The sequence below is a fragment of the Phragmites australis genome, chromosome 24, assembly GCF_958298935.1.
Source record: "Phragmites australis chromosome 24, lpPhrAust1.1, whole genome shotgun sequence".
Lineage (NCBI taxonomy): Eukaryota > Viridiplantae > Streptophyta > Magnoliopsida > Poales > Poaceae > Phragmites > Phragmites australis.
Genome location: NC_084944.1, coordinates 11,829,309 through 11,900,917, shown reverse-complemented (window position 1 = coordinate 11,900,917; position 71,609 = coordinate 11,829,309). Strand labels below are relative to the sequence as shown.

Sequence of the window (71,609 nt, the reverse complement as noted above, 5' to 3'; positions counted from 1 at the left end):
CAACAAAATAATTTATTTCAGATGTTCCTCATAGTCAAGGATTATCATGTTTGAGTCATTATTGATGGAGGAAGCTGCAACAACTTGGTAAGTTCAGATATGATCAAGAAGCTTACTTTGCCGACAAGAAACCATCCTCACTCGTATCATATTCAATGGTTCAACAACAGTGGTAAGTTGAAGGTAATGCAAATAAGTAAGGTGCGTTTTTCTATTGGTTCATACCATGATTGTGCTGATTTCGATGTAGTGCTCATACAAGCATGTTCACTTTTGTTAGGACAACCATGGGAGTTTGATACTGATGCAACACATCATGGTAGAAGTAATAAGTACACCCTTATGCATAAAAGAAAGAAAATAATTTTCTACCTTTAACCCCTGCTGAAATTATGAAATGTGAACAAGAGATAGCTGAAAATAAGAAAAAAGAGTTTGAGAATGAATCTGAAAATCAGCAAGTAGCGAAAAAAGATTTTCCACCCAAAAAGGAGAAAGCAACAACAACTTCTAAGTCTGATGGAATTAGACTGAAAGGGTGTGTTACGCTTGCAACTAAATCTGATCTTGCTGAAATTTATGCTAATAAGCTGCCATGCTATGCTTTGATATGCAAAGATTCCTTAGTTTCACTCAAGAATATATCTAGCTCTTTGCCTCCTGCTGTTGCTAACCTTTTGCAGGAGATTTTGGATGTATTTCCAGCTAAAGTTTCACCAGAATTACCACCAATTCGAGGGATAGAACATCAAATTGATTTGATTCCAGGAGCAACTTTACCAAACTGTGCTGCGTATAGGACCAACTCGAAAGAGACTAAAGAAATTCAGCAACAAGTCCAAGACTTTTTGGATCGCAGGTATGTACGAGAAAGTCTTCGTCCTTGTGATGTTCCTATTATTTTGGTTCCTAAGAAAGACGGTAGTTAGCGTATGTGTGTTGATTGTAAAGCCATTAATAATATTACTATAAGATATGGTCACCCTATCACAAGGTTAGATGATATGCTTGATGAGTTGAGTGGTTCTATAATTTTCACTAAAATTGACTTGCGAAGTGGATATCACCAAATTAAGATGAAACTTGGAGATGAATGGAAAATTGCGTTTAAAACTAAGTTTGGCTTGTATGAGTGGTTAGTAATGCCTTTTGGGTTAACTAATGCACCTAGTACTTTCATGTGATTGATGAACAAAGTTTTATGTGTTTTCATTAGAAGATTTGTGGTGGTATACTTTGATGATATCTTGATTTATAGTCAGTCACATGAGTCACACTTTGATCATCTACGTACTGTTTTTAATGCTTTGAGAGATGCATGTTTGTTCAGTAACCTTAAAAAGTGCATCTTTTGCATGGATCGAGTCTCTTTTCTTGGCTATATTGTTACTCCACAAGGAATAGAAGTGGATGAAGAAAAAATTGAGGCCATAAAGAGCTGACCAACCCCTGAGACTGTTACTCAAGTGAGAAACTTTCATGGTCTTGCGAGTTTCTATCGGCGCTTTGTGCGGGATTTCAGCACCATTGCTGCCTAATTGAATGAATTGATGAAGAAATGAGTGGTTTTCAAATGGGAACCTACACAAGAAAAATTATTCAAGTTGTTGAAAGAGAAACTTACCTGTGCTACTTTACTTCAACTCCCTGATTTTGGTAAGACCTTTGAGCTAGAGTGTGATGCTAGCGGGATTGAAATTAGAGGTGTGTTAATTCAATAAGGTAAACATGTTGCTTATTTTAGTGAGAAATTAAGTGAACCAAGTCTGAATTATTCTACTTATGATAAAGAATTGTATGCTTTAGTTCATGTGCTTGAAACTTGGCAACATTATCTATAGCCCAAAGAATTTGTTATACATTCTGATCATGAATCGCTGAAACATATTATGAGTCAAACTAAATTGAATAAACGACATGCTAAATAGGTCGAATTTATTGAGTCTTTTCCGTATGTCATAAAACATAAGAAAGGAAATGACAATGTGATTGCTGATGCGCTTTCTAGTGTTATATCATGTTATCTCAACTTGATCATAAGATTTTTGGTTTAGAGACCATTAAAGACTTATATGCTGCTGATTTGGATTTTAAAGAAGTGCTTGAACATTGTAAAGAAGGAAAAAAAATGGAATAAATATGTGTTGAATGAAGGATTTCTCTATCGTGCTAACAAGCTATGCATTCCAGCTAGCTCTGTTTGTCTTTGTGTTGAATGAAGGATTGTTACAGGAGGCGCATGGAGGAGGATTGATGGCACATTTTAGAGCAAAGAAGACTGAAGATGTGTTGGCCGCCCACTTCTTTTGGCTAAAGATGAGATGAGATATTGAACGCTACATGTCTCGATGCACCACTTGAAATAAAGCTAAGTCTTACTTGAATCCATATGGTCTTTACATGCCTCTTCCTGTTCCTAGTGCACCATGGGAGGATATTTCTATGGATTTTGTTTTTGACTGACTAGGACAATCAGGGGGAGGGATAGCATATTTGTAGTTGTTGATAGATTTTCTAAAATGTCACATTTTACACCTTGTCACAAGAGCGATGATGCTACAAACATAGCTGATTTATTTTTTTAGGAAAATCATTCGACTACATGGAGTATCTAATACTATCGTCTCAGATCATGACACAAAGTTTTTGAGTCACTTTTGGATATCACTTTGGAATAAATTGGGGACGAAGCTGCTGTTTAATAGGTTGAAACACACCACAACCAAGATAAGTTTGTTCCAGGTAGTGTATGAATTTAATCACCATGCTCCTATTGTTTTACTACCTTTGCCTATTTTTGAAAGACTTAATTTAGATGCTAAGAAATATGCTGAATTTATTCTTAAGTTGCATGAAACAACTAAAAAGGATATAGAGAGCATACTGAAAAGTATAGGATTGCTGGAAGTAAAGGTAGGAAGAAAATAAAATTTGAATCGGGTGACTTAGTTTGGTTGCATTTGAGGAAGGATAGGTTTCCATAACTAAGAAAATTAAAGTTGATGTCTAGAGCTGATGGACCATTTAAGATAATTGAGATAATCAATGACAATGCATACAAATTGGACCTACTTGTAGATTTTGGGGTTAGTCCCATATTTAACATTTCAGATTTGAAGTCCTACTTGGGAGAAAAAGACAAGCTTGAGTCGAAGACGACTCCAGCTCAAGAGGGGGAGGATGATGAGCCCATGGCTCCTTCGAATACGATCAATACCGCCAATAATCCTCAAATCATACAAGGTCCAATTACAAGAGCACGTGCACGACAATTAGACCACCATGTGAACTCGTTTCTCGCTGTTCATGTTTCCTTGGATAGATTACTACTAAATTATTGTGATATTTTATTGCTTAGGAACATGAGAAAAGCCCTACAACTTTACCCGGATGTCACCCCTCGAAGGCCAAGTCTACTCGGACTAGAGGCTGAGCTCTAGTCAAGCGTCGTGGACGTAGTCGTGGTCGAGTCTCAAAATAGCACGTCAGTAAAACAGGTATAACTCTCTCATACGAAGTCCATTTTAGGCATTCTTGGACTTGCTGGAAAGCTTATGTTGAGCCATTTCCAATGGATCTATGCTCGACCAAATATTCCTTATAGTTTAGTCAGAGTCAAAGGAATAATGTGCTACATCACCATTCTGGACCCTATCGGGTTTTGTAATCGTGTCGAGGTCGGAGTCCAGGTTGTGCACACATTTTTCCACTACTGCACAACCCTAGGTTGACCTCCTCATGCCCCCCTATAAATATACGGTAGTCGTCATAGTTTAGGCTCGGATTTAGCTTAGATTATTTTGTTTTAAACAGTTTCGCCATTTATCGGTTTGTTAAATCCCAAACTCGAGTACTTCATTGGTAATTAGCAATATTCAGATTACATCTACCTGTTCTTGCTTGTGTTCTCGAGTCGCTTGCAGGAAAAGCCTTCTTGGCGAGGTCAACCACGTCTTGCCACGGTTGATAACCATGGAGTGGTGGTGTAGTGGTTGCGAGGGTTCTCGATCTGTTCTGTTTGGAGCCTTTGGATTATCAATATTGAAGCTCCACCAATCGACTTATCATATTACCTTTCAGAAGATCGGGTAAATGCGCATCACTCCACCCTGCTCAGATTGTAGAGGGTTTGTAGAGCTTTCCATAGCAGCAAAGAACATCTTGATCGGATTTTAGGTTAGGGAATAATCATAGTTAGAAGTTAGCTGTTTTTCATGCTCGTAATTCTATGCAGTATCTGTTCATCAGAGTTTTAGGCAATCTTAATGACAGAATTGAACCTTTGAATCTCCTGGAAAGTTGTACACAGTTTCTTAAGCGTTCCATTTTGGTAATGTGCATCTTCATGTGCAAACTAGGTCTCCAGTTATAGCTATTTTAGTAGGACTGTTCTACAGTCTGTCACATTAAGGTTTAACTCTAGTTCAGTCCATCTTAATGAATTTTCCTCTAGTTCAAGATCGATGTAAAGTTGTAGGTTTTGAAGTTATCTTTAAGATGCCACAAGATGGGAATTTTTAGCCATCATGATTAAGAGCTATTTTTATTTCCGTGCATCTCTATCAGATTAGTGTAGTTTGTCTTTATGAGCAGATTAGGCCATCATAATGACATGATAACCATGTAGGTTCGCGAAAGTTGTAGATATTTTTGTCTAGTTTTCAGAAAGGTATATTTTTGCTACTGTTGCTGTTGGAAGTAAAAAGATATGAAAAATAGAAGCAATAGTGTTGCTGTCATGTATATAAGTGCGTGTGTTGTCGCGTAAACATCGGGTTCAGGCATAGGAACGCTTTAGTCGACACTTTTATTTGCTTGTATGATTATGGAAAATTTTTATTCTTGTTTATATGATGTTATATATTCTTGTGTATGCATATTTCACAACAACTTCATGATGGCTAAAACTAAATTTCTAAGAAAATCCTAAAAGTGAACCCAGTTTGCGTAACCTACGTCTCTCGTTTAGGAGTGTTTACTTATAAATATGACTTGGCTACTCATCATATTTATAAGAAGATGCTCTCGAATTATTCACAAACTTTGGATAGTTCAACGATATGTGACCCGAATAGTAGGTTTATGTGCTCTTGTATGATTCTAGAGAGAATTTCGGTGGCATTTCCCTATTGTTCTCAGGATACACACCCTCTTGGCTCGTTGTCGAGATGTGTATTTGGAGATCAGCGGGGAGATGTTGCAAAAATTTTCTCTAGAATAGTACAGGAGCATAAAAACCTACTCAGATCACATATCCTCGAATGGGATTAGGACATATCTTTGCCTATGTAGAAATTAGCTAGGATCCTTCGCCTTAGATAAGAAATATATCATATTTTTATTGGAAAATCCTAAAAGTTAATATAGTTACTAATACTAATACAATTGTATCTGCATATTCGTATCTATTAGATGTTTGGCAACGAGTCTTCATCAGGATCCTCTGATGAAGGACAAGCTCCCAGTCAGATATCTGCGCAACCAGATCCCATTGGAGCAACAATATGAAGGCCAAGGACACAAGCAAAGTGGATGATGAATAAGATTACCATCATGAAAATCGATGATGACAGCCTACCTATGATGAAGAACGCCCAGTAGAGATTGTGTAAGCACGTAGGCCTTAATGCTCAGGAGAGGGTACCATTGACCCTTCTGAAGTTCGATGACCTCACTGTGGCTCAAAAGAACACCTTGATCAATGATTGTATCAATACATTTCTAGAGTTCCCAGAGAACATGAAGGCAAAGGGTTTCAGGGCTGCTATGAAAATGATCGTCAAACTTTGGGAAAGCCACAAGAGCAAGCTTGTAAACGAGTATATGACAAAAGGGTTGGAGCCCTTCATTAAGTACCCATATATGAAAAGGGAGGATTAGGAAGCTTTTGTGGTGTTGAAAAGCTCAGAGGCATTCCAAAATGAGAATTCAGCAAAGAAGCAGTTTCGGGCAAAGAACAAGTAGAACCACAATCTAGGTACAACCGGGTACGTGGGATAATGGGAGAAATGACAGGTGGAGAATGAAAAGTTAGCCAATAAAGTTAGCCACGAGAATCCTTGGTTGCAATTTTCAGGACGATAGTATTCATATTTGCGAGTGAGCGGTAAGCTATCAGATAATGGGGAAATCACCTTCAAATACAGTAAAACTGAGGCAGTTACTAAAAAGGTGAAAGAAATAGCAGCCAAATCCTCTGAAGGTTCATTTATTGAGGTCAGGGAACATGATGAGCTCTCCACTATGCTAGGAGACCCTAAGCACCCAGGTCGCATGCGAGGCATGTCTAGTCCCTAGGGCTAGAAGTTAGGCTTCTGTGAACACGTCGGGATGTATAAGAAGAGGAAGAGGTCGGGTGCAATCAATGTGCAAGCATTGACCCAATCAATCACGAAGAGCGTTTATCAAGACGTCCTACAAATGTTTACGACACAAGAAGTTGTAATTTCTAGTGCACCAGCGGGTGATAGCCCCATTGCTAGATGCAAGAGTAGTTAAGCCTCCAGGGACGTCGAACAACATGTCTTCTCTCCATCCATGGAGCTAGATACTATAGACCTTGTTGATGGGCCCATGCCATGCTCACTGATCATAAGACCTGGTGGCTACCAAATTGAGGATGCAAAGGGCCAGGTGTATCTAGAGATCCTGGTGTTACATACGATCCTGATACTTCTTGGCTATGTTGTGGTCTTCGTGAATTTTGTCCATCACCGTCCCCCTCCCAGTGATGAGATCCAAAAACTGGGTCAAACTCATCTTCAAAGGATCCAATAGAAGAAATGGGACATCTTGGTGCACCCGGAACCATCTAGGAGTGATGCTTAGACATTCAAATGCACCGATTTTGCTACCCCAACCTCAGCCTCGAGATGAGCCAGCTGCGTCACCTTTGCCCACTCTGCCATCTCCGGCTAGGCATCTTAAGGGCAACCCAGAGATAAGAAGTCCAAGCCAGGTTCCAAGAAGTAGCTGTCAAAGAAGTCCAAATCCTTTGGTAAGGACTCAATCTCCGAGAAGCGTGAGATAGGTGCAGCTTGGACTAAGGCTAACCCAAAATTCCATTTTGGGATGCCCTTGCTGCCAGCAGATCCACTTCAGAGGGCGGGACAACATTGTGTCGAGTTGCATAATTACTACCTGCAAGGTTGTAGAGCGAACAAGATTCCCATCGTCGTCCATTACCAAAATCGTTAATTCTTGAATGGGGACAACTACTTCATTGTGAGCTTCAACAACTTATACGCCATTGTGGCCATGGCGACTATTTGGGAGGATTTCTACACGGTGATGTGGTGAGCTTCTCGTCGCGAGCGGTGAATCTTTATACACCGCTATGGGACGGGAGGGTAGGTGGGGGCTGGCCTCCCTCCTCCGTGCAGATCTTGGTCCCTTCGGCGCGCCCGCTCTCCTCTCCGCCGCGTCCCACCACTAGCTACTCTGCCCCCACCATCGCTCCTGATCTAACCCTTCTGCATCCGACGGGTGCAGCAATGGCACGAAGACGACGAGATAGGTGGGGGATGGCGCACATGACACTTCCGCAGGACGCTGCCAAGCTCCTTTGCCGTCCGACGAAAGTGGCGAGCGATGGGCAGGAGATGGCGAGCCGAGAAAATGGCAATGGCGAGGGGAGTAGCGAGCCGACTGGAGTAAATCTTTTGGGCCAAATGCCGGTTCTAGCGATGGGAAATGGGATACAAGTCAGCTGGAGATGCTCTTATACTCGTAGTCTAGCTTAAGATTTTCTAAAAGGCAGATAAAAGGCTCCAGTTTGTTTCACCTTTGGTATTTTTGGGTCTAAGCTGAAGCTTGTATATTGCTTGGAGCTGTGTAAAGTGTCACTTTGATTTTTATTTGTGTAAAGAAAAAAAGACTGTAGACCAAATAGTTTCTTATTTTGCATGTGATAACTTTTTTTTTCATCGATACCTTTATAAGCGAATCGTCGTCCATCAATAAGTTTCTGAGAAGAACCCTGTTAGAGTCAGCTTGGAACCACAAGATTTCTAGGACTTTGGCTCAACGAAATAGTTAGTATCTTTACCAAGTTTACCCTGGTTCATGTCGAATTGGCTAAATTTGCATTAGTTTGCCCTCACATTGTTGGATTACTACAAGAATAAACAAATAACTTGTTTAAAAAAGAAAGTGTTTTGCTGTGTCTCGTGGTTGCCTTATTGAAGGCAAATTCACTGATACCCTTAGGAATATAAAAAGGCAAATTCACTGCCAAGTGTTAAGCTGTCCTTAAAAAAACACTGGCAACTCACCATAGTAGGCGGGCCCAATAGGGGCTGCCGCCCCGGCCCCACAGTCATTTGCCTGCAACTACAAAGCTGTTTTCAAATTTCAAATCGTATGGTCCAGGTCTGTCACACGAAATTTCTGTTTTACAGAAGCCCACGATTTAGGTCAACCTGACAGTCAAGCACAAGCCATGGTCCACCTAACATTCTAAGTGCAGCCCATTCAAAATTAGGTTCAAAGTTCGGGGCAGCGACCTAAGTCAACGGGTCTAGAGGAGGTTTCGGGGTGACCACAGGCGAGGCAAAGGTAGCGGGTGGGGGCGGCTTAGGCCGAGCGACGGGGACACTGTCGGACGGGCAGTGGAGGATCACCGGTGGGTAGGGTTGGTAGCAAGGGTGTGAAAATAATAGCTCGGTATGGTGACGAATGATGATGGTGAATAGGAAAATAAGGAGCTGCTAGAGACGGTAAAAGAGGGAGGAGCGGGGATCAGCAGCCGAGGGTGGCCGAGAAAGAAAGAGGACGAGTGACGAGTAGTACGTCGAGGGAGCTGGAGCCAAACACGTCGAGAGAGACGGAGGCAAAGATGGAGGCTTATCCTTTAGGTGTCGAAATTTGCGCGCGCTGGGAGTCACGCGCCAGCGAATTAGCACGCCCCGTCGTCGCACCGCCACCGCCGCACGCCCGAACCCCAACTGCCTATAAATCCCCAGACCAACCGACCGACGCCTCCTCCCTTCCTCTCCCCAATGCAATCCTTCGCATCACAATCGGAACCTTCCAGAAGCTTCGAGGAGCAGAAAGGGAGAGTTCCATGGAGAAGCAGACCAAGCCGGCGGCCCACCTCGCCGCGCTCCGCTGCGCCAGGGCCTCGCTCCTCCTCGCCTCCCTCCGCCGGCCCCGCGCGCCGCCGGATCGCCGGAGCTCCTCCTCCGTCGCCGCGGTAACCCCCTCCACCTCCCCCCCCCCCCCGCCCTTCGTCCCCATCCGACGGGCCGCTTCGCTTCGCTTCTGACGCGCGCGCGTGCTTACTGATTCCTCTCGTCGCGTGCAGGAGTGCGCGCCCCTGGCCGCCGACCGCCTCATTTGTGCCGAGGCGGCGGCCGCGGCGGCTCGGCGCGAGGCCGCCGGGCACGTGCGGCTCGCCGGATCCGAGCTGCTCCTCGTCCTCGCCGTGGCACCCGCGGTCCTGCTCCTCCTCCTCCTCCTCCTCGCGCTTCTCTAGACAACGGTGGCGTCGGGAGTAGCGCGGGGCAGGATCCGCGTTCCGACGGCGACCAAATCCGAAGCGATTTGGAGTCTCCTCTCCATTTTGTGCTCCGTGAGTTGCTCGTGTTGTTGCTGTGGTGCGGTGTTGTTCGGCGGAGCAGGTTTGCGATGGATTTAATCTTGCAGCGGATGCTGCACGCGTCTGTCGATCTTGGTGTTCAGTTCGTGTGCAGTAGGTGTTCGATCAAATTCCCGTTTGAGTCTAGTTGCGTGTAGATAAGCAGAGTTGTTTCCGTTGCATGGTCGTCTCGTTGGTGGGCATGAATCTTCAATGCAGCCTTACACGCCTTGAATTGTTCTTTGCTTCGTTTTCGCTGCGATGTATTTTGCGGATTTCTCTGAGATAGGGCGCTAGGCATCATGTCAGGTGGATTTGGTTTGATCAAATGCATGTCCCTGTTCATCATGTTTGTACAGAGAGAGAGAGCAGAGTGTTGATTGCAGTGCTCAATGGCAACTGAAACCAATGCATTGTAGCCTGTGGAAGAGAGGTTGCTTGTCTCATCGACGCGCACGGGTTTGTACTGTTTTCTGATTGATGTGGCTAGATGCAGTGATATGCCCTGCAGTTCGACTGCTTTGATGACTCTGCTTCAAATGCTCTGGAATAGATAGGGATGGTAACGGGTCTGTCTTCGTTGGGTTTTGCTGGAACGGATCTGAATTCAAAACTGGACTCGTTAAATTTGATCCGAACCCGAAATTAATATCGGGCGTAAAACCACTCCGCCCCCGACCCCGACGGGGATCCGAAACCCGACGAGATAAGCCAAAACCCAGTAGTGTGACGGCGGCAAGTCGGGACGGGGCGGGTGGGCGCGGCAGGGCGAGCGAGCGGGGTGGGGCGAAGCGGGCAGAGCGGGGCGGGGCGGACGCGGGCACTGGGTGGGCGGGGTTTCGGATTTCGGTGACACCCACGGGTGAAAAAACAGACTCAAACCCGAACTCGATCCGAGTTAAAACCTGACCCAACCCGATCCGACCCGATAGCTTCGCGGAGTTTTTTTTACACCCGAACCCACTCCCATCGGGTCTGAAACCCACAGGGACCCGACCCGACGGGGGAAATTGCCACCTTTAAGAATAGATGGCGCCTTGTGAGAAGTGTATGGGTTGCTCTGCTCGGTAGATTTGTGACTTGCTGTGTAGGCAGCATTGATTTTTATTTCGTTTCTTTTTCTACAGCATGACTTGTAGGAAAGCAGGGATGTGCTGTTCCTCTGTTCCTGCTAAGGGTGTGGCGGTGTTACTGGAGATTCAGCGAAGAAAATTTAGATACACGAAATATAACTTGGAATTCGACATGGATGTCGAAATTCAATTTGGATTTAGAGTACTCAATTCGGCAAAAGAAATTAGACATGAGTGTCCAGTAACACTGGGATACGGTAGCCGGTGGTAGGAGTGAAAAATAGCACAATTTGCTGACTGCAGTTCTGTATACTATAAATCTAACTCATTGGGTGATACGTAACATTCTGACCTCTGATGTACCATGAGAAGATTTTGTCTGATTTTGTCTGAATTGATTCTGGCATGTATTTCTCTAGAATAAGTTGAGATATAATCCTGTCTCAGCAGTGCCTGAAATTCCAAATACTTACTGCGAATTGCGTGTGATCATGTGTCTTATGTTTATTATGACAGCTCGTGCTGTTTCCATGACTTATATTCAGATGAGTTGTTTCATCTGCTGGATGCATAAATATAACTGCAATATTTCCTTGTGATCTCTGACACTGACAGTGTTGCTGTTCACGACTTTAGGTGCCGCTTGTCTGTTGGACTAACTACATATAGCGCAAGTCGGAACTAAGTATAGCTTAGATTGTGTGCACACCCTCATCGTTCGGATTCACGTCCTCTTCTATTCATCTCGAATATGGTGCCTTTTCTCTCTTTTTTTTAAAAAAAAAACATTACTTAGTTTCTCCTGGTAGGCTACAACTGTCGATTCGACGTGGACATCGTGGAACATAACACGACTTGTTTGGATGGTTTTTCCCGGGAAATTTAAAGTCGCATATTTGCCATGCTCCCAAGTGGCACATTATTTGAGCACGTAACACTTGGGTGGATGGCAAATAGTTAAATTTTTTGTTTTTGCGAGGTGGAAGAAGGACCCTGGAGCTAAAACCTATGTGGACTTTCGTAAAAAGGATAGTCGTCATCTAAGTCCAAGCATGATAACCATAACTGTGGGGAGCCGTTTTCGTCTTGATATGTAAAGATCAAGGATAAATTTTTGTGTAGTTATATTATCTTAATATAATGACAAAAATTAATAAATCTTCTCTTTTTTAAAAAAAATAAAAGAGATAGTCTGTACTGAGGCTTCCTGAATTCCACTTTCCACAAGGCGCTCTGGTCATCAGCCCGTATCTTTGTGGTGTTCGTTCATAGGCAGTTGGTTGTGCGTTTCAGACATGCATGCAGGTGTCCGGTTTAAATGGGCAGGCCATAAATTGGACATCATTTTCACTCTTGACTTGACTCCTAGCGTGGTCGCGACGTCAGTGGACAAGCTACAAATTGGGCATCATCTACAACCTTGACTTGACTCCTAGCTAGCGTAGTCACGACGACGCCAAATGGACAAGATGTAAAATGACCCACAAGTGGTAAGAGCAAGTATGCAAGTTAAGGTCATCTACGGTAGACACTTTAAAAATTCATCTTATCTAACACTATTACATAATCATTTAACACTATTACAGTATCTCTTATTTTTTATATCTCCAGCAGCTACTCTATTTCCTACCTTCTATTACTCTTCTACTCTCTCTGAATCCACATATCAGTCTCTGTTAATAGTGATGAGAGGAGTAGAGAGGGTACCTCAAATATAGAGTACCAGCCCCCAAATATGGAGTACGTAGTATCATTGTATCACTAGATGCGGTAGCTACTGGAGCAGCTACTAATCCTCTTTTCTGTCGGTATAATGTCCAAACAGAAATACCAATCGATTTTGAGGATCAGCTGGAGTTGGTCTAAGGCATGCAAAGCCTTGGGTCAGAAGAGTAACAGTTACGCGCTGCACATTGCGTTTCTGCATTCATATTTGCCCATTTACAATTATGCATGTATGGTTGTGTCGAAACCGTGTTTTCGTGTGCTCCTGGATTGCAAATCTTTTCTTCTATTAGGAATCATGTCTCTGTTTGCGCCAAAATTGTAAAATCTGTAGAAGTGAATCAGTGAATGCATGATAACTAGGTATCCATGCATAATGATCATACTGAGTATGGTAGGCTATGCATCTCGCTTGAGTAATTCTTACTGATGTTCCAAACCATTCTTAGCCAACAAACTTTCCAGAGAGTACAGGCTTTACCCAACAATGTAATTTTCTTGAACATATAAGGAAAAGAATTAATAGATGGAACATATCCGCGCAATAGTACGTTGGAGCAAAATACAAGCAGAGTTGATATTGCTTATATCTATAACATATTCTAACGCGCCTGGACTCCACGAATTCTCAGGGGCGCTGGTCACTGCAGCTATTGTATTCAAGGCATAGACAACCGGGTCCCTCTCTGTTTCGTCCGTTGGTACGTCAAAGGGCTAGTAACAAAATTAATTGGAGCCCTCTCAGCTGTTCGGAGCCCCCCCCCCCCCCCCCCCCGCCTGGTCGTCACGCGTGAAATCCAAGTCCAGGGGGCCACACGTTCGCCCTCGCGCATGAGCTCCCGACGAGAAGGCGGACCAGACCAAGGTCACAGTGGCGTCACCAGCTGCGCCGGAGCCATCTCAGTAGCGGCCTTCGCGTCCTCCGCTCGCCGTGACCCCATAGCCGTGACTCTGCCCTTCACTCCCACGCCCCGCTCCCCTCGCGGATGCAGCCTCCCGCTATCCCCGAAGAGAAGGCAGCGACACGTGGACTAGACCGAGGTCGGTGGCAGCGTCACTAGCTGCACCGGAGCCGTCTCTAGCCGAGCGACGCCAAATCTGGTGCTCCGCTTCGAACACAGCCTCTGGCGGCCTCCGAAGAGAAGGCGGTTGTAGGGATCGATGGCATCATAAGAGTGGGATGATTTATGAAACTTAAAAATAATTTAATTGACTTCAAAACTTTACAAGATAAACCTATATTAATTTCTATCTAAGGCGCTGGTCACTGTAGCTATTGTATTCAAGGCATAGACAACCAGGTCCCTCTTTGTTTCGTCCATTGGTACGTCGAAGGGATAGTAACAAAATTAATTGGAACCCTCTCAGCCGTTCAGAGCCCCCCCCCCCAGTCGCCACGCGTGAAATCCAAGTCCCGGGGGGCCACACATTCGCCTCACGCATGAGCTCCCGACGAGAAGGCGGACCAAACCGAGGTCAGTGGTGGCGTCACCAGCTTCACCGGAGCCATCTCAGTAGTGGCCTTCGCGTCCTTCGCTTGCCGTGACCCTGCCCTTCACTCCCACGCCCCCTCCCCTCGCGAATGCAGCCTCCCATTGTCCCTGAGAGAAGGCGGTGACACGTGGAGCAGACCGAGGTCGGCGGCAACATCACCAGCTGCGTCGGAGCCATCTCCGGCCGAGCAACGCCAGATCTGGTGCTCCGCTTCCAACACAGCCTCCAGCGGCCTCCGAAGAGAATGCGGTTGTAGGGATCAATGGCACCATAAGAGTGGGACGAATTAGGACACTTAAAAATAATTTAATTGGCTTCAAAACTTTACAAGATAAATCTATATTAATTTCTATCTAAATATACTCTAGGTTTATCTAGTGTGTCTACTCTATCGCTCAAAAAATTTGCAACCTATAGCCAATCCTAACAAACTACTCTAGGAAGGTAAATGCACAAAGGTAGATTGCAAGAATGTAAATGCGGAAACGTAAATAAGGTTTCAGAATAAGAGATTTTTATCCTATAGTGTTGATGGCATAAATGCTACCTCTAGTCTATGTTGGAGCTCCATCAAGAATATGCTCCCGGACAACACCCGGTCATGACTCTTGAGCCACAAATGCCTCAAGCCGGATGAGCCACAAAGCCACCAAGACAAGGTATCACCATAAGCCTCTATTCCGGCCACCAAGCCACCAAGACCGGACCATGAGCTCTATCGCTAAAGGTGGTTTTCAGTACTTCATTACTTTTACCGATGACTTTAGTAGATATGGTTACATCTACCTAATGAGGTACAAGTCTGAGTCCTTTGAAAAGTTCAAGGAGTTTCAGAATGAAGCACAAAATTAACTTGGCAAGACAATTAAATTTCTGCGATCGGATCGTCGAGGTGAATATTTGAGCTATGAGTTTGGTGATCATCTAAAGCAATGTGAAATTATTCCACAGTTGACTCCACCGGGGATGCCTCAATGGAATGGAATGTCCGAACGGAGGAACCAAACTTTGTTGGACATGGTCCAGTCCATGATGAGCCAATACGATCTTCCATTATCCTTCTGAGGATACGCTCTAGAAACTGTTACGTTCACTTTAAATAGGGTTCCATCTAAAGCTGTAGAGAAGATAACATATGAGATATGGACCGGAAAGCTTCCCGAGTTGTCTTTCCTAAAGATTTGGGGTTGTGAGGTCTATGTAAAATGTTTAATGTCTAATAAGCTCACTCCCAAATTAGATAAATGCTTCTTTGTGGGGTATCCTAGGGAAACCAAAGGATATTACTTTTATAACCGGGAAGAAGGCAAAGTGTTAGTCGCCCGGAACGGTGTTTTTTTGGAGAAAGAGTTTCTCTCAAGGAACATAAGTGGGAGCATGGTGCAACTCGAAGAGATTCGGGAACCATCATAAAGTGTTTTTGCTCCTACTGAACCACAATTGGATGTTACAGAACATGTTGTGGAGACACCAGCCCCAAGACGGTCAGAAAGTATCAGTCACGCACCTAAGAGGTTTATGTTCCTAACAACGGAGCAGCGTGATATATTATTGTTAGACAACGATGAACCTAAGACCTACTCGGAAGCGGTGGTGGTACCTTACTCCAAGAGATGGCTTGGAGCCATGAGATCCAACATAGAATCCATGCACGATAATCAAGTTTGGAACTTGGTTGATCCACCTGATGGTGTCAAAGCAGTTGAGTGCAAATGGGTTTTAAAGAAACAGATAGACGTTGATAGAAATGTTCACATCTATAAGGCATGATTGGTGGCAAAAGGTTTCAGGCAGATTCAAGGTGTTGATTATGATGAAACATTTTCGCCCGTCGCAATGCTAAACTCTGTCCGAATCATCCTAGCAATTGCGCATATTATGACTACGAGATATGACAGATGGATGTCAAAATGGCTTTCCTTAATGGAAACCTAAGTGAGGATGTGTACATGACACAGCTTGAAGGTTTTGTCAATCCGAAAAATGCTAGGAAGATATGCAAGCTGCAAAATTTATGGGCTGAAGCAAGCTTCTCGGAGTTGGAATCTTCATTTTGATGAAGTGATCAAAGGGTTTGGTTTCCTCAAGAATGAAGAAGAGCCTTGTGTTTACAAAAAGGCTAGTGGGAGCGCACTTGTGTTTCTGATCTTATATGTATATGACATATTATTGATCGGGAATGATATTCCGATGCTTGATGCTGTCAAATCTTCATTCCAAAAGAGTTTTTCAATGAAAGATCTAGGAGAGACAGCACACATATTGGGCATAAAGATCTATAGAGAAAGGTCGAGAAGGCTGATCGGATTAAGCCAAAGTACATACATCGATAAGGTATTGAAAAGGTTCAATATGTAGGATTCCAAGAAGGGTTTCTTGCCAATGCCACATGGCATCACTCTCAGTAAGAGTCAAAGTCCTTCGACCATTGATGAGCTCGAGAGGATGAGTGTGATCCCATATGCTTCTGCTATCGGGTCCATCATGTATGCCATGCTTTGTACATGCCCAGATGTCTCCTATGCTCTAAGTGTTACGAGTAAATACCAATCAAACCCGGGTGAAGCTCCCTGGGTAACAGTAAAGAATATTCTCAAGTACTTGAGAAAAACTATGGATATGTTCCTAGTCTATGGAGGTGAGGAGGAGCTTGTTGTAAATGGTTACACCAATGCTAGCTTCCAAACCGACAAGGACAATTCGAGATCGCAATCTGGTTTTGTGTTTTGCCTCAATGGAGGAGCAGTGAGTTGGAAGAGTTTCAAGCAAGAAACGGTGGCCGATTCCACGACTGAGGCCGAGTATATTGCAGCTTCTAAAGCTGCAAAGGAGGTTGTTTGGATCAGAAAGCTTGTTTCTGAGTTAGGTGCGGTGCCTAGTGCTTTTAGTCCAATGGATCTCTATTATGATAATAGTGAAACCATTGCGCAAGCCAAACAACATAGGTTGCATTAGAAGTCCAAGCACATATTGTGGCGCTATCACCTTATTCGAGAGATTTTAGATCGAGGTGACGTGAAGATATGCAAGGTGCACACGGATTTGAATATTTCTAATCCGTTGACAAAGCCACTCCCGTGGCCAAAGCATGAGGCGCACATAAGAGCTATGGGTATTAGATACTTACTTGATTGACTCTAGTGCAAGTGGGAGATTGAAGGTGATATGCCCTAGAGGCAATCATAGATATGATTGTATCACATGTCTATGTTCATGTACTATCAAATAATGTGTTACTCCAAGAGTGACTATCGTTTATATTGATTAGTAAGTATGTGACTTATTCATGAAACTCTTTGTTTATATCATGATGTTATTCTTAGTAAACCCATGGTCGCATATCATTGTGATGATACATAAGACCAGCACATGTATTGATTGATGATCACGTTTCATGGATCATATGTATAGAGATACTAGGTCAATAATGTGGATATTTATGTTGGAGAACATGATGTTGGATAGACCCGCCTTGAGATACTGCTGGGATTGTTATTTATGATATGCCATCAGTTGTTATCTCAAATGGTGTACCTGCAGAATCCTTAGATCTGAGATCGTCATTGATTTCCAGAATGTGTAGTGACATACTTTGAGGCTACCAAACGCTATTCTATAACTGGATAGTCATAAAGGTAGTTTTCGGGTTTTTCATGAAACATGCCGTGCCGTATGAGCGATCAAGATGAAATTTGCCCCTCTTTGGTAACGGGAGAGATATCTCTGGGCCCCTCTAGGTAGTTGGATTGAGAAAGTGCATGGCCAGGCCAATATGATTATAGAGTAAATAATGATGAATCCACTATTTGATCGAGTGAATGATCGGGCTATCACAAGGGTGGCACGTATCTCACCTTAAGCTTGACTGGTATCCTGAGGCGAAGGGATCGGTGCATGTGTATATCAAGGTTCAGCCAATATGATCTTTTGTGTATACTCAGGAGTCAACATGTCCTCCTAGAGACAGCTATTGATTTCGGTTTGGAAAGGGTTTCTGAGTCGTAGCTGTTTGTACATGAACCTAATGGGTCACACACTTAATGGGTTGTAATAAAACATGCGAATTGGATTCGCATATGGGTTTTGATTGGATTTTGATCCATGAGAAGTTAGAGTCCTAAATGGCTTCTGTTGGGGGTCGTTATAAAGGACCCCCGATAGCCCCTTGGCTTAATCAACTCAGCCTCCCAAAGGCTCGGCCTCTCGAAGCTTTCGCCTTTCGAAGCCCTAGCCTTCCGGAATGCTACCTCCCAAAGGCTTGGCCTCTCAAAGCCTCCGCTTTCCAAACCCCGGCCTTCCAGATCCCTGCCTCCCAAAGGCTCGGCCTCTCGAAGCCTCCGCCTTCCGAAGCCCCGGCCTTCCAGAGCCCTGCCTCCCAAAGTCTCGGCCTCTCAAAGCCTTCGTCTTCAGAAGCCCCGGCCTTCCAGAGCTCAGCCTCCCGAAGGCTCGGTCTTCGAGGCCTCGGCCTCCCAAAGCCCCGGACTTTCGAAGTCCCGCCTCCCAGAGGCTCAGCCTCCCAAAGGCTTGGCCTCCCAAAGCCTCGGCCTCCCGCTACCCAGGCTGACTTCCCGGAGGTTCCCGAAGGTCATCAGGCCTCAGGAAAAATCTGCCAAAAGGGAAGCACCGATCGTACTTTGCCTGCGAGGAGGTGACCGGTATTAAATACCTTGGCTAGTGGACGCCGCTCTAACACCTCGGCATGATGGTGCCTACCCTGACACCCCTAACAGTGCAGTGCCAGGCCGTAGTTGGCGACTGGCTCGCCCCCTACAGGGGGCAGGCACCACGATAATTACCATGGTGGATATTTATCTCTCCGATAGGGTACAAGGTAGTTATCCGGGATAAGGCCCAGTAATTCGATCAGACCCCGGATATTTGTACATTATGATAACTTGTACGCCAAGCTACGCCTGGTTCTATAAATAGGAGGCCATGGTCCTCTCGGAAAAACATAGCAAAAAAGGATATAAAGGTGAAAGCACACCAAGTCACGTTGTGATACTCTTTTCAGAGTAATATATTTTTCTACCATCAATATATTCGTTGTGTTCCTTCCTCTCAAACATGGTCTCCAAGCTTGAGTCTCCTCCTTAGAAGAAACTCTCACCGTACTTGCTAGAGCAAGACGAATTCTTGCTCCAACAGTGGCATCGTACGTGGGGACTTGAACACAGAAGTGCTAAGAAAGGTAGGATGCCACCCAAAAAAAAAGACCACCAAGGCCGCATTGGCAGCGGCCGACCCCCCAGTCACGCCTGCGCGGCAGTCCAGCCGGCACCGACAACGGCCCCTAGCCGGGGGAACAGGAACCTTACAGCCACCATCGACCCAACCATAACTACAGCTGAGGGCGACACCGAAGGGTTCCCTACCCCGGAGACCCATCAGCAGCAAGACGAGGCCTCCGCTGCGCCCCTAGGGGTTGCGGCCGGTGCTCCCAAGACGACCGGCGCAATCACGCTTGGTGGTGCTCCTGGCGTAGATGGAGGAGCTACGGACGGCCCTACGGGTTGAGCAGGAAGCTGCTCACACCTTCGCCGCTGCTCCCAAGATGACCGGCACGTTTTTGGACCCCGAAGCTGCCCAAGTTTAAAGGCGATTTAAACCCCGATGAGTTCCCCCGATCCTACACCCTAGCCATAGAGGCCAACGAGGGCGGACCGGCCACCATGGCTAAATGCTTCAACCTGGCCCTAGAAGGGGTGGCCATACACTGGTTCTGGGCGCTGGACCCCGGCACCATTCACGCCTGGTCCCAACTCCGAGGCCTCTTCCGTAGCAACTTACAGGGCACCTTCATCGAACCAGTAACCTCCAGCAGCCTGTTCACTGTCAGGCAGGGGCCAGAAGAAACCCTCCGGGACTACTTTCGAAGGTTCTCCTAGACCAAAGCCCATATTAGGGGCATATCGAACTCTTCGGTCATCGACGCCGCAACCCAGGGCCTGGCCAAAGGCCCCCTATATGATCGGCTAAACCGACGCGCAATATGCCAAAGTCCTCATGAGCAAGTTTGAGGAATATATGTGGGCGAAGGAGGAAAAACTCCGCCGGAGGAGCTCACAAGCTGGCGAGGCTTCCTGTACCAACTCTGAGAGACCACACTCACAGGCCCCTACTCCCCTGGCAAAAAGGAGCTTCGAGGAGGCCCTTACCGCCGGGTCCCAAAGGGGGGCGGCAACGGCAATGCTGAAACATTAGCAATATCAGCCCAAGCCGTGGGGCTCCAAATGAAAGCCATCCCAGGGGACGCAGCCGAGGACACTCCGGAGGCCTCCCAGAGCAAAGCCACGCCCCAAACCAGCGTTCCGAGGAAGAGTCCTGGTGCACTCTACACGGCACAGGATGAGGGCACAATATTGATAACTGCCGAACCCTCACCACTTTTCGAGAGAAGTACCTCGGGAGGCAGGCAGCCTTCGCCTCAACTGGTGGGGCCCCCAAGGGGCAGTCCGAAGATCGCAGGCCATCGGCCAACCGACAGGTTGACCATCTAGCCCTGCAGAATCCTCCGTAGCTGGCCCTACCTTCACCACCCGAGTCATCCCTAGAGCGGTACAGTGACGAAGGAGCACGGGGCAAACAGATCATCCTGGCCATTACCGACAGAGGAAGCTTCGGTGGCACTTCGAAACGACAGCGACAAGACTACGCACGCGGGGTACACCTCATCAGAGCGACTAGCATCCATCGACAGGCCCCCAACTGGGCTGATGCCTCTGTAACATTCACCGTCGATGACTCCGAAGGGGTAAAATTTCCCCAATCCGATGCCCTGGTCATCTCAGCCAATATCACCGAAGTCAAGGACCGAAGAATACAGGTCGACGGAGGCAGCTCGGTGGACCTCCTATTCGTGCATGCCTTCGACCAACTCCAAATCCCACGAAGCCGGCTCTCACCAAGCAGCAGACCCCTCCAGGGATTCATTGGGGCCCCCCTCAACGCCCTAGGACAGATAGACCTCTCGGTCATCTTGGGCGAGGGCTCTACCTCACAATCTGAGGTTATCACCTTCGACTTCGTGGATGCACCGTATGCCTACAATGCCATCCTGGGACGGGGAACCCTGAACAGATTCGGAGTTGTACCCCATCACAATTACCTCTGCCTGAAAATACCCAGACCCCAGGGGCTAATAACCATCCACGGCGACCAAGACCTGGCTAGACGCATCGAGTATGGGCACCCTGCTCCGCTCCCCAGTCGCCATATCCATACTATGACACAGGAGGACTCGAAGGACCCTCTGTTGGCGCATCCCGGGCACCGCTACCCTCCGAGGCCACAACCAGAGGAGGACATAAAGCTGGTCCTCATACACCAAGACCAACCCTACCGGACCTTCCGAATAGGGGCGGACCTCACCTCCGGGCAAGAAGCCCAACTTTTGGCTGTCTTACGGAGTAACCTCGACATCTTCGCATGGTCCCCGCAGGACCTCCTAGGAGTCGACCGCAGCATCATCGAGCACTCGCTCCAGGTCAACCTGAAGGCAAGGCCCGTACGCTAGGGGCTTCGTAAGCTCTCTCCGGAGTGGGCAGAAGTCACAAAAGAAGAAGTCCAAAAGCTGCTGAAAGCCAGTGTTATCCGAGAGGTCATCCACTCCGATTGGCTCTCCAACACCATCCTGGTCAAGAAACATAGAGAATGGCGTATGTGCATTGATTTCACGTCATTAAACAAAGTATTCCCCCGGGATCCGTACCCTCTTCCCCGCATCAACTAGCTGGTGGATTCCACAGCCAGCTGCAAAATGCTAAGCTTCCTCGACGCCTACTCCAGGTACCACAAAGTATGGATGGAAACGGAGGATGAGAACAAGACCAGCTTCATTACCCCCTTCGGAGTATACTGCTACGTCCGGATGCCCTTCGGTCTTCGAAACGCCGGGGTCACCTTCTCCCACCTAGTACACAAGGTGCTGCAACAGCAGTTGGGCCGTAACGTCGAGGCCTACATGGACAATATCATCGTAAAAAGCCAACTAGAAGCCACCCATGTTACTGACCTACAAGAAACATTCAGCAGCCTCCGAGCCGCTGGTGTATGGCTAAACCCAGAAAAATGCGTATTTGGTGCTAGGGTGGAAAAATGCTAGGATATCTTGTCTCCCGAAGAGACATCGAGGCCAATCCGGGCAAGATTCGTGCTATCACAGAAATATCGCCTCCCGCCAACCCGAAAGAAGTACAATGCCTGGCCGGCCACCTCATGGCCCTCAGTCGCTTCCTCGCAAAATCCGCTGAGCACAACCTCCCTTTCTTTAAAACGCTAAGGGGCTCTGAGCCATTTAGCTAGACACCGGACTGCCAGGTGGCATTCGAGGCCCTAAAGGTACACCTTTCGCACCTCAAAACACTCGCGATGCCCCTCCCCAGCGAAGGACTACTCCTGTACCTATCCGTCTCCGCATCCGACGTTAGCGTCACCCTGGTACGAGAGGAAAAAAGTAACGGTCGCCCCACTCAAAGGGTTGTATACTACGTCTCGGAGGCCTTAGCCGGGGCCAAGACACGCTACACTGAACTCGAAAAAATAGCTTACACCCTGCTGATGGCCTCGCGCAAGCTCCGTCACTACTTCCTTGCCTACGACATCACTGTCCCAACCTCGTACCCGCTTGGTGACATGTTTCGCAACCGGGAGGCGACAGGACACATCGGCAAGTGGGCGGTAGAGTTAGCCCCTTCGTGGTAAGGTTTGTAGCCCGCACCGCCATCAAATCCCAAATTTTGGCAGACTTCATCACCGAATGGACCCCGGCACCCACCGAACCCACCACTACACCCACCCAAGACATCTGGACCATCTACACTGACGGAGCATACTGCTCCATGGGCGCCAGAGCTGGTGCGGTCCTCATCTCCGCCACAGGCCAGCAGGTTCAATACGCTGCTCGACTAGATTTCAAGACGACCAACAACATAGCCGAATACGAGGTCGTCCTCTTAGGCCTCTGAAAGGCCTGAGCCTTGGAGTAGCCAAAGTCATCATCTGAACCGACTCTCAGATCGTCGCCGGTCACGTCAACAAGAACTTCAAAGTCTGGCATCCAGACATGATAACATACCTCGAGGCCATTCGCAAGGCCGAGGCACACTTCCGCGGCATATCAATACAAAGCATACCGCAGGCGGACAATAGTCAAGTAGACGCCTTAGCAAAGGCCGCAGCCACGGGTAAAGACCCACTAATAGGCACCTACCTTGAGACCCTACACCAGCTAACCGCCAGAGCTCTTGATGAGACAGCCGTCGCCATCCTCCCCATCCAAACTGTGGACTGGAGGGCCCCCCTCCTATCCTTCTTGAGAGGAATAGCAAAACCGGACGACCCAATTGCACTCCACCACATCCAGCATCGTGCTAGGGGCTACCATCTCATAAATGGCGCCCTTTACAAGATAGGTGTCTGCGCTCCCCTCCTTCGATGCATTACTAAACAAGAAGGAGCCGACCTCCTCAGGGAAATACACGAAGGCCTTTGCGGCAATCATCTGGCGCCTCGTGCCCTAGCCGGTAAGGCACTTCGCCAGGGGCTCCATTGTCCTACGATCATGTCCAATGCAGAAGAACTCGTCCGCATCTGCCAAGGATGCCAATGGATGGGACGCCGAAGCCACCGACCTCCAACTCCCTTGCAACCAATCGTCCCTATCTAGCCAGTGGCTCGTTGGGGTATGGACCTCATCGGTCCATTTCCCCGCGCCAAAGGAAACCTCCAGTACGCAGTGGTAGCATTGGAGTACTTCTCCAAATGGGTCGAGGTCGAACCCCTCACTGCAATCACATCAAAAAATGTCCAGAAATTCTTCTGGAAGAACATAATCTGCCACTTCGGCGTCCAACGAAAGCTCACGGTGGACAACAGCACACAATTCGACTCCGGGACTTTTAGATAGTTCTGCGACGACCTCGGCATCGAATTATGCTTCACAGCAGTTCGACACCCTCAGTCCAATGGAGCCGTCGAAAGGGCCAACAGCAACATCCTCTCCGACCTAAATCGCTGCCTTGTCGGCTTAGCTCGAGGCATGTGGGTCAATGAACTTCCCAAGGTTTTATGGTCCCTCCGCACCACTGTCACGCGGGCCATCAGGTTCACACCCTTCCGCCTCTTGTACGGAGATGAAGCCATGACCCCCACTGAGGTCAAGGCCTGCTCACTCAGGGTACAACTTCCGCAAACTGATGGAGAAAGGGAGCTCTCCCTCGACTTTACCGAAGGCACGTGGCTCCATGTTATTCAGAATCTAGATCACTACATTAAGAAAACTAAGGCCTGGTACGATCCAAGGGTTGCGCCATGAAACTTTAAACCCAGCGAACTAGTTCTTCGATGTGCCCTAGCACCAGAAAAGCTACGCAACAAATGGGAAGGTCCATACCTGTTCCTCAAGTCTAACAGACCCGGCTCCTACCGACTGGCCGATACAGAGGGGACCCCTCTCGAACACAGTTGGAATGCGGAGACCCTCTGCAAGTACTATGTATAAAGAACCCCAGGCTCAGTCCCCTCCGAAGATACCAAAAAAAAGACCCCTCTAGCATCTTGAAGGCACAAGCCTTCGTGCTGGACGGGCATTCCGTCCGCCATCTTTAAGGTCTCGCCAACCTACGTGGCAGATAGGCAAAGACCACTCCAGCATCTTGAAGGCATAAGCCTTTGTGTTGGATAGGCATTCCGTCCCCTATCTTTAAGGTCTCGTTAACCTACGTGGCGGATAGACAAAGACCGCTTCAGCATCTTGAAGGTATAAGCCTCCGTGCTGGATAGGCATTCCATCCGCCATCTTTAAGGTCTCGCTAACCTACGTGGTGGATAGGCAAAGACCGCTCTAGCATCTTGAAGGCATAAGCCTCTGTGCTGGGCAGGCATTCCGTCCGACATCTTTAAGGTCTAGCTAACCTACGTGGCGGATAGTCAAAGACCGCTCCAGCATCTTGAAGACATAAGTCTCCGTGCTGGACAGGCATTCCGTCCGTTATCATTTGGGTCTAGCAAACCTAAAATGGCAGATAGGCAAAGACCACTCCAGCATCTTGAAGGTAGTGCCTTCATACCGGGCAGGCACAACACCCCCCGTCATTTCTAAGGCCTAGCCAGCCTAACATGGCGAAGGGATAAACACCCCAACACCAACACGACTAAAAGTCTCTGTCACCCGACCCTTTCGATGCCCCTCGAAGTCTCGCACCCCGTGGCCGCTGAGCAGCCACAGGATGCAAAGGGGCTGGGACAAGGGGCACAGGCGAAACGTCGATGTGATCAATCATAAAAAAGGGAGAGAAAAAGAAACAAAAACAACAAGCTAACACAACGCAAGTTGTACACACTTGACATACAAAGAGTCTTTTTATACAGTTAACCACTGTACATCGAATATATGCCCAGCAAACTGGCTAGCCTACTATGCCCCCTTGTACCACTATGGGAAGACGAAGGTGCCCGACCGCCACGCCTCCCGGACACACTACGGGACCTGGAGAGTCATCCCCGACAACTGCGCACGGGAGGCCGACGTGAGCCCCCACCGCAAGAAGGGCTACTGCCCGAAATAGAGACTCGGCCTCAGGAAGACGAAGGATCCACCGGGAAAGGATACGAGTTGAAGGCCGAGAAGTCCAGCTCTTCCTCCTCCTGCCCCGCCGGCGAGGCCTCCGCAGCCTGTGCCTCCTCCACCTTCACCTCACCCGAGATAGACTCGAGGATTTCCGAGGGCACCCTTCCGTCAGAACCCTGTGGTAGGACGAAGCGTCGTAAGAAGCGTGAGCTAGCAACCTCCTGGGCCGTTTGGGCCGCACACCAGTCATCTCTTATGGTAAAACATACATCCGGAGCGGACACTGGGGGATCCTCCGGCTCGACCTTAACCAAGACATCGATGGCCACCTGCGGATCAATACGCCCCTCGAAATCTTGGGGCATAACGAAACGACTCCGCCGACGAACGAACGGAGTAGCCCCCGACGCACCACGCGCACTCGATCCCTCCCCAGAGGCACTATCCAAGGTACGGATGAGGCCTCCTCCGGCTTCGGGCCGCCATACCTATACACGCAAATTAGACTCTGGTTAAAACTCAAAGGCACAAATATTCCAGAAACAACACAGGTAAACCACAGGAAGACAGGCGCGGTATCCATCAAATAAAGGAAAGATTATATACATGAAGAAGAAGGAGGGAGTCAACATGCTAGAACTTGACCCCCCCCCCTCCCCGGGAAAGAAAAGAAAACAAAGACAGCCATGGCAGAGCTACACCTCCGGGGCATCCACGCTCAACTCCGGTGGGGCAACAACGCCAGACAAATCTCCCCCAGAGGGCCGTGAAGCGCCTGTAGACTCCGGGTGAAGGACCGGACCTCCCAACGAAGAACTCGGGCGAAGGACCCCTGAGGCACCCGGAGTCCCCTGACCGGCCATGAAGCGCAACATCACGCTCCAGCCATGCTTCGCCCATACACCGCAACAGAAGCTCTCCAGGGCTGCGCAAATCTCCGTCGGAACTGCCTCTGGCTGGAAGGCCTCGACCACAGAGTCCGGCACCTGTCACTCCAATACTTTGAAGGGACCAACCCCCGCCTGGTGCAGCAAGGTCAACTGAAGCGCAGCGGCCACGTGAGTGCTGAACCTCGCATAGACATCCACGGCCCTAACCATGACCTTCGCGGCGGACCGAAGCCAGAAGAGCGGCATGACCGACGCCTCCGAGTCACAGGGCAGTGGCGGGCACCGAGCCCCTAGGATGCTCAAGGTATTAGAGGTAATCCGGGCCACCTCCCACGCAAGCACTGTTAACTGCTGGCACTCCAATGCAGTGCCCCCTCCGATGCCCGAACCTCCTCTAGCTCTCGCCGCATATTTATCACCGCCACCCGAAGGGTGTCAACGTTACTCTCGGCAGACACGCGGGTTACGTTGGCCACATCGGCAACCTCCCTCGCCTCCCAGAGGTCTTCGACAGTCTTCCGTGCCTCAGCCTCTGCACGCTCGCGAAGCGCCATCTCCTCCGGAAGACGACCCTCTGTGGACTCTGCCTGTTTTCGGGCCTCTTCCAAGGCCTGGCGATGGCCTTTAACCTTGTCATGGGCCACAGCAAAAGCCTGGCACCCGCCACCTCCCAGCGCACTCGTCAAAATTACTTGCTACAAGGCACCAGAAAAGATGAAAAAAGACATAATGAGCTAGTCAGGACCCAACACCGGACCCGGCAAATCATAACCAATACTACCGACCTGAAGGGCCGCTGCTACCAACCGCACCTCCAGCTCCTCTAGGGGACGCTGGGCCAACGATCGCTCGACCTCTCCACTCCGGAGTAGAGAGGAGGTTGCAGTGAACGCCCTTGACGCCTCCAGACGCAGCATGAAGTCGTCCGGGGTCAAGACCCCGAGGCCAGGGCCCCCCTCAACCGCTCCGAAGGGACCCTCGACGGACGGCACGATGCCTCGGGCACCAGCCACCACGGGTGGGTCACCAACTGGCTCAAGGCCCCGTAGGAACGAAGCCACGTCCCCCGAGACGACCCTCGGAGACCCCTCCAGAGGAGTCCCTAATCTTCGTTGGGCCTCCGGGGCCTTGAGGGGTGGAGTCAAGGAAGCATCCACATCGAAGGTCGCTACAAAAAAGAAACACAAATCGAGATCCCAGCGCATGACCAAAAATAGGATATGATTAACGAACCAAATCACACCTGGTTCCTCCGAACCTCTAACAGGAAGACACGTAGCATCCTCAACATCTGAGTCAACAATACCGAAGTCATAGTCCACGGAGGCCACGCTTCTCCATTGGCTCTGGCCATGACCCACAATATCCGGGGAGGCCCAATCCTTCCTCCGGTCATCGCCGCCACCCTGGCCCTCGCCTCCGAACTGATCGCTCACGCTCCCAACCCGCCTCAGGCGCTTCTTGCGAACCAGGGGCACCTCCGATGACTTAGCCGTCGAACCAGTATGTGAGCCTCCGGATGCTGAAGGCCGCCCTGCCTGGAGCATCCTCACACGAATGGGGGGCCTGCACGCGCTCGTTTTCTGGTAGCCCTAGGCTCTGGAGGATCCCGCCATGCTGGAGCCCCCACGCCAAGGTAAAAGCAGACACGGTTGTACCTCTCCCAGCTCCGTGCCAGGGCCACCAACGACTCCCACTTCGCGAGAGTAGGGGGACCCAGGATCTCTGCCGCGTGCTCCAACAGGAGGCAGCTCTTTGGAAGAAAAAAGATGGCTCACATCGGTAGATCAAGAACCAAACTACAAAGAGAACTCACCAACACTGACAGACGGGCCGGAATACACCTTCGGCCACTCTTCCGCACCTTGCTCAAAGACGCAATTCCAGCCCATTTCAAGGGACCAGACGCGCAACATGGTGAACTCCTCCATGAGGTCACGCATGCTCATCTTTTTGGCCCCCCTCCGGAGGAGGGCCAGCCGTGAGGCGAACTGGTCGTCCGTAATCCCTGTCTCTGGCTCCAGAACATACGCGATATCCTAGTTTATGGAGTGAAGGGGCGATGCAGGGCTGACGCTGTAGTAAAACCACTGCTGCAACCAGCCGGTATACCACCGGCTGTTAATGGCCTTCGCCGGGAAGGCATCGCGATATTACGGCCGTATCTGGAAGTTGACACTACCGAAGCTAAGGGGCCTCTTCGTCCCCTCGACCTTGATCAACTTCAGCTAGCAGCTGGCAAAGTAGAAATCCGCACTCCCTTCACACCCCTCCGCCCGCATGGCCCACTCAAAGGTGGCCAGGCGGGCAATGTTGTTGGTTTGGAGCTGCGGAAGCTCCATGTAGAAGTGGTGGAGCACCTCTTCAAGCAACGACACCGAGGGAAAACCTAGGCCCGCCTCGAAGAAGGCTTCAAACATCACGACCTCATGGGCCAGGGGCTTCGAGACCTCCTCACCCAACGAAGGCCGAGCGACAGCTCGGAAGGGAATCCTCCCCTCCCTAACCATCCAGTCGAGATCCTCGTCACTGATAACAGAAACTCCCAGTGCAGTAGTTTGCCGGGAGTGGCCTTTGCTGGCACACTGGAGCTCCACTCCTGGCAACGGCCCCATCAACAGCGGGAAGGCCGGCACCACCTAAGGGTCCCCCGCCACGGCTACTCCGGCCATCTCCCCTGCCGCCTGAGTTTCGGCTTCACTCAGGGTACTCAAGTCAGCTATATGAATCGCAAGAGGATGGCGAAAGGCGCTGGATTCCGAGAGAGAGAGAGAGAGAGAGAGAGAGAGAGAGAGAGAGAGAGAGAGAGAGAGAGAGAGAAGAGTAGGGATCAAAGGACAACTGGCACAAAGCAAAAGGCGCCGAAGACAAAGGCAGATGAGAATACTCCGGTGTACATTTGTATCACCAGATTATCTGGTGAGTACATTTGAGCCATCGAAGCCTTTGCAGTTTCTCTGTATAAATTGCTCCAGTGTAAGCCTTTGGTGCACTTCCTTTTGACACCAAACCATTTGGTCAATTCATCCTTGTTCTTCAACAATTGGAATCGTCTCTACAAGAAATACTCCGGTAAAGCCTCCGGTGCACTCACTTCCCATCACCGAACCTTCCGGTCTGTTGTTATCCGATCTTCAACACTTGCAACCCTCTTTGCAAGAATTGCTTTGGTGTATATCTTTCAATGATCGCCATACCTTCCATTGAGTTTAACTTCTTCTATCCCGAGCCAAAAATACTCCGATGTGCACTTTCTTCACCAACACCATACTATTTGGTAGCTTCTTCAGTTTTTCTCTTCTCTGTAGATAAAGCTCTGATGCTGCAACTTGCTAAGCACCAGACTATCCGGTGAAGTCTTCAACATTCTCTCCCCCTTTGTTAGAGATGCTTCGGCGAGTTCAACACACAGAGTATAATAAAGAATATACTTGACAAACATTTTAATCTCAATTACTATGTTGTCATTAATCACCAAAATCACAATCATAGCCTAATAGAGCCATTTTCACTACAACGGCAACACATGGACCAGACCGAGGTCGACGACGATGTCACTAGCCACGCCAGAGCTGTCCTCGACCGAGCGATACTAGATTTGGTGCTCCGTTCTCAGCCATGGCCAGATATAGCCCTGACTTGTGGCAACACACGTGAGGAGGCCTTGCATCTTCCCTTCTCTCCTCCCACCAACAAAGAGTCCAACGGACGGGCACCCATCGATGTTCCCCACCGCCACCTTTAGGTACTGTGCATAGCCGCCCTCCCCAACCGTCTCCACACACTGCACCGCCCCCTACACGCCGTCGCTCGGGCCCACCGAGGAGAACCTGTAACATCCCAGTTTTTGGCCGAATTTGAATTTCAAAATCTTTGCAAAAGAATTCAAATCTATCTCCAATTTCAAAACCCAAAAAAAAAAATCAAAACCTCTCTTTACTGCTCCCTCCCTTTGGGCTCAATTCCCTTTTTCCCAGCTGGCCCACTCCTCTTTCCAGTCCAATTCCCTCCCCAGCCTTTCTCCTTTCTTTCTCCCGACCCGCGCGCCACGCTGGCCGGACACCCTTCTTCTTCCTCCTCTCGCCCTGCTCATGCGCATACGCGCATGCGCCATGCCGTGCGCTCACGCCAAACCACCAGCGCTGCAACACCACTAGCCGCCACCTACCAGCTACCGACCTTTACTCCGCCGCACCGTACCACCTCGAAGTCGCCATCCACCTCATCTTTTCGCCACCCCGTTGCCACTGCCGCCGCGAACGGCGACCGCGCCTGAGAGCACCGCCAGCTGAGAGCACACGCTCGTGGAACAGCTCATCGGACTGCCGAACCGGACTTCCTCGCCGCACGCTGCGCACGTTCACACCTCTACACCACCGGCATTGACTCGCCTTGACCAAAATCGCATCGTACCGCGTGTGCTTTGTCACCGTGGACTCCATTGACAACCACTGTCACCCTCCGCTACCTATAAAAAAAATCGGTCGACCGCCCCCTTGCCCCTTACCACCGCTCACCGAACTGCCGAGGCAAGAATCCACTCTTCCCTCATCCTCGTTACTCTGCCTCTCTCCACCGAGACAAGCATTTCCGCCACTCGTCATCGATCTACCTCACTAGCACAAATCCTCCATCGATGAGCCATTCCAGAGCACCACATCCCTCTCCTGCGACCTCCCTTGCACTCATCTCCTCCCCTCCGGCCTCCACCGAGCCTCTCCATGAGCTCACCGACACGCTCCCATGGTGGCTCGCTGCCAACCAGCCCCACTCCCTCGCTCCCTCGGGCTTCCACAAAAATGGATTCCCCGCACCTCCCTCTCTCTCCCGGTGTCTTCACCATCGAGAACGGTGGTCGGGAGGCCTATTCCGGCGAGGCTCCGGCGTGCTCACCACCGTGACCCGGTGAGTAGACAGCAGCGCCTCCCGTGAGCCTCTCAGCCGGGAGCCGTTTCCTCTCGAGCTGCACAAGGCCACCGCGGCCTAGTGGCCAGCCGAGTCCGCAGTGCCAACCCAGCCATAGCCCAGCAGCAGAAGCCCAACCCAGCTCAAGCCAAGCCTAAATGAACAGTGACTTTTCCTATTTCTTCGAAAAACCGAATTTCCAAGGAATATTCCTCCCCTTTTCCTTTTTCCGAATTAAATTGCCGACCGACTTCCGAAGCCCATTTCTCCTCCGTTTGTACTCCGATTTCAACGATTCTTCCACCGATATTCATCTAAATTCAAGCTCTATCTATTCATACCAATTTCATATATTTTATTTATATTTATTTGTGTGTTGTTTCGTTGTTTGTGTGCCGCATTTTAGAAACTAAAGTGTTCGAGGAGGAGAAGGATCAGGAGCCGGGAACGCCATATTTCGTGCAAGACCCCCTCGAGGACTTCAACGAAGGCAAGTCTCAATTCGTTTCCCTTTGATCATATTGAACCTAGCTTTATCACCACATCCCGTAGCAGCCGTTTTCCACAGATTCAATTGCATGATGTATTACTTAATGACATAATTTAAACTGTTGAGCTAGTTATGTCCTATGATAGATTAGCCAACCAACTTGTGAACATCCTGAATATAATCTTGATAACCCTAGGACTTTCGTCTCGTCTATTTATATGCTAAGACGATTACCTTGTTACTAGTATGCTTAGTAATCCCTACTGTTAGTTCACACTTAATCAAGTGTAGCTTTGCGAACTGTGTGAAACTTGGTGTTTGGTGTTGCATGGTTTGTGGGATGAGAAAACTTGCAGATGATGATAACAAATGAGAACCGGTTAGAGCTGGGGCAAATCAGGGTTCCGTTGGGGGCGCCTTGGGAGTTAAAGTGATGCCTAAGTGGTAGACTTCGTGAGGAGTGTTGCCTGTGTGGCAGGCTTCATGTGGAGATGTTGCCCTGGTTCGCATAAGGACCAAGTTGATGTGACATCCTACCTAGTCTTCACAGTATATCCACTTGATCCTGTATGAGCAGAACTTAGCCTAAACCCTGCCAGCTAGTTTACTGTCGTTCGGAGGCAAGTGTACAACGGGAAACCATGAAGCAGGTGCAGTTAGTGCAGGCTTGATGACCCGGTTGGAGGCCTAAGTTAAAGGTCATGAACCCCTGGTTAACTCCCATAGGCTGCTAGTGGGATGATGCTGGGTGGGTAATGGCTTTGTTGAGTCACACTGCCACGACGTTGGTATGATACCAACTCAGCTTATGGGTAAAGTGTACCACTCTGGAGAGGTTAAACTATTCGAATAGCCGTGTCCACGGTCATGGATGAACTACGGTTCGGTCACAGCAACTAGCATGGGTTGTGTGCGTGTCTCCTTGGTGTGTGAATGGGCAAGGTGTGCCCTTTTTTTTGGAAGATAGGTCCGGCTGTATGCCATGGGTTGCTGTGGACGGGGTGTCCAGGAACATTAAAACTTGGGCTCTGGTTATCTTCCACCATGGCCGAAACACCCCTTCATTTAATAACGATGATATGTTGTTTTCGCAAACTTGCCTTATGAAGATGAACCCTTGCATGTGTGTACTTGGCATTTTCGCAAAGTTAAACTTACAGCTCTGTCCTTGTTAATATCATATGCATGTATCCATACCCCTACCGTAGGGCAAGGGTTGAGGCTTGCTGAGTACTCTTGTACTCACCCTTGTCATACTTTCAGAGGATGATCCGGACTTCACCAAAGTAGACGGTGAGGCTGACAAATAGGTCTCGGTCGCGTCCGCACTAGAGTTGCCTGTGGAGTGGCGTGATCTCCATGCCGTTCCTGTTGTGCTCTCTGATAACGTGGATTATGTTGATCGCTGGAATCCTTTATGTATTTCTGGGATGGTGGGTTGTAATCACCACTCCCCGCGTGTATGATTGAGATATCATCTGTTGTAAGACTCTTATTTACCAACGACTGATCCAGGGACTGGTATAATAATGGTTTTAAGCACCGGAGATAACCCGGGGCGCTTCAGAGCCCCAAGGCACGGTAGCCGCGAGGTCGCCAACCAGCACTCGTGCCGCATCGATGAAGCCACCATCGGGCACGGCAAAGGCATCGCCGTTGTGGGATTCCCGCCGTCAATGACCTCTGCATCTTCTGCTAGCACCACTGAGTATCTCCTCATTCCCCTCTCCCTTTGGACGCCTAAGTGGCCCAGTCCCACTTTCGTGCATCCCATTCCCATGTTCCTCGCCGGCGACGTCCATTCTTCCTCATTGTAGATGGCTGCCGGAGGATGAACTCCACAAACGGGGATCCGGAGGGACCCCCTTTGAGATTCGGCTAGGGGGATGATTCTGAATCTACCTCGTACGTGAAATAAATAGGACTAAATGAGATGCAGGTGGGATGGATGATCGGATGCAAGATGAAATAAATGCTCAGAGGATTTTAGATAGGTTCGGGCCGCGCGGAGCGTAATACCCTACTCCTGTGTGTATGCTATAAATGCTCTGGAAATGCCTTTCTGAGGATCTCTGGTGTTACAAGGGTGTTTGTCTAAGTCTAGAGCTTCGTACTTCTTATTCTTCGTCAGCTTGTCTCGGTCCTGAAGAAGCTGTTGTCTTCTGAACCTGTGCTTGCTGTCGGGATGCGCCGCCTCTTTTTATACCGTCGGAGGGGGGACTTGGCGTGCCCAGAAAGGATGGCGCGAGTTCCAAGGCACCATAAATGGAAAGCAACCATCATGGGCTGCAGCTTGATGTTACGGGGGGTTGAAAACGCGCCCCCGTCCGGTCCTGTCGTCATCATCCCGCTTTTTAGCGGGTGCAGCGGGGAGGGTTCACCGGGTAGCCACCGAGCAACCCCGCGTGGCCGCCCGGTCAAAGCGACCTTGACACAGCAAAGCGGCAGGCGATATGCCTCGAGCCCTGCGACGTTATCCCAAGGCGCGCCAAATGATGCGCGATGGGACCCGCCGTATTAAATGTCTCCAAGCCTCCCTACCAGGGAGTGGCAGGGGCTGACAGCAGGCGTGGGGGGAGTGGTTGGAAGTGACAGGCCACACGCCCTCTTAAATGCAGCATCATGCCTCTCATCAATTGACACCTCACTGCTGAGCCCCTGTGGGGACCACCGGCGAAGGACTTCTCAAATCCTCGGGGAACTGTGGGCACTCGGAGACCACTGTTCATGGCCCCGAGCGCCCTCTCCCGGATATGCCTTTTCTTGATCCTCGGAGAACTCAGGCACTCGGGGACCACTGTTCATGGCCCCGAGCGCCCTCTCCCGGAACTGTGACTGCTCGGGTCATCGGGGAACTCGGGTACTCGGGGACCACTGCTCATGACCCCGAGCACCCTCTCCTGGAACTATGACTGCTCGGGTCATCGGGAAACTCGGGTACTCGGGGACCACTGTTCATAACCCCGAGCACCCTCTCCTGGAACTGTGACTGCTCGGGTCATCGGGGTACTCGGGGACCACTGTTCATGGCCCGAGCACCCTTTCCCGGAATATAGTCTTCTCAGACCTCGAGGAGATAAACCCTGAGGGAAGGTGCCACGTGGCACTCTGCTGTCCTGGCCTCGGTACTCGGGGACCCCTGGTTCACATATCACGGACAATGACCTTCAAGCCAAGAGGTTGTAGGGACTGGAGCGCAATGGAATTTTGGGGAGGTGCCGCCCGTTTTCCCCACCGTGTTGAGCATCTCTGCGGTGATTTGGGCCTCTCCTAGTCACCGTTCGTCGTCATCGACCCACAAAACGAGTTTCTCTATTAGTGTAGAAGCCCGACAATTTGGTCTGGTCGAGAACTAATGCCAGAAGGTCGTCGCTGGCGAACCTCCACTGATCCACCGTCGTGGAAACCTCGACGGGCGTGGTGTAGGCGCGCCAATCAACCTAGTTACTCTTGTTCTCCTTTAAATGTGCTCTTCCATGATTCCATCTTTGATCACCTTTGCCTCGCCTGATTCATGCACAATGAAAACTGTCTATTTGTTCATGTCATCATTCTATGAACAAGTCGAATGCTAAGATGAGCTAACCTTTTCATCTGACATGATAAATTAATGTAAATGAACGAGTGGACTAATGAACGGTGCACATATAGTAATAGATAATTGGTAACAATCAACACATAAATAAAATGGATGAACAGCAACTATAGTAGAGGTGTTCGTATCCCGTATGTACAGTGTCACAAAAAAGTAATGATGTTAACTGTTCAATAGAAATTTAATATGTCCATTACAAGTCATACGTAGGCTTATATGCCCCTTTTGATTGCACGCCTTGTAATGAGATGTAATTTAATTGGTTACGTCACGCATAGGGTGGCTAGGGTTAGTGGCAGCTAAGTGCACTTTACCTTGTATGATTGGCCATGTGCACCCTCCATCCTATACTCATGCATTACCCAATCCAGGCATCGCCTCATGGCTTCTTTTATGCCAAAGCATCATTCCAGTTGAAGCTTTCGGAATGAGTGATTAATTACCTGTAAGTTGTAAGCGTAATGTTTTGCCATTTTCCTAGATAATATAACTGGTAACTCATAGCAGATCCCGTTCGCAGCTGAGTCAAACCATCAAGAGGTGCTATATTTTCTATCTGAGTTTTGGAACTGTGATCACAGTCCAAAACAGCTGGTGACAGCATTCTTTGACCTCCGTCCTGTCGCATTCTTTTCCGTTGTGATAGGCAGTTTACGAATCATCGTTCAAAGAAGCAGACTCGTGTCATGCTTTGTGCTTCTGAAAGCACAGGGGGCACCACCACGGGCATGACGAAGAGATGAGCAAGCGCCGCCCCATGTAGGCACGGGGGTGCACACCCACGCACCGTGCCCGCAGTCCACCGCCGATCGCATTCCACCATGCGAGGGTGACGGAGGCCACGCCTCTGAACAATGCATAACGTACCCATTATGCCAACACAGACCCGGCCAAGGGGCCGGCAGCATCCACTGCACCACGTCGACCCCGTCCACGTGCATCTATTCGGGCGCACCCACATGTGGCTGCCGCGCCGGCATCGGCACTGGGCTCGACCATATTCGAGCACCACCGCGTGGAACCGCTCACCATCTCGCAGATCGTCAACAAACACGACGGCATCCGCTGGAAAAGAAGAAGGGAAGGAGAGAGGAAGGAGAAGGGGAATCGTGATGGAGATAGTTTGGTGGCGGTGGGGGCCTTGAAAGGGTCTCGTGTAGTAGAGTTGGTACTTGGTAGAGTCTGTTTGGTAGAGTTTTTAGAGTAGTTTCTTGGTTAGAATTAGAAGGGCTCTGTCAAATAGCAGTTTTCAGCTTTTAACTCTCTGAGTAAAATCCGTAGGATTGATTATCTGAAATGAACTAGAAGTTGAGAAGCTGAAAAAAATAGCTTCCACTGATTCATTTCCTGCAGAGAATCATTTTCTCCATATATTTTATTTTATAGAATCACTTTCAGCCACAGAATCACTTCCTTCAGAGAATTATTCTCTACAGAGAATTTAAATCAGAGAGAGCTCTACCAAACAGATCCGTAATCTAACGTAGAGTCCACAACTGCCCAAAAAGTTGTTTTTCTATCTCCGTATAACTAAATTTCTAAGGCTGCTCAAATTGTTCCAGACCAAAGGATAACTCGATCACTATATCTCATATGATGATATCACATTATGATGTAGTGTTTCCATGATTGGCTAATTAGACTATTCTCAAAGAGTCCTTTCGCGGATAAGAATTTTTTCGCGAAAGGATTTTTACGCTCTTTAGCGTTTTAACGGTTTTTTTATAGTTCTCGTCATGAAAGAATTTTCAAGGCTATTCCTTCTAGAACGGGATTATCTCTTTTTCCTCTTTACAAATTTCTTCGAAAAAAAACTGTTGAAGATAAGAGAAAATATAAGAAACGAGAACTAGAAGATATCACGAAGCAAACAAAATAAAAAAAATATAGATAGTCTCAAACCATCTCCAACCATATTCTCTTCATTTAGTTACATTCCTAATTCTCTTTCCCATTCCTTTTATTTTCTCTCATCTCCAACAGCTTCCCTTCGAGGGAAATCACGAAGGGAAAGGAGAGAGAATCCCGTCCTGAAAGGAATAACCCTGAGAATCCCATCGTAAAAAGAATCATAAAAAAAATCGTTAGAGCGCTGAAGAAAACGAATATTCCATCGCAATAAAATTTTCGTCAAAAAAAACCGTTGGACTTAGCCTAACCTCACACATACATCATCCCGTTGGTCAATGGTAAAGATCTGATCCGGTATCTAGCCGCCGGCGAGTAGCACACACGTGCAGCTCCTGCTGTAAAGCCCAAAAGGCCACTCGGTGCCAAGCTGCTGCCAACCATATTGCCAGATCCCTTACCTTTTGTCCTACTCCAGTTTTTTTAATAATATTATTTTATTAAAAAGTTAAAAATAATAGTTAAATTTATAAAATTGTTTGCATAACTACCTATCGTTCTTATTAGTACTTCACGTGCCAAATTCTTAGCAGTGGGTCCAGGGATCTATTAGTATGAGAACAGTGTAGTGGGTCTGGAGGTCTATTAGTATTTCGTGTGCCGATAGGTCATATGTTTCACATATGATATTTAAAAAAGTTCATAACTTTTTTATATTATCTCGGATGAAGATTATCTTTATATCAAAATTATAACTCTCAATGAAATCTACCAATCTCCTCAGCGCATAGCACTCCAATATCCTGATGCACCTGGGGGTTCACAGTAATACCAGCAGGGCGAGCTTTCGGCACACCAGACTTCATCGGAGCATGTTCTAGGGACGTCTACACGCCGCATGAGGATCCTTCTTCATGTTATATGCAAGGCAAAGTTAGCAGGGTGGGATATATGTTCAGTGGGGGTCCTATAGGATAGGACGATAATGATGACGAGGAAAGGAATACGAGACAGGGCCAACGCATGCTGCTAGGATGAGGGCCACACACCCACACGACGCGTACACTCCTAGGGATTGCGTGCGGTGTCGTCGTCGTTGAGTCGCTAATGCAGTTGTTTGGTGCACTTGTACTTATTAATGATATATGTATTATTGACTTTATTGTCGTAGTCATTCATATTATGTATTATTCATTGTATTGTTAATTTAATTATTTTTAATTTATGTAATATTTGTCAAATAATTCTGGCACATAATTTATGTAATGTTTGTTAGATAATTATGATATTTAATACATGTTTAATGTTTCTTAAATAATTAGGGATTCATGCTTTGGTGCAGAGCTATAATATTGCAATGAATGATCAATAAATATATGGCAGGATCTTCGAGTACAGGCATTCCATGGATACCTATAACGATCCATATAGCACTTAATGCATCATTGCATATTGTGCGTGAAGAGAAGGATGATCACTTTAATGAGAGCTTTCTAATTGGATACTTTTACATTTGAATTTATTGAGATGCACAAAAGGTGATCAGATTTTCCAGATCTAATTTTTCAGATATGAAATTTATAACCATTTTCGAGAGGAAGGAGAAGGGAAAACTTGATGGAGATAGTTTGGTGGCGATGGGGGCCTTGAAAGGGTCCCGTGTAGTAGTAGTTAGCACCTGGTAGGTTCTGTTTGGCAGAGCTCTCAGAGCAGCTTTCCGGCTGGAATCAGAGGAGCTCTGACAAACAGCAGTTTTCAGCTTTTAGCTCCCTGAATGGAATTTGTAGGAGTGATTCTCTGAAATGAATAGAAGTTAGAAAGCTAAAAAAACAGCTTCCACTAATTCACTTCCCGTAAAGAATCATTTCCTCCATATATTTTATTTTATAGAATTACTAGAGAATCACTTTCAGCCACAGAATCACTTCCTCTAAAGAATCACTCATCGCAGAGAATTTGAATCAGAAAGAACTCTACCAAACAGGCCCGTAATTTAACGTAGAGTTCACAGCTGCCCCAGAAATTGTTTTTCTATCTCTATATAACTAAATTTCTAAGGCTGCTCAAATTGTTCCAGATCAAGGGATAACTAGATCACTATATCTCGTATGATGATATCACATTATGATGTAGTGTTCCATGATAGGCTAAATCAATATTAGACTATCCTCAAAGAGTCCCTTCGCAGATAAAAATTTTTTTGCGAAAGGATTTTTATACTCTTCAGCGTTCTAACTGTTTTTTTATAGTTCTCGTTATGAAAGGATTTTAAAAGTTATTCTCTCTAGAACGAGATTCTCTCTCTTTTTTTTTACGAATTCCTTTGAAAAAAATTATTGAGAATGAGAAACAAATAAAAGAAACGAGAACCAGAAGAAATCACGAAGCAAACAAAATAAAGACAATAGGGATAGTCTTATGACCTCACACATACATCATCGCGTTGGTCAATGGTCAAGATCTGATCCGGTATCTGGCCATCGGCAAGTAGCACACACGTGCAGCTCCTGCTGTAAAGCCCAAAAGGCCACTCGGTGCCAAGCTGCTGCCAACCATATTGCCAGATCCCTTGTCTTTTGTCTACTCTAGTTTTTTTTAATAATATTATTTTATTAAAAAATTTAAAAATAATAATTAAAATTATAAAATTGTAGGAATAACTACCTACCTTTCTTATCGGTACTTCACTTCTTAGCAGTAGGTCTGGGGACCTATCAGTATGAGGGCAGTGCAGTGGGTCCAGGAGCTTATCAGTATTTTATGTGCCGGCAGGTCATATATTTTATAGAAGATATTTAAAAGTATACATAATTTTTTTATATTATCTCGAATGAATATTATCTTCATATGAAAATTATAACTCTCAATGAAATCTACAACTTTCTAATCGGATACTTTTACATTTCAATTTATTTAGATGCACAAAAGGTTATCATATTTTCCAGATCTAGTTTTTCAGATATAAAATTTATAACTATTTTTAGCATCTAAATGGCTTCAAATAGAAAATTATTCAACTACAAAATTGTATCTTATTGAGAACTATAATTTTTATATAAAAATTATCCCCATCTAAGATTATATTAAAAAATATTTTTTCAATATCGTTTGTGAGACATAAGATATATTGACATGCGAAGTACCAACCGACTTTTTGGCACACCATCACCTAAGATGTTGGCACGTGGAATGCTGAGATCTTAGTCGGTATTCCTCGTGCAATATCTATTTTTATAATTTTTAAATTCAACTATTATTTTTATATTTTTCAAAAATACTATTATTAAAAAAATCTACTGTAGGTCTGCAATTGCAACATGCGGCAGAGCACCTTTCCGATCGTTGGAAGCGTCTGCTTGGATCAGCGTGCACTTGGCAGTTGTAGACTGCGTGCTATTGATGGAGAGATCCTCTGCAGTACTACACTATCACTAACACGTGAGACCAAATTCACATGTCAGTAATTGTTACTGCACCATATAATACTGCAGAGGACCCATGTACTCGTTCGCGTGCTGGACTGTGCCAAACGAGCTCGATCTCCCTGGCGCATGAAACTTTCTGCCTGGAGAGACGACCGAGACGGGCGTATGACAGCAGCAGGTAGCACGCAACCACCACAAGTACTTCTACAGTAAAAGCACTACAAATTGTACCTTTGCTACAGTAATTATAGTCAGAATATTGTACCTCTCCTCAATCTATGATCATTCATTTAATAAGAATATAATCGATTGAGGCTTTATTATTTTAAATAAACCATGAGGAGGAGCATTACTCTTTTATTTATTTATTTCTGTAATAAACCATGAGTAAGAGAGCTATTATTTTGTTTAAGAGTAGAGTGACAGAGGGTATTATGATTGGGAGGGGGAGTCGAGAGTGGTGGTGGCAGAGGCGATGGGGAGGTGGCGGTGGGCGGGGGAGGTAGCGGACGGAGCGGGGTGAGGGGGAGGCGGTAGCGGTTAGGGTAAAAATACATGTGAGATTAGTTAGATGAAGGAGGACCAAACGCACGCTTTCTTGCGTGAATCTGCATATGGACGTGTAGGCCCTATGTGGATATGTTAGATGAAAATTGTGCGGTGGATCAAACGTTATTAAATTGATTTGGATAGATAATTATTAGGTGAGAAATATTTTTAAAAACACTTGCACTTTACAATATAGATTTAATAAGTATATAACCGAGTGAGGCTCTATTATTTTTAATAAACCGTGAGCAGAGCATTGCTCTTTCAATTAAATTTTTCTGTAATAAACCATGAGTAAGAGAGCTATTCTTTCGTTTAAGAGTAGAGTGGCTGAGGGTATTATGATTGGGGTGGTTCTAGTACTCTTTTTTGTGTGTTTTCTATGGTACGCATGCGTACGAGCATATCTTTACGGATTTACACGTATCGACGTGGAGTATACGCGTGATTTCTTTTAAGAAATATCCTGAAGTTTACAAACAGAAAACCCTAATTTAGGTGCACTGCACTAGCGCGTGGAAAGTCTGGCCTTTGTGCAATATACATGAAAATATTCATGTTTGTGTAAACTTTCCTCTCCAAGCTACCTATATACGAGTCATTGCATTTTTTGAGTTTTGCTACTTTCTTTATTAGCAATAGTAAACGTCAAAGGTACCATGGGTGAAAATGTGTCCAAATGTATGTACCTTCGACCATGGAAAATTTTTTTGGCCGAATTTCACCGATTTTCGGTTCTACCGGTCACCTCCGTTATTTGGTGTTACTGGTCAAAATCGGCCGAAATTATTCAAATTTGAATATATTTTATTAAATTCATTGATTTTAGTCATTATTCTCAAATTTTTGAAGCCGATTTTTGGTCTTATCGAAGCCCCCATTTTTTTAAATCCAAAATTTTTTTCCCATGTCTTCGACTGTGTGGATGCTCCAAAGACAAAATATATGATTTTATCTGATTGAACATATGATGTTGGATGCAGTGACAAGCCTACGTTATGATATGGGTGTACATATGTATATTTGTTTTTTTGCAAAAAATTGATTATGTATCATATATAACACCTGTAGAGGTTAGTAGTTATTATAATTTCAGAATTACATACTATATTTTAATTTAACAGGCTATTTATACTTTTCTGAGCATTTTCTCACTAGTCACTACTGTACCTCACCATCTGATCAATACCTAATTAGCTCCTGATATTTTTATCTATATATATCTATTGTTAAAATATTGAACCCGCCTAGGGGTGGCAATTTCCCCCGTCGGGTCGGGTCCCCGCGGGTTTCAAACCCGACGGGGGCGGGTTCAGGTGAAAAAAAACCCCGCGAAGCTATCGGGTAGGGTCGGGTCGGGTCCTTAACTCGGGTCGGGTTCGGGTTCAGATATGTTTTTTCACCCGTGGATGCCACCCGAAACCCCGCCCCACCCGCCCGCACGCCCTGCCCCGCCCGCCCGCCCCGCTCCGCCCTACCCCGAACCGCCCGCCCGACCCGCCCCGTTGCGCCCCGCCCCGCCGCACCCGCCCCGCTCGCCCGCCCCAACCCGCCCCGCCGCCGTTACACTGTCGGGTTTCGGGTTGCCCGCGGGTTTCGGGTCCCCGTCGGGGCCGGGGGCGGGGGTGGTTTTGCGCCCGATACGGATTTCGGGTTCGGATCGGGTTTGACGAGTCGGGTTTCGGGTTCGGATCCGTTCCAGCAAAACCCGACGGGGGCAGACCCGTTGCCACCCTTAAACCCGCCGCTGGTTGAACGTATGAATCAACTCCATAGGTGATAGCAGGAGATATTCCGCTAAAACTGTGAGCAAAAATGTTAGGAAAATTCTGGGGAGCCCGGCAGCGGAAGCTTCACATCTAGGGATGAAAACGGACGGGATAAATCCCGTTCCGTTCCGATCCGTTTTCTATATTTTCTTGTCCGTTTTCGATTCCGTTTTCGAGAGATAATATGAAAATGAAAACGGTTATAGGGTTTTTCCGACCGTTTTCGGATTTCCCGTTTTTAATCTAGAATTTCCCGTTTTTCTAATTGAGATCAAACTTCAAAAATCACAATGTAGCCCACATACCAAGCCCGACCGGTCAGTTCAAACATAACCTCTATCCCAAAGTTCAACCAGATCCCAGTGGTCCAGTCTCGGTCGGCTGCTGACCTACCGATGTTGTTCAAGCTCTTGCACTATCTACAATCCTAGTCTTTGTATGATTGTATGTTATGCCGAGTACTCGAGTTACGACATGATAGTTGTTTTTCAGTTGATACTTATGTCATTACATGGTTCATCTATGTATGATATAAATTACTTTTGTTGGTGTGAATTAATTATGTGTCGCGTCGATGCTTGAAATCATTGTTCTACGGATCGGTGTTCTCATTTTAAATTATCGGTTCCTGACTGATACCCGCATATTTATGTTCGGATTGGTTCGTTTTTGATATCCCGACATTCCCGAGTTTGTACCCGTTTCCGACTTTCCCGTTTTCGAGAGAAAATATGAAAATAAAAACGGTTAGAAGATTTTTCCGACCGTTTCCGTTCATTTTCATCCCTATTCATATCAGCCCAAGCAGCAGGGTAGGAAGATTTCTCCTAACACAGGGGTAAAACGGTCATTTGCTCCTGCACCAGCCCCACCCTCCGTCCACGTTCGCGGCGGAAACTCAGCTAAACCCCGCCCCGCGGAAGGCAGACCTCTTCTTCACTTCCCCACGGTATCCCGCAGAAATCCCCCTCGCGTCGCAGGAGAGCAGAGCTCCCCCGCGCTCGGATCCCCAGGCGAGGAAGGGCTTCGGCCGAGCGGGTCGCATGGTGCGCGGCCGCCGCCCGTGACCCCGAACCCGGTCATGGCGTCGGCGGAGGCGCGGCGCCTCGCGGTCGTGCCGCAGCTAGGTGAGCCGCCCCCGCTCCTTCCCGTGATCCCGTTGCGGTTTGTTTGTTCGGTCGTGGGGCTGGGCCGTGTGGTCGGATCCGATCTGGGCGCGCGCCTCGGTCAACGCTGCGGTCGTGGTCAGCGGGGCACGGCTGGTGCCGGCGGCCGTGGATGCTGTTGCGGAGGTGGAAGCATCTCTCCGCGTCGCGACCGGGGTTCGTGCTGTGGCGGGTGTTTGGTGGAGCGCAGAGTTATCGGCTGGTGGGCCTCATTTGATCGGTGCAGAGCAGGGGGCTTTGTGAGGTTTCTTTTAGGTTTGTGTCCTTGTTGGACGGAATAGCTGGGGGAAGGTTGTCCAAGGATTTCGGAGATCGGTGCTCTGAGCCCGGTGACCTGTTGTTATGGAAAATTGGGTTCTGGTATGTGTTCACTTTTGGTTGTGCTAAGCTTTTCTGCGCTTTCTGGAGGAATATAGTGCATGCCAGGTTGACAGGTTTGGCGGGTTAGCTGAAGTGTTTGGCTTTTGCTAGAGTAGAGGTGATTGCCAGAGTAACCTTCTGGTTTCCCTAGTAAAGATTCCTTCACATCAAACCTTCTGTTCTGTTTGTCTATAGATAGGTGAAAATTGGTGTAATATTTATGTAGCTTTCACGAAACCACATGTTTTATGGTCATAGTTGTAGTAGACCACTTGTTTTTTTTGGCTAGTGGCACCTTAACCTAGGTTTCACGGTCATAAGGTTTTACAAAACCCTGGTTTACTTGTGGTACTTAACACCATGTTTTATGGCCGAAAGTTTTCACATAATTTCACCTTGGATAAGCTAATTGAATGGCCAGCAACCCAGGATTTGTTTTTCTTTTTTTTTGGGGGGGGAGGGGGGGGGGTGGTTGAGGCCTTATTTTAATTGCAACTAGGCAAGCAAGAAACATATGGTGTTATGCAGCCACGACCATAAACATCTGGTTTTGAGGAATTTGCTATTAAAGTTTTGCCAAGTGTCTTGTGTTTTCGAGCTGGATTATTAGCTTATGATGGAGATTCATGGATTTTCCAGAACTCAGAGCTTCACATGATCTATCACGTAAAGGATCTACCGATCTGAAACAAATTCTCATATCTTTATTTTTGTGAAGACTTTGAAATATATTTGATGGCAATTTGTTTATATTGAAGACTGTTGCTCGCAACTATGTTGCATTGCTTAACTGTATTTCATATTATGTGAACAGATATCGAGCTCATACTGAAGGAGGCTCAACACCGATGGTTACGCCCTGCTGAAATCTGTGAAATACTTAAAAACTACAGGAACTTCCGTATCGCTCCAGAACCACCAAACAAGCCTCCAAGTATGACATCTGTCTCCTACATCAAATACTGATGCAGCTTACTGGTATTTTCGCATAAAAGTAATTTTGCTTGATGAATCACCAAGAGTTTTGAAAGCCCAGCTGATGTAGGTCATTTTGAAAGCTCTATTGCCGCTAAAAAGACAAATTTATTTCCTTAAGTAATTCAAGACTTTGACATTCTGAACCCTACCTGATGATTTGTTATTACACTTTTTTTACAATGTGAGTCTGTGTTTATGCAGATTGTTATGTTCTACAAAGTTAGCTAACATATGATGAGTTCAACTAGGTTCTCAATGCTTGCTAGGATAAAACTCTTGTCAGATTGCATGTTCGGCACTGCACAATTCTTGTGTCAGAAGATGATGTGTTCCCTTTCTTGGCCTTCTTGTCTAAATTCTTCTAACACCCCTTACTGTGCTTTCTTATCTTCCAGTAATTAATGCTGAATCTTGGCTCTAATGCAATTACCTTTTATATTGTTCCAACTAAATGTGCATAAAGTTGATGGATAGCCGCAATAGTACCAATATAATGTGCAATTTAATCTTGATCACTAACATTATTCATGTCTTGCCTAGGTGGCTCACTTTTTTTATTTGATCGGAAAGTATTGAGGTACTTCAGGAAGGATGGCCATAATTGGAGGAAGAAAAATGATCAAAAGACTGTCAAGGAAGCCCATGAAAGGCTGAAAGTAAGTCCTGGTTATACAATATCTTCTCTCCAATGATCCCTTTACAATGTTTTTGTTTGATTTCGTATGCTTGTCATCTATGTTTGTCAACGATGAATTGAGAATAAAACTAAGTATTGTTCATAATTTCAGTCTGGAAGTATTGATGTGCTTCACTGCTACTATGCTCATGGGGAAGAGAATATAAACTTTCAAAGAAGGACTTACTGGATGTTGGAGGAGTAAGTGGATTACTATGCTAGAGTCCCTGTTGCATGAACATAAATATATGGGTACATCTAATGTAGGGTTTGAGGGGGTGCATGGGGGCTTTGGGTTTGGCAGTAGGAACCAAGAGGGAGAGGATGTTTTGAACTTTGTTGTGGCCTACGACTTGATAATTGCTAACATCTTCTTTTGAAAGAGAATCCCATCTAGTGACCTTTAGTAGTGGCCACCACTCTAGCTAGATTGATTTTGTCCTTGCAAGAAGAGAGGATAGACAATCCTTGCTTAGATTGTAAGGTGATACATGGAGAGTGTGTTGTCCCTCAACATAAGCTTGTAGTGGCCGACTTTTGCTTCCGCATACGTGTTCGACGGGACAAGGGTGCTAAAATTACAAGAATGAAGTGGTGGAAGCTCAAAGGAGATGCGGCACAAAATTTAAAAGAGAGGTTTATTAACAAGAGCCTTTGGAAGGAAGGAGATAATGCAAATGACATGTGGGTGAAGATGGCAACTTGCATTAGGAAGGTGGTTTCAAAGGTGTTTGGGGTGACCAAAGAAAGCAGGTGCGAAGTTAAAGACACTTGGTGGTGGAACGAGGATGTTCAAAAGGCTATTAAGGAGAAGAAAGAATGTTTCAGATGGTTACACCTTGACAGGAGTGCAGACAATATAGAGAAGTACAAAATGGCAAAAAAGACTGCAAAGCGAGCTGTGAGCGAAGCAAGGAGTCAGGCTTATGAGGACCTTTATCAGCGGTTGGGCACAAAGGGAGGAGAAAAAGACATATATAAGATGGCCAATATCCGTGAAAGGAAGACGAGGGATGTCAACCAGGTCAAATGCATTAAGGACGGGACCTGTCGACTTCTGGTGAGAGATGATGAGATCAAGACTAGATGGCAAGAGTACTTCGACGAACTGTTCAATGGGGAGAACAAGAGCTCTACCATTGAGTTGGACGAATCTTCTGATGACACCAACATACGATTTGTACGAAGGATTTATGAAGCTGAGGTTAAGGAAGTTTTAAAAAGGATGAAAGGAGACAAGGCAATAGGCTCTAATAGTATCCCCATTGAGGTGTGGAGATGTCTTGCAGACAGCGATAGCATGACTAACTAAGCTCTTCAATCAAAATTTTCGGTCAAACAAGATGCCCGAAGAATGGAGAAGTATTTTAGTACCAATCTTCAAGAATATTGGAGATGTTCAGAGTTGTACTAATTACCCTGGAATTAAGTTGATGAACCATACAATGAAGCCATGGGAGAGAGTTATTGAGCATCGCCTAAGAAGAATGACGAACATTACCAAAAACCAATTTGGTTTCATGCCTGAGAGGTCAACCATGGAAGCGATTTTCTTGATAAGGCAACTTATGGAGAGAGATATGGAATAAAAGGACCTGAACATGGTATTCATTGACTTGGAGAAGGCTAACGACAAAATACCGAGAAATGTTATGTGGTGGGCCTCGAAGAAACACAAAGTCCCAACAAAGTACATTACCCTCATCAAGGCTACGTATAATAATGTTGTGACAAGTGTTCGAACAAGTGAAGATGTTATCGATGACTTTTCTCTTAAAATAGGACTACATTAAGGGTTAGCTTTGAGCCTTTATTTATTTGCTTTGGTGATGGATGAGGTCACAAGGGATATTCAGGGAGATATCTCTTGGTATATGCTCTTTGCTGACGATGTGGTGCTAGTTGATGAGAGTAGGACGATAGCGTTAATAAGAAATTGTAGTTGTGGAGATATACCTTAGAATCGAAAGATTTTAGACTTAGTAGGACGAAAATCGAGTATATAAAGTGCAATTTCGGTGCTACTTCTCTACAAGAAATTAAATGAGAATGCGAGTTAGACCCCAACCATTGAAAATGACAAGGAACGTAAGTGACATGAGCCAGTACGCGAGCGTAGGAATGGAGCGAGCAAGATTCCTTTGCCTCATTCGAGAGTCTCCGCCCTTCTTCCACTCCGTCCCGATGCACTATGAGTTAGCACTTGAGTCAGCTAGTAAGAAATCTAGAGTGGTACCTAGGTGCAGAATTCTGAAAGATGCTTAGTCAAGTGAGGATTCCATTCGAAGTAACGTAACAGGAGCACCATCTTCAAAACTTCTCGCGAGATGTTTCCAATTAAACCATAGATGTCCACTTCATACTTTTAGGGTCTGTTTGGTTGGTGGGTTCGCTCCATCCGGGAGATGGCCATCCGGGAGACGGTGGTGTTTGGTTCACTGCTCGGGTGGATGGGGCGGCCTGCTTCATCGAATATTCGACGTAGATGCTGGATGGCTCGATCCGGCTGAATCGGCCGTATCGCTCCATCCAGGTTTGCGCTCGTCCCGTGGTCGTCCGCGTGTACGTGTGCATTGTGATTTTTTATATAACTCACGATTTTATTTGGAAGTATAAAAGTGGTCTAAAAATTCTAAATGTTTTTATGAGCAAACTAGAGCTCATTAGCAACCCATTTTAATTGGTTTGATCCAAAAAATATGAGGCAATATTTAATTAAAATTTTCTAAAAAAGTTTACTTTTGTAACTTCTAGCAATTTTTAATGCCTTAAATAAATTCCTAAAAATATGAGAAAATTCACTACTATTCTTCTCATGTGATGTACTATAAATATGAATAGATCATCCTATCCACTCTAACCCCACCAACTAAACAGAAAACTGGCGCATCCCATCCATCCCAACCAAACAGAAAATTGGTTCATCCCATCCAGAAAAAACATGGATGGTCCTATCCCATCCAACCTCACCATCCAACCAAACGCACCCTTAGTATTATATTTCGGCGAATCTGGAAAATTCCTGAATGATCGAAAATAGGATTGACTATGGATTCAAGCCTGATAACTGGAAGAAATGCCTACCGTGCGTAGTACCGATGTACAACAAAGACTAAAATTGGACTTCTCCATTAATATGCAATAGGCGTAGGCGAGAATGTCTCTTCTGGCACAAATGGACTTATGAAACCGTTTGATCGATTTCCTTGATCGCTACTTATGGGTGTGCACTCAAAGAGGGAGAGGATGTTAGTCTCGGTGGAGAGATGGTTCCTAAGAAGGATACCTTTCGATATTTGGGATCGATGCTAAGGGATGGTGATATCAAAAAGATGTTAGTCATATAATCAAAACCAGGTGGATGAAATGGCGCCAAACTGCTGGCATCCTCTGTGACAAGAGGGTACTATAAAAACTGAAAAGTAAGTTCTATAGGATGACGATTCAACCTGTAATGTTGCATGGCGCTGAATATTGGTCAACTAAAAGTCGACATGTCCAATAGTTAAGTGTAGCAGAGATACGTATGTTGCGATGGATTTGTGGCCATACAAGAAAGAATCGGATCTGAAATAATGATATACGTGATAGGCTAGGGGTAATGCCAATTGAAGAAAAGCTTGTCCAACATCGGTTGAGATGGTTTGGATATATCCAACAGAGACCTCTAGAGTCACCTATGCATAGCGAGATACTGAGGCGCGCTGATAATACGAAGAGAGAGGTAGGGGTTGACCAAATTTAACATGAGAAGAGTCTGTAAAGAGAGACTTGAAAAAAATGGAATAACCCAAAGAACTATCCACGGATAGAAGCGTGTGGAAGTTAGCAATCCACGTGCCAGAACAATAACTTATGCATCAGTCTCCTTGTACTGTTATTACTTTTATTTTTGTACTATTACTAGTACCTTTATTATTATTATTGTTTTCTCATCATCTTTTTAGTTGGATCTTGTGGGTTTCATCACTAACCTACCCCAACTTACTTGGGACAAAGGCTGTTGTTGTGTTATGTGCGCACTGAGTTTAAATGCAGTATGTAGGTGTTTATACTGACCAAATTGAATACAGATTTGAAAAACCTTTTTCTTTGTTTTTTCAGGGACTTTATGCACATTGTACTTGTACATTATCTTGAGACCAAGGTAATATTGACCTGGTGCGCCCTTCTTTGTACTTAGTGTGGCTCCATTTTGCAATTTTTTTTTATTATTTCATCGCCTAGAGTGAAAGTGAAGTGCCTTGCTATAAGATTCTTGCTACATGTTCTTTTACCTGTTATGGTGATAAATTACAGAGACATTGATGTTGAATGATTCTTTGCTAATACTCTATTATCCAAGGCTAGCGGTATTTTTAAGGCTATATTTGAAAGATCTTATGGGTCTCATGAATTTGTTAGTTTCAATGAACAGAATGTTCGCGTACTACAGGAACTGGATTCTAGATGTTCGCTTGCCAAACATGCTCTTTATGCACATAACTATTGATATCTTCCTTCCATTATTAACACATGAATGGTGGATATTATAGTTTTTGGCTTTATGAAGTTTAAGGGTGGCTGTATGACTAGCTAGTTTGTACTAATTTTGCATTCCAAGAGAACAAATGATTGATGCTTTGAGCCACACCAATTGGATTTACATGACCTTTTCTTAAATGGTAATTTAGAAAAAAAAGTTAGTGCTGGTTTTCAAAATTGGATAAAGCTGATCCAGATGGTGCTGTATAAAATGTTCAACTCTTGGCAGAGATGTTTGAAGAAAAAAAAAAACTAGAAAGTGCTGTGTTTCTACCAATTCCAGGAGGGTCAGTGTTATAGGCTAGTTAAGCTTGGTAGTGGAACATGAGACCTGTTATAAGTTGATACAGATTTTAGAAACACAGATTACTCTTTCTGTACTGGTTTGTTTGTCCAATTTGATTTTGATTCATATTCTCCATTTTGGTTATAAGTCATGTTTCTTGTTTGAAATCTCGAAGAAACATGGTCATGGCATGTTCTGTTGGGACAAGTAGTTTTGCCTCACCAATTTTGCTCTTGCAAGAAGTTGCTTAAGATCACATTTTATCTGATGGTGTGAATATGACCTTTAGGGTGGGAAGTCCTCTCGTGCTAGGGGAAATAATAACATGATTCATGAAGCTGTTGTGGATAGTCCTTTAAGTCAGTTACCTTCACAAACTATAGAGGGTGAAAGCTCACTTAGTGGACAGGCCTCAGAATACGACGAGGCAGAATCAGGTAGGAAGTTTTGGCAATCCTTCAGTCTTATGCAATAGCAATTAGAGCAATATGCAACTAAAATAGTTTCACTGATACATATTCCAATTATGCACAGAATATCTAAAGCAAAATTCGGTGCAGCAGATACTTATTCAGGAGGAGCCGGATACTACTCTTTCACTCGGATGCAGCAGCATGAAAATGGAAGTGGACCCGTGATAGATTCTTCTGTCTTCAGCTCTTACACTCCTGCTTCATCCATAGGTAATCTCCACTCGGGCTAACTTTCTGTGCTTTGAACCTTAGTGCAGTGATCTGAATCCCTTTCTTTCCCACAAAATTGTAGGTAATTATCAAGGGCTGCATGCTATGGCACATAATACAAGCTTCTATCCCGGTAATCAAGATAATTCGCCTGTGGTTCTCAATGCTTCAAGTCCTGTGCTTGCAACGAATGGGCGTGTGAATCAAACTGATCTTCCATCGTGGAATGCGGTGATAGAACTGGATAGGGGGCCTGTTCAAATGCCCCCTCTCCAGTTTCCTGTTCCTCCCAAGCAAGGCACTTCCACGGAAGGCTTGGGAGTTGACTATTTGACATTTGATGACGTATATTTCGATGGCCTCGGTCTCAAAGATGTTAGTGCTGCAGGAGCTGATGGAGAGTCGTTTTGGCAGGTATGTTGGTCTGCTATTTTATCTTTGGTAGTCAACTAGTTTTCCCTAGTTCATGTGCTCATATAAGGAAAACGTCTAATTATGCTTCAAATTCTATATTATAGTTGATATGTTTATTGCTAACTGCCTTAACCAATATAACTGTACATGTACCTGTATGTACAAATGTTTTTTTTTTGTTTTCCATCCTTTGCACTCTTTATGGTCACATAGGGGCTTCTATTCAGTGTACATTTACTGGTTACAACTAGTGCACAGTTGCCTCAAATTAATTATATGAAAAATGTTAAATTAAACCTTTGCACAGTCTGATCTGTTTTTATGCCAATGGTCATTGGAATTTGTACAATTATTATGTCATTACATTGCTTCTTTAAGAGGTACTTTACTAAATGGTGAGAATTACTTTGTATAGGCAGTATGCCGTAGTTAACCACACCCTCTTGGTTCTCCTATCTGGTATAATTCTTGTGGGACATCTAACTGGAATTGTTGCATTTCAGTTCTCTAGTGCTACTGGTGATTTGTCTGCAATAGAGAACAACTTCCCACAAAACGATGGTTCTCTGGAGGCAGCCATTAGTTTTCCGTTTTTGAAGACTCAGTCATCCAATCTATCTGATATCCTAAAAGACAGCTTTAAGAAAACTGACAGTTTTACAAGATGGATGAGCAAAGAGCTTCCTGAAGTGGAGGATTCCAAAATTCAATCTAGTTCGGAGGTGTACTGGAGCAGTGAAGATACCAACAGTATCATTGAAGCATCAAGCCATGAGCCGCTGGATCAGTTTACTTTGGCCCCGATGCTCTCGCAGGACCAGCTCTTTAGTATAGTTGATTTTGCTCCAAGCTGGACATATGTGGGCTCAAAGACTAAGGTATGGTACAACGAGTGCAAAAATTTTGTTCATACTTTTTCCATAAGCTTGAAAGTCATGCATTCGGTATGATTTTATCCCGATGGTTCTAATGAAATTAGTTTTGCACTGCTTCTCACAATCTCTTGCATGCCATGCAGATTTTAGTTATTGGTAGAATCCTAAATAACAATCATGTCACTGAGAGATGCAAGTGGTCATGTATGTTTGGAGAAGTTGAAGTTCCAGCAAAGATTTTAGCAGATGGTACTCTCATCTGTTATTCACCCACGCATAAACCTGGTAGAGTCCCCTTCTATATCACCTGCTCTAACAGGTTGGCCTGCAGTGAACTGCGAGAGTTTGAATTCCGACCAACCGTCTCTCAATACATGGATGCTCCTAGTCCACATGGTGCAACCAACAAAGTTTATTTCCAGATACGCCTTGATAAATTATTGTCCCTTGGACCAGATGAGTACCAGACAACTGTATCTAACCCTAGCCTGGAGATGATTGACTTAAGCAGGAAGATAAGTTCACTGATGGTGAACAATGATGAGTGGTCCAAGTTACTAAAGTTGGCTGATGATAATGAGCTTTCTACTGATGATCAGCAGGATCAGTTCGCTGAAAACTTGATTAAGGAAAAATTGCATGTCTGGCTTCTCAATAAAGTTGGTGTGGGCGGTAAGGGACCCAGTGTGTTAGATGATGAAGGACAGGGCGTGCTTCACTTAGCAGCTGCCCTTGGATATGATTGGGCTATAAGGCCAACACTTGCTGCTGGTGTGAATATAAATTTCAGAGATGTTCATGGGTGGACTGCACTCCATTGGGCTGCCTTTTGTGGCCGGTAGGTTGTTACTTGTTAAAGGCGATATCATGTAATACATTCATGATTCATCTATCTTTTTTGCATATTGATTGTTCTGCAATATTGTTTCAATTGTGATGCAGAGAGCGGACTGTAGTCGCGCTTATTGCACTGGGAGCAGCTCCTGGAGCTTTGACAGACCCAACTCCTGACTTCCCTTCTGGAAGTACAACAGCAGATCTCGCATCTGCTAATGGTCACAAGGGAATATCTGGTTTCCTGGCAGAGTCTTCTCTGACAAGTCATCTTAAGGCCCTCAATCTGAAGGAAGCCAATATGGCTGAAATATCTGGTCTACCTGGTATTGGAGATGTTACCAAGAGAGATTCACTTCAGCCTCCAAGTGGAGATTCATTAGGTGCTGTTCGAAACGCTGCCCAAGCTGCTGCTCGGATATATCAAGTTTTCAGGGTGCAATCCTTCCAGAGAAAACAAGCAGCTCAATATGAGGATGATAAAGGTGGAATATCGGATGAGCGTGCCCTTTCACTCCTTTCTGTCAAGCCATCCAAGCCAGGGCAGCTTGATCCCCTGCATTCTGCTGCAACTCGCATACAGAATAAGTTCAGGGGATGGAAGGGGAGAAAGGAATTTCTTCTTATTAGGCAGCGAATCGTCAAGATCCAGGTATGTAAACAAACTAATCAAAATCCAGTAAGTTTCGCTTATGCTAAAAATTTGCATTGTTTCTCATTCATTTGTTTGGAACACTTCGAAGTTTGTTGTCCCTTTTAGAATACTGATGAATTGTGTAATTCAAAAGTGCCACTGGTGCCTGCTAGCTCAACTTCTGTTTTGTGATGTTAGTCGTGTAAATGGCAGTATGGCAACAGTGGGATAGTGTTTACTTCAGTGTGCTTTATGGCTACACAGTGTGTATGTTTGTAATGTAGTGTTCATTGTGTGCTATTTGGGAAGAGTACAATTTGTGTCGTCGCCTACTAATCTGTTGATCCATCAGATGACTGAGATCTTTTTTTTGGTGGCTTCTTAGGCTCATGTGCGAGGTCACCAAGTGAGGAAGCATTATCGAAAAATAGTTTGGTCTGTTGGCATCATGGAGAAAGTTATACTGCGTTGGAGGCGAAGAGGGGCTGGATTACGAGGGTTTCGGTCTACAGATGGTTCAACAGAGGGCAACAGTGGCGGAACTAGTAGCACTTTGATCCCAGATAATCCTTCTCGTGATGATTATGATTTCTTGCAAGAAGGACGAAAGCAGACTGAAGAGAGGCTGCAGAAAGCTCTTGCCAGAGTAAAATCCATGGCTCAGAACCCAGAAGCAAGAGACCAATACCAAAGGATTTTGACTGTCGTGTCAAAAATGCAGGAGTCTCAGGTAGTCTCCTGGTTTATTCGTAGAATTTCATCTAGATTTGAACATCGACTTTGTTGTTTCCCGTCGTTATTTTAATCCAAATGGTAGGCAAATACTTTCATGAAACAATCATACCCTTTTTCGCTGCTGATGTGACAGGCTATGCAAGAAAAGGTGCTCGAGGAGCCGACTGAGATGGATGAAGGCTATTTTATGAATGAATTCAAGGAGCTGTGGGATGATGATACACATATCCCTGGTTATTTCTAGTTTTGTTGATTAATTGTTGGATGCCTCTGTAGATCGCGCATTTTGTTGGGAGTTTTACTGAGTTGATGGTGCACATGGTTGACAAATCGAAGCAGCATTGCTGAAGCATGATTTGATATGCTTGGATTTGGACTTTGTTGTGGTATTTCTCATTTATTATGACGTGGCCTTGTGTACAGTATAATCTTATCTAGCTTTGAAGGAGTCATGTATTTACAGTGTGGAACTGGTGTAAAGAGCTCAACATAGGGTTCTTATAATATGAATTGACTGCTGCGTTCGTGCAGCAGTAATGATGAAGGCTATTTTATGACTTATGTTTTAGGTTGCGATTTGTCTATTTTCTTCGTTTCGCTTGATGAGTGCTACGTCAATGTGTTCATTGCTGTTGATTGCGTTAGCGCCCCCTTTCGTGCTGGAGATATATGTTGCAGCAGGTTTCTTGGTCTCTGGCCTTGTGTTTGTTTGAACTGTATTGGCATGGCTAGGGGTGTAATTAGAGGACGGATATAGCTCATCGAATATCCTACTTATATTTTTAGTTGGATAATTATTTATTCATTATATATCATATACTATGTTTTTTCTCAGAGTAGTCCAAACAGATAGCGTTGTAAGCTTTTGGTTGGTTAGAATGATGAAAATTATTTACTTTGTTTGCATCCTTATAGTACATTAAACAATATGGGTGCAAGTAACAGTCCATTTTTCCTAGAAAATACCCAATGTAAAAAGTCCCCAAAGAAAATAAATAATGATTCGAGCTTTTAAGCTGTTGTCCCTTAAATTAATGTTTTCCCAATTAAGATACTTCTTTAAAACACAGCCAAGTAATTAGAGAAAAGAATAAAAGGAAACATAAAAGAAAAGGGTAAAATCTCTCTTGAGCCGAAATCTTGTTCCTCAGCTCATCCTCCTTTTTCACCCATGCATGGCCCAACCCTCCTCTCCATCGTTTCTATCCTTAGACTGAAGCCAACATAGCAGCCAATCCATCTGATCGTGGCCTATTTCTCTCTCCTTCGCGCGCATCGACCCCTTGGGCCGAAATCGTCCACTACCCCGGCCTAGCTCCATGCTAGTTCCTCTCACATCTCTCTTGCGCTCGTTGACGCGTCGGGCCTGTCGGTCAGCTCCTTCGAACTCCTCTCAACCCCCTTTCTTTTTTCGCACCTGCGTCCAAATAAAATCCCCGCCAAATCTGTTGCCCATTTAGGGCTTGTTCGGTTGGCATGGGAGCGGTCGGGGTCGCAGCCCAACCCTCGTGGATTAGCCCGGCACGAAAAATTTCCTAGCCCAACAACTTTTGAGTCTTCGTTTAAGCCCAATCGGGATTCTAACCCGGCTCACCCTGTTGTTCCCCCTTCCCTCTGGTCCGAGAAAAAACCATCGAGTCCGTAGGTGTGGAAAAAAATCATCGATGCGAGTCAGAGACGGTGCTACGGCAGCTGCTACGGTGACACAACTCGGAGGCGATAGTGATGCGGTGGTCTCCCCTCCGACGTCCATCCCCTCTGGTGGCCACCTTCTCACGGTAATCGTGTTGCCCTCCTCTTCCTCCCCCTCTGTTCTCTCACTCCATCCCCCATACCACCACCGCTCCTCCTCCGATCCCCACCGGCCAGGGAGCGCGCCACACCACCGCTGGTTCCTGGGTGCCAGCATTGAGGCCATGAGCATGTCAGCATCAGTTGATTCCTGTGTTCTTGGGCTTGGATATTCAAGATATGAGCTCCCGTTCTTGGGGTTGGCTAGTTCTTAGGCCTCTCGACTTCTAAGATCAAGGCATAAGCTGGGCTTTTTTTCCTTTGGGGTTAAAGGATGTTTCTTTCTTACTGCGCCCTGCAGAAGGGTTTTCGACAAAATAGTAGAGATGTGCGTTTGCATTTGCCTTTTGGGTGCTCGGTTTGGTTGGTCCTTTCAGGTGATCTTGACTGATTGTCTGATTTGAGCGGCTTGTTGTTGATCTGATCGTGTTAGGAATTGTTTGATTAGTGGAGTCCCGTGTTGTGGGTTGTGGTTGCAACAATGGATATGCTTGGTGCTAACTGGCTGCAATTTCTTGTTTTCGGGTTGTTGTAGCATTGCCTGCTACTCTCCTGATTATTGTTGAGTCATGTTATTGTTGAAATGTTGTGTACTTGTTTTATATGAATGTACGGTATCAACTACTAGAACCTCTGCTACCTACTGATCTAGTGTTTTGCATTTGAAATTGTCAGTTTTTGATGACTCCTTGTCCCTGCGATCTGTGTGCACTACTAATTAGTATGGTCTTGAACTGTTGTAGGTGATTGGTTAATTAAAGTGGATGATTAGCTTGTTTAGCTAATACATTGTTCAATGTGTGCCAATGATTGGCATGCCACACCGTTGAAAACCTTATGCATGATACTATACATGTGGATGGTTTCTAGAATCAATGTTATATAGCTATTTTGTGGTAAAGGAACACGATAGTAGCAGCTTGTAATTTTTATCTGCCATGAACTTGTGATCTATTTGCTATTAGTTAGCCTGCTAGGTTGGAGTACCTGGTTATACTTCCATGGAAATTGCACCTATTTACATGCATATACTTCCATGGAAATTGCATATAGACACAATTAGAATGCACCTGATTGGTCTTGTTACCTTTGATCAGGAACATTCCATTTTTCAATTGTTCGAGTTGATATTGTCAACAGTGGCTGAATAGATGTGTAATTGTAGCAACAGGGTTCCAGTTCATTTGAAATGAATCTATAATTTACATGGTAAAGCCACTAGTTGATTAGATTGTACTGTGGCTATGCTACAGTTTAGAAGCTAATTAAGAGTGCTCATTTACTAGTTGGAACAGAAAATCATTGTGTTTCGTGTGTTTATTTGGTGATAAGATGTTCACTGCGATTTATAGTGTGATATTTCAATATTGTGTAATGATAATTTGACGTTGCTCTTAATGAAGGTTTTGGTGGCTGTTAGAGTTTCTTGGGTGTTATTCTTGATATTTTTTCCCCAAGCAGTAACATGCATGCAGAGCAATTGTTTTGTATTCTGTAAACTGATTTTACCCCTGTACATTGTGTCTACTTTGTAGATTATCCCTATATTGGAGAAGACCAACCCCCACCGTCCTGTGACACTTTACCCTCTCCAAGCGATACTTGATATGTTTCTATTTCCTTTTCTTGAAGTTGTTTATCTATATTGATAGATCTGCATTAGTATCTATATTGTTTATTACTGAAATAAAGTTCTTTATCTATGGACCTTTGTGAATCCTTTGCTAAAATGAAGTTATATTTTTATTGAAGGGTGTTCACTTTTGTTTTATATGACCTTCTTTTTAGTTTTGCAATAAACATGAGAATAAGGGATCACATTAGAAAGAGGAGGGAGGAGGAGGACGATGATATGATGCTGTTTATTTTCCCTGCACTATATCTATTGGGTTCTAGTGGAGGAAGGGAAAAGAAGCGGCGGCATACATCGGCGCTAACAGGCGAGGAACGTGTTCGGGAGCTGCTTGAAGGGTATGTCAAGAACTGTCGGGTAGCATTCATGATGGAACCTGAGATATTCATATCCTTGGCCAATTACCTTAGAAGGAAAATGTTGGTCCGTGATATTAGGATTAAGGTTGAGGAAAAGCTAGTGTTCTTCTTATACATGCTTAGTCATAATGCTTCATATGAGGATCTCTAAGAAAAATTTGGGCATAGTAGTGATACCTATCATCATCACATGAAGCATTTTTTGACAAGGTTATCCCTACCTTGAACATGTTGAATGATTACCAACGATATATAAATTAGTGGGTTGTAATAAGTGGTACATTTGAATATATTTTGATGTTTTGTGGGTTGTAATAACTTGAACATGTTGTGAATATCGTGTTATGAATAAATTATGCTAGTTGCATCTTACATATACTTGCTCCAATGCTTCTGTTATAAATATCGTGTTATACATATTTTCACAGTTAATATACTTGGAAGAGGTTCTCCAAGGTTGACCATGATCTTGTTTAAAGCTGCACAAAAGAAAAATTCTCCTAAAGGTTGTGATACAAAGAAGCATGAAGGTTCTTCAAGAGGTATGCAACTAGAGACCATAATACTAATTGTTTTACACATCAATTCTACAATTTTACAACTCTGAAATTCTACGGTTCATATTTGATTCTTGTTTTATGTAGAAAAATCAAGTGCCTCTTGGAATCCTATCACCCCTGATTATAGTGATTAAAATGGATGGTCGTCAGAAGTTTGGAACAAAATTGTGAAGGAATCCCATGATAGGAATAAGTATGTGATTTTCACAAAAGCCCAAATCCAAGAGAAGGAAAATGAGTTGAAAAGAGAATATATGATGCTAAAAGAGACTAGGAAGCAAAGCGGAGCTTCATGGAATGATCAAAGGTGTATGATTGAGGTTGAATTAGCTATATGGAACAACATAATCATTGTAAAATGATTTCTTGAACATTACTTAATTATGTAGTTAGTTATATTATGCATCCATTCAATGTTTTACTTTTATTGTGAAGTCATTTCCTAAACCTAAGAAGTTTCGTAGCAAGTCTTTTCCTCTATATGATGCCTTAGGAGAACTTTATGATGGTTAGTTTTTCCACAAGTCATAATCCTTGTTATCAATATCCATGCTTTGCGAGAACTATATGTTGCTTACTCTTTCTTTAGTATAACTTTCTTGTGTAGGTCATATTGCTGAAGGAACCTACACCTTCACCTCTACTCAGCCACCATAGTACCCAGTTCTTACACAAGTGAGAGTGCAGATGAGCTTAGTAACACCAAGATTATGTTTCCAGACTTGGAAGAGACTTTAGCTTATCATGGACAAGATGATACAGATGCAAGAGTACAAACAATTGAAGATGAAGAAGCAAGTGTTAAAAGGAATGAACAGAGACCGTAAAGATGGGCTGTTGTTGTAACAAGAAACAAAGAAGAAAAAGAACCAAATAGGCAGAAGAAGAGTGGTAACATAGAAGGGCTGATGGAGAGATACCTTGATATGAGAACCAAACAGGCTGAGGATGAAGCTGCATAGGTAGCAAGAGCAAAGGAGGTTTCTCAAGGTAATGATTTTTCAATCAAGAAGTGCATATCTGTTCTCAACTCAATGGAAGTGACAAAGGAGGAAAAAACCAAAGCATATTGTGTCTTCAAGAATTTAGATAATAGAGCATTTTTTTCTGAATGTTTGTGATGAGGATCTAGAATCTGCCTTGATTTGGTTAAGCAATAAAATGAAACTTGTTGTTTAGCTGGCTTGATTATATTGGTTAAGAACATGTAAGTCCAACCCAACAAAAGGCATGCTATTTTTTTTTGAGACAGAAACTAAAGCTAGTACCTGTTTTCCCACTTGAGTAATGAGCTATACACTTTAGTCCCTCTGTTTCTAAGTGTTTAGATAAACGAATGTTCCAGCAAAAAGATTTTAGGAGAGTTTTAGAAGTGGCCATTCTCTAAATCTAGCTATCATTTAGTATAATTTGCGTAAACCTAAGATTTAAAATAGCCCATAACATGGCATTGTTCTGGTGGTACATTGCCTGGTTCTGGAACTCTGGAGGGAAGAACATGCTATTGGTTGAGAGAAGTACATCATCCTCATCTATTTAATGAGACACAATATGTCCTAACGAAGTCGCTGAAGCTTATTCTTGGCACAGACTTGTGTGCCATCAACATTAGCGTTTTGAGGCACATTAGCATTCATACGCTGCCAGTATGAACCTTTAATATTTTGATTTAGGATCTTTTCAGAAAACTGTTATTCTGTAACTTCAGTTGTTCTCTTTCTTATAATCTTCAACCATTTGTTGTGGACATCAATGACTATCATATCTAGCAACGAATGGACCATGCTGACCTGCTATTTATATTTGTTTCACACATGCAAACTAATTATGCAACAACTACCTGCTAACTCCTGACACTGAAAATAGATATCCACCTTGTATCATTCTACTGTGCATGAAAACCTCAGCTAAAATCCCAACCAAAACCGAACATATTCTACAAGAGAGGAATTAGGTGTAAACAAAGAATTCATCCCTCACAGGGTTTAGGGATATGGGAAGGATCTACTCAATCCCTCCCTGGATAGGTTCTCGTTGGGGATTAAATCCTAAAGAACCGAATAAGACCTAAGGAATTAAATCGACTCCTTGATGCCGACTCTTTTTTCTCGGGCTCACACACAACACGACCCATTATACAAAAACTCTATTAGTTAATACAATTTGGCTCATTTGGCCCACACACAAAAACAAATTGTACTCCCAGCTGACCCGCACCTTTGCTTCATCTTCCTTAGTGCCGTCCCACACAGAGCGCCCATGGCCGCCAACACCACAGTGACAGAGGCCTCTTCTTAGGGTGGGGGGGGGGGGTCGCTGGCGGAGGAAACTGGAAACTGAGCAAGGCAAGCGATGACACGAGTGGAGATCTGGGGCGGTGCAGGTCGAGGTTTGGGTGAGATGGGGAGGGGGAGTTCGGTCTCGAGAAAGATGCCCATGTTTTTTGGGTTTTCTTAGACACGTGGTTTTCTCCATTTTTATTAGGTGCTACCATGTAGAGGGGACTAAGTCAGGCTAAATTGTGTTTTATATTACATCCTCATATCACAAATACTTGGTTTTAGACAAGATCCGGTTAAATTTTTGAAACTTTGATTGTAAATAACTTTAAAATATTTAGTTTAGAAATATAAAAACCATATATATAGATTTCTCTTGAAAAGTATATTCATAATCGCATAAATTTATTAGATTTTGTAATATATTATAATAGAAAATAATGGTCAAACTCACCCCGTAATCATCATGAAAAATAAAAAACATCAAAGTACTTGGACCGGAGGGAGCAATAGAGATATCAATCAGACAATTACGTGAAACCCGTTTAGTTGCATTCAGTTTTATGTGGACGATGCACGCGCTAGATCATGGGAGCAACTGAATCCGGATCCTTGGACTTTACCCTTCTTAAATCAGCTCATAGTATTTTGTGAGAAGTACTACTGTAACATTAAATTTTGTCCATTCATTTCAGATCGAAGAGCTCACGTCGTTTTGAAGTGACGGTGAAGTTGTCATGTAATAATTTTCTCTTCGGAAGTTGTTTTGTTGTGATTTTTTTAAATTTTTAAGGGTTTTTTAATAAAATCAAATTTTTAGGATTTTTTACAACAAAACAATTTCTAAAAAAAAAGTTAAAGTCCAAGTGATTTTAGAAGGTTTTTTTTTGCATTCTCTACAACTGACTTGGAACAGAGCAAACAGGCACAGCCGCCGGAGCATAGACCCAGTCCACCCGCTCGCGCCCTCGGATCTCCCGCCTCCGGCGAGCGAGATGCCCCCTCCGCCGCTGCCCGCGCCGCCGGCCTCCGCCAGCGGCGAGGCCGGCGGCGGCCGGCGGCGGTGGCAGCACCGGCTGAGCCCCACGCTCGTGCGGGACCGCTGCTACACGCGCGCCTTCCGCTCTGCGGGGCTCCGATCAGCCTCCGTGCCGCTCCCGGACGGCGCCATCGTGCACCTCTGGCTTCCGCCCCCTGCCGCCGCCGGAGCCCCCTGCCCCTACCCGGTCCTCCTCCTCCACGGCTTCGGCGCGAGCGCCACCTGGCAATGGGCCCCCTTCCTCCGCCCGCTGCTCGCCGCCGGCCTCGCGCCCTACGTCCCGGACCTCATCTTCTTCGGCGCCTCCGCCTCCCCCGCCGCCGACCGCTCCCCGGCCTACCAGGCCGCCTGCGTCGCCGCCGCCATGGCCGCGCTCCCTGGCGCGCCGCAGCGGTACGCCGTCGTCGGGGTCAGCTACGGAGGGTTCGTGGCCTACCACCTCGCCCACGCGTTCCCCGCGGCGGTGGAGCGGCTCGTGCTAATCGCGGCGGGAGTGTGCCTCGAGGAGGCCGACCTGGCCGCGGGGCTTTTCGCTGTCGAGGACATCAACGAGGCGGCCAGCGTTCTGCTGCCGCAGCGGCCGGAGGATCTCAGGAGGCTGGTGGGGCTCACCTTCTGCCAGCCGCCGCGGTTCATGCCGTCTTGCTTCATCAGGGATTACATTAGGGTAGGTAAATTCAGCGACTTGCCAACTAATTTTAGGTGCAATTCATCGAGCTGAAGCATTAGTTGAGAATGAATGATCAGTTGATACTTGATAAGGTGAATGGCTGGGGACTTGGGTTGCTAAAGTTGAGACTTCCAATTTGATCCACAACTTTTTCCTGTATTGTCCATTTGTTGCATTGGAGGTGCTCCTAGTTTCATTTTTTCATAACTGCAGCAATTTAGTAACATGTTGCTACAGTTCTACAGGTTAAGCTTCTAGACCAAAGGCTTTTAGCCCTGCTTTTTATAGAAAACAAAAGAGTATGCTAGGATTACCAGCTTTCATTTCAGAATTCAAGCAGAGTGCGTACGCAGCTTGATACACGGATCAGCAATGGGACTCGCAACAACACCTCTAACAGGCCACAGCTCTACTTTCACCTCACTAAAACTTCTAAAATGAAACTGATAGACAGCAAAATAAGTTCGAATAAGCATAAAAGCTGGAATTATGCTATCCATTCTCTATTACCAAATGCCTATCACTAAGGTGCTCAATTTGTATTTTGATGTTGTCTGTGCTACAGGTAAAGCTCTAATTCATCTAAAGGATTGTGGGTTTATGGTTTTAGGTTAAGTTCTAATTCATTTAGATCATATGAAGAATCATTTCTTTTCTGTACATTTCGATGGTTTGGGTTTTCATTGGCATTATTGCTACTGCACTAATGTGTGATTGTACTAAAAATAGTTTCTTTATCCTTTGATCAGGCCTTTCTGTAGTACTAGTGATATTTTTATGACTCATGCATTTTGTAATTGTTAATATTCCAAAAGAAAGAATCTTTGATGGAAGCATTTAGTAATCATCAATATCAGTTCAGGTGCACATCTGAATTCATTAGCTGTCACTAAAATCTTGGAGAAAGTTTTGAACTTGATTCATTATAGATTGAATAACTCATATGTTGCTTCGAGATATTCAAACTAGTAAGTGGAGTATTCTTGGGAATGTATTGGATAGTGATGAATGACTATTCCTCATTGAAAATTACGTATGACTAGAGTAATTGGACGTAGCTTCTCTCTATTCGAGCTTAGTGGTGTAAACATGGACTACATTGAACCTGCAGCAGAATTTGTTGTTCTGAACTGAACATATGGGTTGAAGATGAAAAAGAGAAATCTAGTTTTGATGGACATAAGAAGCCATAAGTTCCACGCAAAAGAAAAAATCCCATAAGTTCCTAATTCGTTCCCTAGTCATTAGAGAACTTGATATTTTCATTGCAGTAAGCATCGATTGTACATTAAAAACATCAGGATCTCCATCATTTTTGTATCCTTGTAGCATCGTCATTACATTGACTGTTGTTGGCAGGTTTATGCCATCAAGTTTGTGATTAAGGTAATGATCTATGCTCATGATGTATAAAACAAAAATTTATGTGTACTAGTTCATTTTATGCAAGGAGAAAGTGATATTGGAATTTGGACTGCCCATTGTCAGGGTACTCCACTTTTGTTGTATAGCTTGAGGGGAGTCGAGTAGATTTGTACATTGTTTGTCAACTTTTCAAGGAAGTGGCTTCATAATTTTGTTAAATGCACAGTAGGTTTATACATTTTATTTGTATTAAATTGCAGGTTATGTGCACTGAAAATGTGAAAGAGAAGACTGAGTTGTTATATGCTTTGATCAATGGTAGGAAGCTTTCAGACCTTCCTAAAATTAACCAGGTAAGGATTTGCGTTTGCACAAGCACCTGACCTTTATGGGACCACATCACCAAACTATTTGATGCTTGTCATGGTATTGCTTATCATCAAAGGTGCTCCTTTCTTTGCAGTTTAATAATATTTTTGTTGCATATTGTATTGATTTGGCAGCAAACCTTGATAATTTGGGGAGAGAAGGACCTGGTCTTTCCATTGGAACTTGGCCTAAGGCTGAAGAGGTTTGTCCATTTATATCTGTCATCATATTCGAACCCTAATCATGATCCATTAAGCTTTGATATATAAATTTAGGCATTTGGGAGATACTTCCGAACTGGTCATCGTCAAGAACACCGGTCATGCCATAAACCGCGAAAAGCCAGCAGAACTTTGCAGACTTATAAAGAACTATATCGCTGACCCCTCAGTCAAATATCGAGATGACCACAAGGTACACAATTAACTCATCACTATAGTATTTGTACTAAAATAATCAACTGCACATTCTTGAAGCCCTTTTGCTGGAACTTGCCCCTTTGTTTGCAGGGATCTTGGAAGAAGGCGATAAAGAGGTTTGCCAGGTCGAGCCTGAGAAAGGTGGACTCTTCGCGTTCACTTCTATAGCACATACATATACTTACCTTTACGATGCAAGAGGTTTGATTTGATTCTTTGATTGTGACACGCACTTGGATAAAATTCTGACAATGTGTAAGGTTCAGTTATATCTATGGCCACTATGTAGCATCCACAGTTGTTTGACCGAAGAAGTTTGTGCTGGTTGCATCTGACTGTGACAAAGGAAAGCACAAAAAGTAGCCATAGCGTATAAACGAATTACTGAGTACAATGGGCCTAGAAACAGCTATGTTAAGCTGGCCTGGCATATTACCCAATCTATTGACATATTTGACGTCATTTTCTGGATTCAGCTGGCTGTTGTCAGCAAACTGTCGATGCAGGTTGATCGGTTGCTCGTGTAATGATATGCTTGCAGTGGAATGGTATATGGCACAGTATTGTTATCAATGATGTACGGTAAGAATCCGGTGAGAATTCAGTTGAGTTTGATGGTAAGTGATGTACAGAAAGGTGTGGATGTGAAAGGATATCTTAACAGTTAGTAGGGCTAGCTCCTATCAAACTAAAAGAGAAGAAGTTTATACGACTAGCTTGTGGAAATTATGCTGTGCTGCACTTCGAAACATAGTTATTTGTGGATTAAGATATTCTAATGTGCTATATAAATATTTCAAATAGTTTTATATCCAACGTACAAATAAATATGTTCTTTCAAAGGGCTACCGCTTATGCCGAATGAAGTCAGTTTGTTTTTCATTCTAATCAATGACCTTATTCTCCTGATATCTATACTCTTCTCCGCTCAGCTTCAGTAAACGCATTTGCACCATAGCATAGAGCATTGATTCTCTCAGCACTACAAAGGGGATGACGTGACATCGAACTTAGAGATGATTGCTACTTTGATGTAAGCAGAAAGCTTGTAATTACCTTCAGTGGTTGCAATCTGTGGCCTGGAAATTAGGCCCTGATCATGGATGCCAAAGATTCTCGAGTGAATTTCACAGAACACTAGGTTTACACTAGGTTTTAGAGTTTCTTGCACAGAACACTAGGTTTTAGCCTAAACTTTCTTACATTGCACCAGTTTTTACCTCTTACCAATCGTGAGTGGTCTTGGGCTGCCACATTGCACCAGGTTTTAGCCTAAATTTGGAATATTATACCTCCTAGCATTGTAAATTTATTAAGATATTCCCTACTTCAAGGTGTTTTTATCTAAACAACAAGTGCAGTGCTGTCAGTGTAAGATCCCAGTCACAAATCACAAATCAGCATGTACTGACAAAACTATTCTGGTCAGACGACGAGCAATACTAGCAAACAATTTTGAGTTACCCAATTTAGCCAGCTGCTGCCGTCGCCACTGTGGATGGCTGCTGTGCCGGCCTCCCCTCCTCCCATACCCTCTCTCTTCCTCTATTTCTTCCAATCCGTTTCCTTGGTGGTGGTCGAGAGCAGTGGTAGGTGTGAAGGCCGACGTGTAGCCACCGAATCATGGTGGCGGTGACTGGATCCACACCCTGGGAGTTGAGATCTATGCAGTGGCGGTCGGGATCTGTACGTGGATGTGGCCAGTGACAACGGTGGCTATGGTAGGGCAATCAAGATCCACACATCCTTGTGGGCAGAGAGGCTGGTGTGCACTTGTGCCTAGTGTCCACGGCCTATGAGGTTGGGCTGGTGTTGCGCCTCCCTCCAATGGGCGCCACCTATCCACGTGATGGCTGGGTTCAACGTGGTTGGTGTGGGGTCACTGCCCACGTCCTCAACAATCCTACGGGCACCTACAAGCTGCTCATGGTTGTTTTGCGTGAGGGAAATACGATAGTGTTTCACTTAGAATAGATAAAGCACAGACGTGCTAGTATACTCGCATATAAAATAAAGAGATAAGAATGTAAAGGAAAACAACGATCTTTATTCATTCATTCGAATTCATAAAGTACAAGTTCTCTATTACAACTCATATGTCACATACACACACATCTGACTAAACTCTGACGACTGTGTCCTCCTGGTTCCTGGAGCTTCACGAAGTGCTCCGTTTAATTACATCTGGCATCAACGAACAACCTCCGATTAAGTTGCTGTAATGGTCATCCTACTGACAGTCTTCTGAGCCCTGCACAACTGTAAACAAGAAAGAGAGAACAAACATAGCAATAATGATCTAAGGGATTAGCGTAAAAGAAAAGTTTGTCTCAGTGTTAACATCATCGACCATAGGCAACCCAAAGTATCATCGGTCTCGTATCATCAACCTCAGCGTATATATATGTTATCGCTCATCATTGACCTCGTATCATTAGCCTCAGGCGATATGGAATGGAAGGGGGGAAAGACTCGGAGCATGGCCTCTTGCACAGCTTCAACCTACGATAGGGAGCACGACAATCCTCAGCTTCACCAGCCTCTCTCCTAGACCTAGCCCATGCATCCTAGGTCACGGCAACGAGGTGACAACCCTAGGCAATAGGTGACATATCCCCCTTTTGGCCTCAGTGACATCATCGGCCAAAATATATTGCCATCGACATATCAAACAGAGTGACAGCCTCACAAATAGGGCAATAAATGCCACTGTCAACCCACAGATTAAGGCAACATGAACCTTGCCACTCATTCTCCTTGGGCCTCAGCGCACCATCATCGGCCATTACTCAAGGCAATAGGCGACCATCTCTCTTTCAGCCCCAATTATCATCATTGACAGACAAAAGATGAACAACTAGCGCAAAGGCAACATAGAGCCTCTGGCGGTATGCTAGCCACCACTCAACAGATCATGAAGGTCAGATAGCCAAACTCCCAAACACATCCTCAGAACCTGGAATTACAGCAATAAACTACCATTGCTAACCAGCAGCATATGTGTGCCAACTCAACAGGCAACAGAGCATTTATCAGGTCACCCAAGCCACAGATAACAGGGGGAGCAAGTAATAGGTATTTTCCGGTCACATGCAACAAGGTGATCCATTCAAGCCAGCAACAGACAACAGCCCACAAGTAATTCATGATCAACAGCCAATGCCAATAGCATAAGGTGGATAACAGGGGTAACCATCAAAGGAGCCCTCTGAACAACCTTGTCCTACAGAAAAACATGATTAACAGCAGGAAATAATGGCACCCAGCTGATAGCGGCAATAAGCAACCAGAGCCGAGCAGAAGCCGTATCGTCGAGGTTATTGAGCCATAGACCACACAAGTGACAGAAGGGCAATAAGACTACCACCCTCAGACCTCAGACCTCTTAACAGCCAAAGCAGGGCAACAGACCTGTCGCCAGCAAGCCTCGGCTAGCATCAGAAGGATTGGCTACAATAGTGACCGGCAACAGATAAATGACCAACAGGGCGCCAAAGTAACCAGCAGTAGAACAAGACAGCTAACAGATGGGAAAACAGAGCCGCTAGCCACCAAAGTGCGACCAAATCTCCAAGCCGGGCAAGCATCGAAGGACACAAACAGCGCACCAACACGACAGCGCTCAGACACCTAACTGGCAACCCGACAGCGCTCACAACACGGCGGCGCGCTCAGATACCTAGCCGGCGACCCGGCGGCGTTCTGACTCCCAGCCGGGCGGCACTCAAAACACCAAGCCGGCGACGCACAAGCACGGCAAACGTTAACATGGGAAATATGACCGAGGATAAACACGCCGCGACAACACGCCCGCACGCGAGAACGACATGCCGGCGGCGAGACACAAGCCAACGACCACATAGCCAAAACACAGAGCTACATCGGCACGACAGCGGGAGGGCAGAGCTACAATGGCGCACGGCCAGAGCACAGCTACCACGGCACGCGGCTGTCAAACCCGGTGGTGAATCTGATGAGAAATCGAACAAGAACGGAAGAAATCGCAGCAAATTTAAGTGAGAATGAAGTATTGAGGAAGAACCGAAGAACACTACTATTTCACCATGAACTACTAGCTCTGTTACAAGCTTTTACAGAATGGAATGAATGACCTCCAGACCCAACACCGAGTCTGGGTTATATCCCTCCTAGCTCACTTGTGATTAACCAAAGTAACGAAGCCTAACTGCAATTACCGACACCTAATTACTATTTACCGACCGAAACTACCATTAACTATCTCTCTCCCGCATTCTGAGCTGAGTGCTATGGCAGCTGTCCGATCTTGGGTCATGACAAATACCCCCTCCGTGACAGCACACTTGCCCTCAAGTATGTTGGTTCGCTGAGGCAGATTGGTCAACTGGCTGTCCCTCTCCCTACGTCGCTTCTTCTTGAAGACAATGATCCCCACACTTGATTGTCTTCCACACACGAATTCTACACATCATATAGAAGAACAGCATGCCTGTGATCAGAGAGGACTGAGTAGCAGCAGGCCCTGGTGCAGCAAGCTTCACCGCACCACTTTTAGCTTCTTTGCCTTTATCATCTGATGAATGGCACTTTTCATTGCTCTGCTTCACTTGGGATGAATGGCCTGGTGATTCACATTTTGTCTTGCTGATTCAGCTGATGTGGTCCTATGGGAGGCCAAACATGAACTCTATCTCATAAAGCTCGGGTGGAGTAACATTGTTCAGACCAACCCACATAAGGTCCCACATTCTGCATTCTCCCAGCATCTGCTTTACACAGCTTGCTCCAACATTCTTTACCTTGTCTCTGAATTCAAAGCTCTTGGCAAAAGTGGTCCCCTCTTCTTTCAGCAATCTCACAACCTCACAACACCCATACTCACCACCATTCTTCTGCTACTCCAGTTTTCATGTCAATTAGGCCAGGGTTTCAGCTCAGACTGCTCAGGTCTTCTACCCTTGCGAAGGTCCTTGGCAGTAGGCAGCCATGGTTGTTGTAACCCAAACCAGAACCTATCCATTGCAAACCTTAGCAGCCAGGGAGAATGTGGCAGCATACTTCCTAATTCACTCCAGATGTTGCCGACATCAGACAAACTGATGAAGGTTTTGCCCTTGTCCCACATCATGCTCGGGTGGATCTCCAAAACCTGCCTCTAGTGGTTGAGCTTTAGCTTGGGGTAATCCTTGTTCTCAGCATAGATTTGCTCGGCCAAAAGCATTCCAACTCTTTTCACCTACACATCTGAAGTGGACAAACATACAGAGTTGGTTGTTCTCCACCTTGGTTCCAATAAGACTATTGATAATCGGGTGAGCTAACAATACGCCAAAGTTGTAAATGTTATCACTCAGCAAGGCTGCAAGTGAAAGATCAAACGCCAAGTCTAAGCCATGCACACACTTTATAGCTGCATGTGAGGAGTCCAATATACTATTCCGATAATATGTTTGTTGTTACTTTATAAAGTACCAGATACTGAACACATGAAATCATGAGCTTTATAGCTATGATATTATTAATACGTTTATAAGTGATCTAGGTCTCTCGTGAATCTATGGGTCAGACTTTGAGAAGATGAAGTACATATTGGGACATCGACAAACTGGACGGATTCGGAATGATATGGATGAATCCGAGGCGAGTCCAAGGGTAAAACGATGTAGCAAGTGCAATGAAACTAGTCACACATACAAGAAATGTTCAAGAAATACACCTGGTGTGTAGATGGAGTCATAACGGCTGTTAAGTATGAATGTGTTTATCGTATCTGGATGTTATATTTGTGAGGTTTTCGCCTAACTTATGTACATTGTATTTGAACCTTACATTTGTATTTAATTGTGTACCTATATGTTGTAATCTATTCATGTAACTGTGTGTACCGGTATGGTATTCACTATTCATGCAACTGTGTGCATATGTAATTTGTTCATGTAACTCTGGGTACCTGTATGTTATACGGTGTTCATGTAACTATATGTATATGTATGGTATAAACTGTTTATATTTATTTTCAATGCAGATATAGTGCACCCATCGACCTCTGAGCTTCTTGACCCTGAAGTGGAC

At 45.4% G+C, this 71,609-nt stretch overlaps 3 protein-coding genes and 1 pseudogene across 6 annotated transcripts; all 4 read left to right on the top strand.

Moving 5' to 3' along the window:
• The first annotated feature begins 8,813 nt into the window (after positions 1–8,813).
• Positions 8,814–10,105, top strand: LOC133907592 (uncharacterized). Its single transcript, XM_062349663.1, has 2 exons — positions 8,814–9,193; positions 9,305–10,105. The coding sequence occupies exons 1-2, from the start codon at positions 8,837–8,839 to the stop codon at positions 9,473–9,475; spliced, it is 528 nt and encodes a 175-aa protein (XP_062205647.1). The 5' UTR covers positions 8,814–8,836; the 3' UTR covers positions 9,476–10,105.
• A 33,670-nt stretch (positions 10,106–43,775) lies between these two features.
• On the top strand, positions 43,776–55,634 carry LOC133907960 (calmodulin-binding transcription activator 3-like). 4 transcript variants are annotated; one of them, XM_062350101.1, is made up of 13 exons: positions 43,776–44,036; positions 45,250–45,369; positions 45,954–46,069; positions 46,202–46,290; positions 50,194–50,236; positions 51,189–51,336; positions 51,463–51,582; positions 51,665–51,996; positions 52,500–52,874; positions 53,015–53,709; positions 53,814–54,357; positions 54,725–55,069; positions 55,208–55,634. In XM_062350101.1, the coding sequence occupies exons 1-13, from the start codon at positions 43,991–43,993 to the stop codon at positions 55,316–55,318; spliced, it is 3,084 nt and encodes a 1,027-aa protein (XP_062206085.1). In that variant the 5' UTR covers positions 43,776–43,990; the 3' UTR covers positions 55,319–55,634. The 4 variants fall into 4 exon arrangements, with proteins under 4 accessions (XP_062206085.1, XP_062206084.1, XP_062206086.1 ...); XM_062350100.1 differs by having other exon boundaries at positions 51,460–51,582; XM_062350102.1 differs by lacking the exons at positions 43,776–44,036; positions 45,250–45,369; positions 45,954–46,069 and having other exon boundaries at positions 46,232–46,290; positions 50,194–50,250; positions 51,460–51,582.
• Positions 55,635–58,666: 3,032 nt separating this feature from the next.
• LOC133907190 (uncharacterized) lies at positions 58,667–60,596 on the top strand (annotated as a pseudogene).
• Positions 60,597–62,598: 2,002 nt separating this feature from the next.
• LOC133907874 (uncharacterized) lies at positions 62,599–66,020 on the top strand. The gene is made up of 5 exons (XM_062349971.1): positions 62,599–63,402; positions 65,031–65,123; positions 65,274–65,341; positions 65,415–65,553; positions 65,649–66,020. The coding sequence occupies exons 1-5, from the start codon at positions 62,692–62,694 to the stop codon at positions 65,724–65,726; spliced, it is 1,089 nt and encodes a 362-aa protein (XP_062205955.1). The 5' UTR covers positions 62,599–62,691; the 3' UTR covers positions 65,727–66,020.
• The last annotated feature ends 5,589 nt before the right edge of the window (positions 66,021–71,609 follow it).

Excerpts from the sequence above, each read along its gene's own strand:
- LOC133907592 (XM_062349663.1), top strand. The coding sequence starts at position 8,837 with ATGGAGGCTTATCCTTTAGGTGTCGAAATTTGCGCGCGCTGGGAGTCA. Across the intron at positions 9,194-9,304 it reads GCTCCTCCTCCGTCGCCGCG|GAGTGCGCGCCCCTGGCCGC; the intron begins GTAACCCCCTCC and ends CGTCGCGTGCAG.
- LOC133907960 (XM_062350100.1), top strand. The coding sequence starts at position 43,991 with ATGGCGTCGGCGGAGGCGCGGCGCCTCGCGGTCGTGCCGCAGCTAG. Across the intron at positions 46,070-46,201 it reads AAGCCCATGAAAGGCTGAAA|TCTGGAAGTATTGATGTGCT; the intron begins GTAAGTCCTGGT and ends TCATAATTTCAG. Across the intron at positions 53,710-53,813 it reads TGGGCTGCCTTTTGTGGCCG|AGAGCGGACTGTAGTCGCGC; the intron begins GTAGGTTGTTAC and ends ATTGTGATGCAG.
- LOC133907874 (XM_062349971.1), top strand. The coding sequence starts at position 62,692 with ATGCCCCCTCCGCCGCTGCCCGCGCCGCCGGCCTCCGCCAGCGGCGAG. Across the intron at positions 65,124-65,273 it reads ACCTTCCTAAAATTAACCAG|CAAACCTTGATAATTTGGGG; the intron begins GTAAGGATTTGC and ends TTGATTTGGCAG. Across the intron at positions 65,554-65,648 it reads AATATCGAGATGACCACAAG|GGATCTTGGAAGAAGGCGAT; the intron begins GTACACAATTAA and ends CTTTGTTTGCAG.